General features: G+C 35.2%; 1 non-coding gene across 1 annotated transcript; it reads right to left on the minus strand.

Moving 5' to 3' along the window:
• Window positions 1-15,581: 15,581 nt before the first annotated feature.
• Window positions 15,582-34,451, minus strand: SGCZ (sarcoglycan zeta). Its single transcript, XR_013396872.1, has 2 exons — window positions 34,328-34,451; window positions 15,582-20,187 (listed from the first exon to the last, which is right to left on the minus strand). It is a non-coding gene; the product is annotated as a sarcoglycan zeta (transcript).
• Between the last annotated feature and the right edge of the window lie 37,638 nt (window positions 34,452-72,089).

A 72,089-nucleotide genomic window follows, 5' to 3' on the forward strand; every position in this document is an offset into this window, starting at 1 on the left:
TCAGAATCCTGAAGAGATATTAATATTCCCATTTTCATTGCAGTACTAATCACAGTACACAAAATATAGACATAACTTAAATGTCCATTGATATATAAAATGATAAATATATTCAAAAATATATTATTTTTTGTTATGTTTATGTTTACATATAGTTAAATTATGAATAATTATATCAATATTTTAGAAGTATATGCATTTTTTACGATGGCTGTCTCTCAGTAAGTGCTCCTTAACTACAAAAATTTAAGCCAGTGTGAAGGGGAACTTTCCTGATACAATTTTTATTCAGATTTATGGGCTCCTTAAATATTATTAAAATTGATTAGGTGCACCACTGAAAAACAATCCTACATGTGAGGCTTATGTTAGTGAAGGACCCCAAAGTCTTAAGGTAAAGGAGAACCAAACTGCTGGGTTGTTGTTGCTGGGCTGTATTTCAAAGAGTCAGTGTTTGGACTCTTGGGGCTAGACGTCAAAGTCAGTAAAACACGCTGAATGGAAAACTGTAAACATGGTATGGGGTTATCAGTGTAGCTGCTTGTAGTTATCTGGGCATTAGATAATACAAAAGAGGAATTCATCTATCCACTTTCAATAAATAGATTATCTGTATACCAATATTTATCGAATCTTTAAGAGTATATTAAGTAAAGGTTTTCAAAGCATTCAGCTACCATTGAACCCACAACAAAAAACTGCAAAGATATTTGGCAGAAATGATCAGAGGAGAGGAATGGAAGAGAGTTCTAAAGGAAAAGAACATTAGTATTTGTACAAAAAGAGGGGGAATTTTTCTGGGAATTTAGGCCAGGCATTCTCCAATGAGGCATCGCTGTATGTATCTGTGAACTGAACTTAGTTGCACAGAAGGATTCTATGTTACATAATTTGTTTTTCACAATGATAAATAGTTTTCCACATTTTTGACATCAGGTACACAGTCCCTGGCTTTTGTCTATTAAAATATGCCCTGTAGTAATAGTAAGAGAACCTTACCCTATCTGTGTTGAAGGGCTTTGATGTCTTTAATTTTAAATCAATCTGTAATGTATTTCTGATTTTTGGTATTTTTTATTATACATATCTTTAACTTTATCACATAAATTTCTCAATATTTGTGCTAGTGCATATACATATATTGACAATATGTCTTACTACCTCCTTGGATTATTAGGTTGAGTTTTCCTCCTTTAAATTGTGATTCAAAGGAATGGAACAAATTTACAATTACAAAAATGAGGAATGGAATCATTATATACATTTTATAGTTGTCTGGGCTTTTCTTAGACTTTGAACATGTGTTTTTTCCTTCTGCATGATTTCTTTGAGGTAGTACTTCTTGCCTGGAATAATAATAATGTAAATTTTTAATTAACATTTTGTGCTAAAGAAAACTAATATTGGTATCCCTCTTGCAAGGATATCATGCATTCCAACTTATTAGGTATAATTTAGAAGTAATAAGATTATGTTATTAATGTTTGCAAATAAAAAAAGCACCTTTGAATGTTTTGAATTTGAATCCACCAGTAGCAAATTATCTAACTGCCTTTTCTATATTTAACATTGGATTTATCTCATTTAGGTTTTTTCTTTTGCTCAATTATTTTTTAACTTTTATTTTGGTAGCAGATATCCATGAGCAGGTTTGTTATATAGATAAATTACATGTAACAGCCATGTGGTATACAGATTATTTCATCATTCACATAATAAGCATAGTACCAGATAGGGAGGTTTTAGATTCTGATTGTCCTTCCAACCTCCACCCTCAAGTAGGCGCCATTGTCTATTGTTCCATAGACATTGCCTTTGTGTGCATGTGTGCTCAAAGTTTAGCTCCCACATACATGCGAGAATATATATGTTTTGGTTTTCTACTCCTTTGTTTGCTAAGGATAATGGCCTCCAGATCCATCCACAATCCCCAAAGGACATAATCTCATTCCTTTTTATTGCTGCGTAGTATTCTGTGGCATTTATATACTGCATTTTCCCAACCAATCTGCCATTGATGGGCATTTAGGTTGATTTCATGTCTTTGCTATTGTGAATAGTGCTGTGATAAACATATGCACACATGTGTCTTTATGGTAGAATGAATTACATTCCTTTGGGTATATAGCCAGTAATGGGATTGCTCTGTTAAATGGTAGTTGTTTTTAGTTTTTTGAGAAATCTCCAGACTGCTTTCCACAGTGGCTGAACTAACTGACATTCCCATAAGCGCTGTATAAGCATTGCCTTTTCTCCACAACCTTTCAGAGAAGTTTGAAGTTGGGGAATGTAAAGTCTCCAGTTTTGTTCTTCTTGCTTAGGATTGCTTTGGCTATGTGGGCTCTTTTTTGGTTCCATATGGATTTTAGGATAGTTTTTCTCTAATTCTGTGAAGAATGTCTTTGGTAGTTTGATAGGAATAGCATGGAATCTCATTTACTTTTATCAGGAGAATATTTTAATAAAAGCATGTATTTTTATACCCATAAAGCTTTTACAGTTATTCAAGGTCTAGATTTCAAAAAGATAAATTAAATAAAAGGTGTTCTAAGAACAAAAACTTTTTAAAGGTCCTATGTAAGAAAAGCATTATGAAATTCTATGAGATTATGTCATTGCTAGTTCTATCCATTATTACTAAATACAAAAATATCACACTTTTCTAGAGTCTTTCTGTAACTTGAGCACAGATGTCATCTCAACTCTTGTAAAAGGGAAAATGATGATCTGGTTCTCACACAATTTGTATGTAGCGTATACTTTTCTATACCTGTCAGAGATAACATTTCTGTCAGATGTTGATGGGCATTTAGGTTGATTTCATGTCTTTGCTATTGTGAATAGTGCTGTGATAAACATATGCACACATGTGTCTTTATGGTAGAATGAATTACATTCCTTTGGGTATATAGCCAGTAATGGGATTGCTGTGTTAAATGGTATAATTATAATTTAATATGACAGGCTCCATCAACAAATGGAAAATTCTTAGGGTAAATTAGGAAGTTTTTATTTTTCATTAAGTGTCAAGTTATCTGAGTATGTTTTGGATAGGAGTCTGGAAAGCACATATTTGCAAAATAGTGTGGGGTGACTTACAATCAAATCTCAAGTAACAGTGTTATACATTGCTTAAAAATCTAGAGCAGCGTTCCACAACATGCAGTTCAGTATGATATTCTGTGTTAAAAATTATAACTGGGAGTCATTACAAAATGTTTCTCCACCTTGACATTATTCTGTACAAAGTAAAGGCTTTAACAAGTAAACTTGTTTGACTTTTATTTTATTTTATTTATTTATTTTTATTATACTTTAAGTTCTGGGATACATGTGCAGAACATGCAGGTTTGTTACGTAGGTATGCATGTGCCATGGTGGTTTGCTATGCCCATCAACCCGTCATCTACATTAGGTATTTCTCCTAATGCTGTCCATCCCCTAGTCCCACAACCCACAACGGGCCCCAGTGTGTGATGTTGCCCTCCCTGTGTCCATGTGTTCTCAATGTTCAGCTCCCACTTATGAGTGAGCACTTGTGGTGTTTGGTTTTCTGTTTCCAGCTTCATCTATGTCCCTGCAAAGGACATGAACACATCCTTTTTTACGGCTGCATAGTATTACATGGTGTATATGTGCCACATTTTCTTTATCCAGTCTATCATTGATGGGCATTTAGGTTGGTTCCAAGTCTTTGCTATTGTGAACAATGCAGCAATAAACATACATGTGAATGTGTCTTTACAGTCAAATGATTTATAATACCTTTGTTATATACCCAGTAATGGAATTGCTGGACTAAATGGTATTTCTGGTTCTAGATCCTTGAGGAATTGCCACACTGTCTTCCATAATGGTTTAACCAATTTACACTCCCACCAACAATGTAAAAGCATTCCTATTTCTCCACATTCTCTCCAGCATCTGTTTTTTCATGACTTTTTAATGATTGCCATTCTAACTGGCTTGAGTTGGTGTCTCATTGTGGTTTTGATTTGTGTTTCTCTAATGACCAGTGATGGAGAGCTTTGTTTCATATGTTTATTGTCCACATAAATGTCTTCTTTTGAAAAGTGTCTTTTCATATCCTTTGCCCACTTTTTAATGGGGTTGTTTTTTCTTGTAAATTTGTTTAAACTCCTTGTAGATTCTGAATATTAGCCCTTTGTCAGATGGATAGATTGCAAAAATTTTCTGCCATTCTGTAGGTTGCCTGTTCACTCTGATGATAGTATCTTTTGCTGTGCAGAAGCACTTCAGTTTAATTAGATGCCATTTGGAAATTTTGGCTTTTTTTGTCATTGCTTTTGGTGTTTTAGTCATGAAGTCTTTGCCAATGACTGTGTCCCGAATGATATTGCCTAAGTTTTCTTCTAGGGTTTTTATGGGTTTAGGTCTTACATTTAAGTCTTTAATCCATCTTGAGTTAATTTTTGTATAAGGTATAAGGAAGAGACCCAGGATCAGCTTTCTCCATATGGCTAGCCAGTTTTCCCAACACCATTTGTTAAATAGGGAATCCTTTCCCCATTGCTTGTTTTTGTCAGGTTTGTCAAAGATAAGCTGGTTGTAGATGTGTGATGTTATTTCTGAGGCCTTTGTTGTGTTCCATTGGTCTATATATCTGTTTTGGTACCAGTACCATGCTGTTTTGGTTACTGTAGCCTTGTAGTATGGTTTGAAGTCACGCAGCATGATGCCTCCAGCTTTGTTCTTTTTGCTTAGGATTGTCTTCATTATGTGGGCTCTTCTTTGGTTCCATATGAAATGTAAAGTATTTTTTTCCAGTTCTGCAAAAAAAGTCAATGGTAGCTTGACGGGGATAGTATTGAATCTATAAATTACTTTGGGGGGTATGGCCATTTTCACAATATTGATTTTTCCTATCCATAATCATGGAATGTTTTTCCATTTGCTTGTGTCGTCTCTTATTTCCTTGAGCAGTGGTTTGTAGTTCTCCTTGAAGAGGTCTTTCACATCCCCTGTGAGTTGTATTCCTCAGTATTTTATTCTCTTGGTAGCAATTGTGAATGGGAGTTCATTTATGATTTGGCTCTCTGTTTGTTACTGGTGTACAAGAATTCTTGTGAAATTTGCACATCAATTGTTTGACTTTTATATAGAGACTTTCCTGTGGGTTTTGTTGTTGCTGTTCAATGTTTTGTTTTTTGTCCATATGATTTGTTTTCCCAAAAACTCTTACTGATATTTTGTGGAACTAAGTGTTCAATGAAACATATATTTGGAAACACTGATACAATGTAACATGAGTCTGCACTAAGAGATTTACATCCCAGTCTGATTAGAGATGAATACTGCCTTCTGCCTGATGGTTCTCATATAAAAATTTAATGAAGAAAATATGTTTGCAGAACATTCTCAGTTATGAAAACAAAAAAAGGTTGTCATAATTTTTAAAACTAAATAATTGGTTTGCATTCTAAGTGATTATTTCAGTTTTGTATTCACCTGGTTAAATATTTTGATTCTGTATAATTTATTTGACATTATTTTCCCAAATAATATTTTTCCTAAGATAAAATAATGCCATTAGAATAGTAACAAATTTCTATTTAATATGAGAGACAGATATATCATATTTGACTACAGTTTGTACATTTTATATTTTTTACATTTACTTAAAAAGTCAATGTAATGATCATTTAAAAATTTTACAGTGTATTACATGTATATATTTTTTGAATATTTCCAATATAAATATGTTTCTAGGAGGGTATAATACAGTATGTAGAAACTCAATTCTAATGTAAATATGTTATTACAATAAAGTAATATTTAAAATTAAAAAGTGCAATATTATATTTTTGAAAGGTATGCTTATACATATTAAAATTATATACTGACATTAACTAAACTGACATAAATTATACTGTCCCACTAAGTGCAGTTGTGTTGTCCAAATTTATTTTTTCTGTTACATGAAATATATGGCAATTATTAAATTTTTTATTTAGATATAAAATCTTTAATGTTTTAAAAAGCACAAAATGTATGCTAATATATGGAAATATTAAAAATTTAACATTGTTTCAATAAATGCAAGGTTTTGAAACAGGAGGTTTAACAAAGGGGAAAAACAAGAAAAAAAACTGTAAGGTAAGATTTCAGCACACTCAGTCTAGGCAATGATTTTTTCCTGAAAATTAGGCTTATCCTCATGAAAAATCATGGACTTTGTTGTTCTGTGGGAAGAATTAACATTTACCCAAAGAAACTAAGGGTGAGTGTCAGATTATGTAAACTTAGGGCAAATATAATTATACAGAGTTCCCTATACATCTCAAGTAATTATAAAGTAATTCTGTGAATGGCCTACATTTGAGTTTATTTGAGTGATGTAATTTTCAGATAAAAATAGAGCATATTTTTATTAGTGCAGAATGAACGTTAGATGCAACTAATGAAATTTTCTATACAAAAGCAATTGCTAAAGAAGTTCTACTTAAAATTCCTCCTGTTGACTATTTTACACTAAGAAAATTTAACCTTTTATCTTACAAAGCAATCTTATTTTGTTACCATTGTTAGTCTTTGGAATTAGGAAATTTGGGTGTTTTAGCTTAAGACGATTTTCTTAAAATAGTCTATTTTGACTTCCTGAATAAAGTATTCTGATTATATCTTAACTTAGTTGATAAATATATTTAAAGAGATGTTAAAACGATTAAAGGTAAACTTTCAGGTACCAAATTATTATAGCTTAAACACACCTCCAGAACATAAGATTCAGAAAGATGCTAACTTATTCAATGAACAATTGATATTTTCAGCCAAGTAATTTACCTTCTGTTTGTTGATTTTTGAGATATTTTTTCTTTTCTAAGATGATGAAAAAAGACTAATCTACAAATCATGGACTGAGAAGGCAGACTGGCAGGAATTGTATCACTTGAAGGATATCATCTGCCTATTATTTGTGTATTACATATATATTTCAATTGTTAAAGCCATCATGGAGGGGACCATATTTGCAAATAATGGCTTTGAGTTTAACATAAATTCTGCATTTGTATGAGAATAATTGCCTTCAGTTTTTGACTACTTTTTGCTTATCCATTTCCTTTAATTTTCAAAATATATGTAATTATATAAACTATATATATCATATTTTTGAATACTCTGTTTTATGAACAAAGACTGACCATTGTTCTAAGGCAAATAAACATTTGGAATTTCCTTGGGTTATTATTTGCACATCTTTACAGAACCTAGTGTCACTGCTGGACAAAAAGAAAACCATTTTCTAGTAATTCAAATAAATTTTGCCTTTACACACATATGTTAAGTATATTTCTCAATTATAGCAGAAGAACTTAACACAGTGTTGCAGATAAAATGCCATTTTTTACATTTTCTTGTAGCATCTGAATTTCAGAATATATGAATAAACTATGTAAGAAAGAACTATACATTTAAAAAAGATCATCATCAAGTTCAAACATTGCTCTAACCTTTTTTTGCATGTAGTCTTTTAAAGTTAACAGCTTTTGCACTTAATCACATTGTCAAATTAACCCAACTAGATCAATATTACTTCAACTCACAGGAGACAAAAATAGAGCAGAATCGTATATAAACTTTTGCTGAATGTGGATTAAAATTTTGATTATAAATAACACAAAACAAAAACAATGAGAAAGATAAAGTTCAAGCAGATTAAGTTCAATTACTTTTTTCCTCACTGGTCTTCTATATAATAAGTATTTTTTAACCTTTGTGATTATGATCTGAATTTGGGCAGGCCACTCTCTTGGCCCAGAATTAACAAAGTCACTTTACCTTAGTTAAAGCAAATTATTAAATAACACTTAAATACTATTTCTTAGAAGAATGCGGTTTTTTTTAGAAGTCCAGATGAAATTTGTATTAATTTGCTTATACCTGTTTAGGGGATGGCAAAAATACGGTATGTCATTAAAAACAAACAAACAAACAAACAATGTGGGCAGTGTTGGTGAGTCTCATACTGCAGAGGCTTGGGATCTATTTTAGTGTCACCACTGATAATAGGTATAGCACCAAACTGAACTGATTCAGCTTTGGAAACCACAGAGTTAATGTAATGCAAAAAGCAGTTTCTTTTAATTTGCTAGTATTAGATACTGGATCTCTGTTTCCATTGTTTTTCTGTGCTTTAATTGTTCTAATTACTTCTTACCATTCATTTTGCATGGTGCCTATGATGAGATAAGCATGAACACATCACAAGCTGGATTCAGGAAAATGATCTGGCCTGTATTACTCTGAAATATAAAATTTGAAATTTCCTAGTTGAAAAGTCACCTGATCCAAACTTCTCTGTATAACGTATTGAATAGTGTCAAAGTTGAATATTTGGGCTTCTAAATGCAAAATGTTTTTAGGCTAATCAATATGGTTGGCCATGAAGATTTATCAAACTATACCCTGAGGCACCCTAATTGGTATAAAACATTAGGATACCCAATGTTAAAAGAATAATTTACCCTACTTCTGTCTCATTTATATGATTCTACCTCCTCTTAGGGATTTTTGACCATAATTTAGGTTTATAATTTAATGTGTTTATTGATAAATAGTTTTAAATGCCTTCACAGTAATTCAAAATACAAGTAATTTATCATTTAATCATTATAACATTTCAGGGATAGAAAGAATCATGCCAAACCGTAAGGAAGACTACAAATAAAATATTCCACAATGATATGGGAACATCTGACTCAACAGATTTGTCTGAGGGAAGGAGAGAGGGAAGGATGGGGAGAGAGAGAGAGTGCACAAGAGAGAGGGAGATGGAGAGAGAGAGAGAGCGCAAAACTGTGTTAGCTTGGGGTATATTTTGTGGTAATACTCAGATTAATTTTATAGCTAACTCATTCTACCACACCTCACATGAAGAGAAAAAGAACCTCCAAAATAAATCTTTAGACGTGATATGAGCCACACTGAGAGCTTCAAGCATTTTATAAAAACAGAATCCAGATGAAATATGGCCCCCAGTAGAATGTGATTACACAGTGAGCACACATTCTTATTACATAGGACATGAAGGTTCACATTTCCCATCATTAGAGTCCCCTTTTGAGATTTTTGGAATGTGTGGGCATTCCAAAGTGGGAAAAAAAAAAAAAAAAGAAGGAGATACTTACAAATGGATCATGGATCATCCTCACACTCAAACTAGCCTAGTTTTCTCATGCCACCAGTAGGTAAAGTCAACAGGAATGATGGTCTGTGTTAAAATAGAATTTGTCCAATACCATGAGATAGTATCTTACATGTGAAGCACTGAAAATGTAATACCAGTTCGTGATTTAGAATTCAGCTGTAGATTTAAAAATTACAGTAAAAGTTTATTCTTGCTTTTTATTTCTCTAGTTACAGAATTCTTTTATCCATTTGAAAACTAGTATAATATCTTAGTCACTCAACTCTATTTTCCTAATTGACACCCTGGTATTCAAATGTTTGGAGAGGCACATATCCTACTACAGAAGGCCTTTATAATTAGAAATGATAAAGTTCTTATTTTTAACACACTTACAATAAATGAGACTCAGCCTGTCACCGTGCCATTGCTTATTTTCTTTATAGAATTTTCCACATCATGACATTATCTTGTTTATTTTTGTGATATTTGTGGTTTCCATTTCTCCCACTGCCCAAAAGTTCCAGGAGCGTTTGACCTTGCCTATCCTTCTTTGATTGACCAGTTTGTTCAGCAGCACCTAGCACAATGCCTGATATATGGAGGTGCTTGTTACTAGTTATTAAATTCATGAGCAGATGAATTAACTAAAATGTAAAAAAAGTAATAGAGAGATTACTTAATTTCTCTGAAACACAGCTTTCTTATCTATAAAACTTGGATTAGTTGAACTTAATCCAAAAATTATTGAGATTATAATTTTAAAAGTAACAAATTATCTTAATTCATTATACAATAAACAATATATGCTTAATCTGTGTTAGTTCATTTACTTTTATCTTTGAGCAGCATACTACCAAGGAAAGTTGTTATCCAGAACTCAGACAACTTGCATAACCCAGGTAATTCCATTGTGTACTTTGAATTACATAATGGACCATAATTTGTCAAATGCTTGACAACTTGCCACCTCAGGTGCTACCTTCCTTATTCCTTTCATTTCAGTACATAGCTCCATATGTTATACTTCTATATAAGAGTAAAAAAAAATACGATAGCACAGGATTAAATACATTAAAATTGTAAAGTTTACTAAAGTAACATTGATGCATCTAAAAAGTGTTTGGCATTCAATCCCTTTATTTTACCATCAGGAAACAGGCCCAGTGTTGAGTTGAAAGACCTTGAGATCATCTGACTGCAAAAATAGAATAGATGTGCTACCGTTAGTCGATCACTCCAGAACTTTGACACTACGAATGATCACGCCACTTTCCTGGAGAGCTTAAACTTACTCCTAAACCATTCTCAATATCCAGGGTTCCATTTTGATAGCCCGTTTCAATTGATCAGAGTTAGCATGCCAAGTGAAATCCATGTACAATCACATCTTGTCTAAACCTCTCACTTAGATTAGGTGTATATAGGTTATTGAATAATATCTAAAATGAAACACAGGACTTGAAATCTGATTTTTTTTTACTTCAAATCTACTGATCCTCCTTTTGAAAAAAATCAAATTCATTTTACTTACGGGATTTTTATTTCTTCAAGATAAATAACGAGTCATTACAAAATAAATACAGATTTCAAACGATGAAATGTAAAAGGAAATGTATATTCTTTTAATTTTTTAATTAGAAGTTTCAGTTCTTATTTATGAATTTTTGTCTATTAGACTTTTGGTTTGAGGTAATAACTTATTTATTTTTCCAGACTTTCAGCCTACTTTTAATTATTGACTTCATTTTCTGTGCTGTGCATTCAAAACTTAATGGAATGTCATTGAATCAGCTATAAATTCAAGATGATCTATAAAATCTAATTTAGTAATTCAGTTGACCCAATGAAACAAAGTATTATGTATTTCTAGAATTTTAGCTATGTCTTTCTTTGACTTTATATTTCCTTAAATAATTTTGAAAGGTAATAGGTGACTTTCTTTATGATGTCTCAAAGGCCTTAGTTGTGGTGTCCAGTGAATTCAGAATCTTGTAGCAAATTGTAAACAGTAGGAAAGTACTGGGTTTATCATTTTCTTAAAATTTAAATAGTATAGAGTTTTACCAAGACTTTTTATCGGCAATACTTTTCAAATTGTTATTCTCTTACATTGCACGATCAACTCATCTATTGACACTATTATATAATGCACAAAAAATTGTATAACAAGAGGAAGTAGATGCATTTTTGGAAAAATATCCGGCTAGTTCACAAATGCTTTGGATCCACTCTATTTTGATGTTTTACGCATCTTGGTATTTTATGCATATTTTAAGGATTCATAATTATCAATCATTTGAGGTTTTCATGCTTTACAATGCTCTAAACAATCCCGTAATATCTTCTGTAACTGTTAAGTAAATAGATAAAAACAATAAAATTGTTAATGAATCTAATAATTTTAATAAAATTAATTTTAATAATGTTAAAATTTTAATAAAATTAACACATTGTGTTTTCTTCATCCTTGAATAAATAATTTGACAAGAATGACTTTTAGATTTAACATAAGGAAACATTTTATATGTTATGAATATATGGTGTATATGTTCTCAAATGTTGAGAACGATATATCTATACCATTTCCCCTTAAATCTTTGACTTATAGGAAACTTAAACATACATGTAATATTCAACACACTAGTCATATTGTTTAACCTTTTTGTTACTTCTTTCTCCTCTATTGTTTTTCTTTAATATTTCTGTCTTACTCCATATTGTAAGAAAACATATCCTTCTGGAAACAGCTGTATAGAGAAAATAAATAACTTAGAAAATATGGCTAGATCTACTAAAAATATCTGCAAAACTAATTTGATGTAATATGTAGTTGTAGCTTATAAAATATACTAAGCATTATTTTTGGACCAACCCAGTTTACTCATTTTATCTTCATGGTTTGTATGCACCACTTAAAACAATTAGTGATTTGGGCATGTTTATGAGAAAATGTTTAGTATATATTTATAAGCTGCACTTAAATATTTTTTTTTCTGACATAGCCTTTCTCTTTTTTGTATCAGTGGTGTTTCTTGGAGTGATGAAAAAACTAGGGGTTCAATTTGTATTTTAAATAAATCAAGTGATACCTTTTTTAGTTAGAATAATTTTATTAGCTCAATATGTTAACTAAAAAAATTAGTGAGTACTATAAAATGAATATTGCTCCATTACCATAAAACGTGCTTTCATGGCAAGTAATAATTCTTACTAAGAGGGAAAGAGAAATGTGAAAAAATACCTTCGCTTCAAATTTTGTCATGTGACCTGCCCGAAGAAGATAAGCTTCTACCTAGTAATTAGAAGAAGTTACAGGAACATTTAAAATTCACACAGGCGCTATTTTCTGGATCAGTTATTTTAGTGATACACCAATCATGGTGATACTATTTTAGTGATACACCAGTTGATGAAAACATCAATATAATATTGCATTGGATTACCTGGCTGAATACCCATTCCCAACCTTCGTTCTCCATAGTCCCATGTGAAATAATAAGAATGTATATATCAGTCCCTGTCCCTATAAGTAGGGGTCGTAGGAGAAATTTTCATTTTCATATTTGGTCTTTAAGCCAGTTCCTGACACAGAACTCCTAAGACCTTGGTAATTTCCTGAGTGATAGTAGTGTCTTTTGTTCAAATGAGGTGCCTCTTTGTGGGATCCTGGAAGGAAGCTGGTCACCAGGAAGACCAAGCCATGACTAGAAGCTTGGGACTGACAGCCTCACTTTCCAATTTCTAGCAGGAGGTGGGGTTGGGGGGTTGGAGTATATAATTAATCATTCCTACGTGATGCAGACTCCATAAAAATTCCAGAACTGTGAGGTTCAGAGCTCCTGGGTTGATGAACACATCCCTGTGCTGTGAGAGTGACAAGCCCCAACTCCCTGCCCTCTGGACCCTTGTAAACTCCAGCCTACCTGCCTTTTCATCTGGCTGTTCATTTGTACCCTTCAAAATACTCGTTGTAATAAATCAGCAGTAGGAAATAAGCCGTTTTCCCCAGTTCTGTGAGTCCATCTAGCAAATTATCAAACCTAAGAAGGGTCATGGGATTTGTAGCCCATTCGGACAGAAATTGTGGGTAACCTGGGGTCCTGTTACTTGTGACTGGGGTCTGCAAAAGGGGGAAATCTGTGGGACTGAGCCCTTAACCTATGGCATCAGTGCTAATTTCAGTGGGCATTGAAATTAAATAGTAGGACATGCAGCTGGCACAGGAGTATTGGTTATTGTGGGGGAAAACTATACATCTGATCATGGTGTTGAGTGTGGGTAGAGAAAAGAAAACTGCTTTTTCCTTATTTGCCCCACTATTAAGAGAAAAGAGATTATCAAATTCAGGCATTACTACGGTTGGTAAATGGCCTAAGAATCTGCTGGAGATAAATATTCAAGTATTTGGTTACACACTTATCCAAACCATCCAAAACTTTCTTGGAAATTAAATAAAGTCATAGAATAGATATGCTTCCCTGAGCTGAAAGCAATCATTTGTGTTCTGTTTAGATTTAACATTTCGAAGTCTTCATGAGGAAGGTAAATGGTTCTGTTGTTGTTTGTAACTAATATCTGGAACAGTGTGTAGAGATACTTCAACAGCAAAGAATGAAAGCTCATAGTGACTCTTTGGGGGGAAAAAGCTACCTGTGAATATTGTTTTTGTTTTTGTTTTGGAAGCAATGTGGCACAATGTCGCTTTCAATGTATGTACAATGTTGGACTGGATGTATTGCTAAAAGCTAACAAAGTCCATACCATTGCCTCAAGTCCTCCTGGATTGAGAGATAGTGACTATAACAAGGGAACGAAGAAATACACCAGATAAGTAATGATTAGCATGTGTTTATATTATTAGATATATATTGTATTATATTCGCCATTGCGTATATGTCTCTTTTTGTGGGTAATTTGATTATGTATATGTAGGGGTGTAAGTTTGTGCACATAGTAGTTTTTTTGATCCTATCCCAAAAAATCAAATCAGAGTGACTCTAGAATGAATAAACTATTAGCTAATCGTTTGATAAACTGGTGATTTTATCGTGAACAATTCTTCAGTTTTATTGGTCATGTATTTAAAAGGGACAATACGCCCAGGTTTTCATAAGAGAGGCATTATATCCAGTATAAATATATGGATTAAGCTTAATATTTTTAAAACATACATCTTAATATAATAGATCTTTAAAACACAGAATTGAAAATGTCTCTACTCACTAATACTCATACCCCTCTTTGAACTATTTTTCAAAACTCAATAAAATAAATGAAATGATAGCATGTAAGTTTTTATCCTCTTTGTTTTGACTATCACGTTTAATCATGTTTACATAGTAGCACCAAAATTAGGACAAATTACAAGAATCACAGGAGAGATCTTAAATTATATGAGCTCATTGCATGCTTCAAAAGGTCTCATGTCAGAGAAAAAAAGGTTTCCAACTGCCAAAACTTTGCTGCATTTTTCTCTCCCCCAAAATATACCCCAATTAAGTTCAATCTAAACAAAAGATACAATAGACTGATTTTTGAATAGATATGTTATCTACAGTTTATAGGACAGACAGTCCGTTTAAATAGAAAAAGTGATTTTTACATAAAGCAAGATAGAGTACAAAAGCACAGCTTTTGTAATTTTGGTAATATTGCAATTTTACAAACATGTTGCATAGTATGTGTAAGAAAATAGTTCCATTTTTCATATATCTATATATACAAGAAAACATTTACATGAAAGTACAAAACAAAATAAATGAATAGTGGACCTGATTTAAAGAATTGTATAAATAACGAGACACTCAAACTCCAAATTACACATCTCCATTGTTAACGAATGTCCTTGTCTATCTTTAACCCTGTTTGGCTTTTATTTATAAATATTCAAACAAGTGAGATATTAAGACTGAAAAAGACAAAAAAGAACTACAGTTCATTATACCTCATTTCCTTTAATGGTTTTCATTGGCTTTCTCAAAATGCAGAGCCACCTCAGTTAACAATTAAAAAATAGCCCTCTGGATCTACAAGTATTTCAAATTAATTTTATTCTCCAAATAATGTTCAGCAAGTAGTGAAAGTTTAAATTCAGCTGAGTAGATCCATGCTGGGCCCATTTTGGGATACGGTCTTTGTGTATAGGTTTTATGAATACTAAGGAGTTTGTTATGCATGTATAAAAGAAAAGTGGACCACACTAATGATGTTTCCCTTCTGAAACAAAAGCATTCCTTAATTTCTACAGCTTAGAATCCTCCAAGAAGGATGTTAACTACCTTATAATTACAAGCCCCCCTATTCATTTGAATATATTAGTAGGAGCAGCAGTGTTTTCGAGCTAAATACAGTAGAAATCCCATTCTTTGGTCTTTGACATTTAAACAACTAATAAATTGCAGTATAAAACAACACTAACAATAGTGTTCAATTAAGTTATCGATTAGTTTATGATTTAAAATGAATACAAATGCAATTTTCCTTTACTTCGTGATAATGATATTTTGCAGTATTCATTACTGTAATATACACCAGTACATACAGCAAATAATTTCTCCATATGTCATTAAATATGATCACATGAACAATTCTTATTAGACCACAGCTACTTGAAGAATTAGGTGACAAGACCTCCATCATATAAAACTCAAATATGAATTTGGCTTTGATGGTTTTTATAGAAAATTTGGCCATTAAATACTTTCAATGATTTTAATAATTTGACATTATTATATTGACATTATCTGCTATGAAATATAACACTCCTATGCCTTCGACACTCTCCAGGCTATTGCTGCCTCATACAGAGATACCATGTTTGCAGTGAAACAATTTATTAGAAGTTTTATTGTATCAAATGCTATTTTTGTAAAATGAAGCATTCTCCGATTGAGTCATTCAGATAGAATATGCAGAAATTTTGAATGGAATAAAACGTTATAAACAGTTCAGCAGTTAACCTCTGTGATCACATTATCATTTCTTCAAAAGATCACTGCTTTTTAGCTTTATAGAGGTAATAACAAATCAACAGAATGTTTGTATTTGGTTAATATTTCTATTTCCTAAACAGTCACTTTGAGTAAGACCCAAATGCTTTATTTTCCTTTAGAACGTCAACCATATTACTGAATCCTGTTAACCAAGCATGACTTTTCCAAAGGAACCTTAATGTTCAAATGGTCAGAGTATAAAAGGGAGTATAAAAAAGAGCAGAGGAAGTAGCATGCCAAAAAGATTTGCATTTCAACATTTATAAGTAACTTTTTAAGGTGCCTAAGGAGATCACAAATGCTAGTTCAGATATGGCTACTTAACCTAAGATTTATGAGTACTTCCTTAAATGAATCAGAAAAATTTAAAAATGAATGTGACTAAAGGAAATGTCTAGTTTGATATATCCCTCTCACAGATAATTGAACTTTGACCAACGTAATTAAATATGTGTCTTAAGTAGGTAAGTTCACATGACTAGCCAGGGGCAGAACTAGAACTGGATTTGCTGGGTCCATTTTCCTAGATTTGAAGTACTGTAATCTAAGATTCCCAAGTTGCAGTAAAATTTGAAGTGTATAATTGTCTTAAACTCTTAGATAATTATGACAAATTATAAAGCATATCATTCACAATACATATATTTTAGACATATATATGTGTGTATGTGTGTGTATGACTAATAAGTACCAGATAGAAATTTTGGAAATGTTGAACGAGAGAAGTAGGGAATTTGGAAGTTTTTGTTGCTCTTGCTGTTTTTTTGAAGTTTTTAATTGAAATCTTCTGAAAAAGAAAAGAATAATGTGTCTTCTTTGCATCTTTCCTTTTGATCCCCCAAACCTGAATTCAAATACATCTCGGTTTATCCATTCCCGGCAAATAACTTAAATGCTAGCAGTACTACCAGCCTCTTTTTCTTCCTCCCTTTGTTCCTTCCTAGACTACACTGAGTATGAAGTTATTAAGATATGGGTAATAAGCTTAGTCACATCCATGTAGTACACTATAAAGGATTCATTTTTCTCAGTGTCATTTGGGGAAGATGAAATTTATATCATATAAGTAAGTAAAGTGCATTATATTTTTTCATATTGTAACATAAAGATGGTACTGGGAAAACAATCTGTTTGGGTAGTGTGCAATTAAGGGGCCACTGTATTTTTTTTTAATGCTTTTTTGTGTTTGAATGAGGAAAACGAGGACATTTGGGGCCATTCTTCTAAGCCTTCACCATAGGCTTGATCTCTCTGAGGCAGAGATCTTCTCTTAGGTTCAGAAATCTGAAACAGCTAGTCAAACAACTTAAAGCAATTACTTGGTGTTGAATAGGAAAACCATCGCTATCACTATTTTGTCTACTGTACTGAATAGATTTGTTATATCATCTGGATACAGTCTAAAGCTCTCAAGCTTGTAAGTTACTTTTGAATTGTGTCTATACTTCTGAGAATACATTTGAATTAAAAATGTGACAGCCCCTCACTGGAATTGATTTTTACATTTTTTTCATCTTTTCTCCTCTTATGACATAGAATTTAAATTTTCAATTTTCTCTTTTGCCCTCTGTAATATTTGTACTTGAAATTAGAACATGTCGGAATAGAAAGGAACCCCAAGAGACTATTTTATTCAATACTTTTGCTGTAAAGTTGAGTAAACTGAAGCCTGGAGAGATTCTCAAACTGCCTAAAACAGCTCAATTGATTAGAAGACAGCTGAGATTAGAAACAGGGCCAGTTCCTACTCAAAAGAATTATTCCCATTTGACTTAGAAAGTTTCTAATGATTTTAATAGAAGGATGATTAGAACTTGAATATGTCTGAAATTACTACATAATGTTTTCCTTAAAAGTCCATAATATAGTGATTAGCACACATAATTTCTCAACATTTCTTGTATTATACTTTATTTTGCAAAGACCAATGTGAGATTTCTTAAATTCTCTTATTTTAATATAAACTCTTGTGTTATCAGATAACTTTGTAAGCAATTGTATATCATAATTCTTACTTCAATATTGATTTTAAAAGTTATATATTAACACCCAAATATAAGCCACATTTTATTTTAAAAATAATAAAAGTAAATTAGCCTTTGAACCCTTCTGCTGAGTACAGTGGACATGAGCTTTTTCAGTTATTTGATATGCTAGGTTATGGAAACAAGATAATTCTGGTCAAATGTTTCACTTTTCTTCTTGCATTGCCAATATTTCTACTTTCACTAACCACATCTTTTGCAACAAGTTCTAATCTCCCAGTTCACTCTGAGCTGTAGAGACCTGAACTCCAAAGATTCTACAGCCGTTAATCCCCAAAAGGAAGCACAACTGTTGATAGTGTGCATGCGGCAGAAAAAAAGTTGATTGACATGTGAAAATTCAGGACTTACCTTATAGTAATTAAGTCATCTTCCCATAATAAATAGGAAATATTTAATACAGTTTTACATTCTTTGACTCTGTAAGTTTCAAGAATTTGAGTTAAGGGGTGTTGTGATAAATGAATCTTCGATATTCTGGAGTTGTTTACTAAGACGTCACATACAAAAATAAGCATTGGAAAATGAAAAGAACTAGAATTGTTGAGGTCAGTGTAGTTTAAGAATCTAATAAAAGTAAATACATGTTAACAGTTGAATAGAAATGGGAGTAAATTCCCTAAAATATGAATCTAGTGAAGTAAACACATTTTCAGTGTTTATTAGCATTTGTCATTTTTACTGTTTAGTCAAGAAATTTTAAGTTAACTTCTAACTTCTTTAAATCCTAACCTCCAGTAAAAAAAAAAATGGAGAATAATTCTGAAGATGATACCCCAATGGAAAGTGAATTTATTCTCAGCATTATGCATCACATTAGTATTATTAATTTAGAGGGTGTCTGAATTTTAGCAGTCAGAATCAAGTGTAAAGTGAGTGGAGCAAACAAAAATTACACTATTAAAACCTAGGTGTAAAGGATAGCAAGGATAGCATGTGAGTTTTTAAAAAATGATCTATGGATTTAATACCATCAATATGTCCTTCTTAAACCTATCTTATATTGCAGTAAATTAGATATTTTGTTAAAAGCAAATACGTCACATGCAGTAGCCATGTAAATACTATATAAGGCCATCCAGATCTGACAAATGACATTATAATGGCATTTTGTTAATACTGTAAAGAATATATTGCTGAGTGCTTTCAAAATTACCTAATGTACAAAATTCTAGACTTAGTAGACAAAGAGTAACAACACACTGAAATTAAAGAAACAAAAAACTCAGGGAGAGATTCTGTATTGTTTTGTTTTGTTCTGTTTTGTTAAAAACCATATATTGAATTTAATTTTTAGTAAAGCAAACATTACATAATGCTTTAAAATTTTAAAAGTTGGGGATAAAAGTTTACATCCAAAAAGATGAATGGAAAATTGTGCTTTCAGACTGTAGAATAAGTTTTCTTACAGGGTTAACCATTTCATCTTGCCATTGGATACTGGGAATTTCATTTATGTAACGTGTATATGTGCAGTTCATATCCAGTTCCTGCAAAAATCTAAAACTGTGTGCTTCACTTCGCATAGCAAAGGCACCTATGTTATTCTCCCTTTTGAGCAAAAGTCTTGATCCAGTTTTCCTGCTGACGACGCTTTTTCCACTGCTGTGTCAATCACACCTTCTGCGTTGAGCAGTACAGTAAATCACAAGAGAAGGTGGTGGCGAATCCCTGCTCACACTGGAAGCAGCTCTGTGGACAATTCAAAGAAGCTCTGGACTGATCACAAGGGAAACCGAGCAGAACTGTGAAGCAGACGGACAGGAACAAAAGGCTATTCTGGTGTGAGGAGAAATCAGTCACTTCAGCTCCACAAGCAGATGCTGCTACTGGACTGACAAGTGGAACCTACTCCTGCTGGAGAAAGGTACAGTTTACCACTGGGGCAGACGCAGAGTTCATACACTGTCTGCCGAGAACTTGAGGAGCTGGGTGAAGAAGATGAGAAGGAGCCAGTTGGTAGATTTCCCAGCCTGATTGTCTCTGCATTTAAAAATATCTATGGGAAAAAAGAAACTGCATTTTAATTCATTTTAGAAATCTAAATTCCTCAGAGCATCGAGTAATCTACATTCCTCCTCAACATGGTCTAACAAGGAAGTCGACACAACAAACAGTTCTATGGTTTAGCTGCTATGCTTTGTGGAACAATCAAATTACATTCCTACAGTGTAGCCCGAAAGATCTGCAGCTATCTTCTCCTTTGGGAGACAGTGCATTCTGACAGAAAGCCTTCAATCTGAAAAAGCAATATCATACAATAAGCTTAAGGGGTCAACCCAGTTACTTAAACACCACAGAAAATTAATGATTTTAACAGAGTCTCTCAATTTAATTTCTTAACCATGCCTGGTGTACAGAATATGCAAAGAAATAAGGATGTCAGTGGAGATGACAGTACTGAACAGGGGGCAATTAATTTTTAAAAACCTCAGTTTATTTTATTGGACTATATTCCCATTTATATCATTTTTTTTTGAAAACTTTAAGTTCTGGGGTACCTATGCAGAACGTGCAGGTTCTTACATAGGTACACACGTGCCATGGTGGTTTGCTGCACCCATCAACCTGTCATCTACATTAGGTATTTCTCCTAATGCTATCCCTTCCCTAGCCCCCCACCCCCTGACAGGCCCTGGTGTGTGATGTTCCCCTCCCTGTGTCCATGTGTTCTCATTGTTCAACTCCCACTTACGAGTGAGAACATGCGGTGTTTGGTTTTCCGTTCTTGTGTCAGTTTGCTGAGAATGATGGTTTCCAGCTTCATCTATGTTCCTGCAAAGGACATGAACTCTTCCTTTTTTATGACTGCATAGTATTCCATGGTATATATATGCTACATTTTCTTTATCTAGTCTATCACTGATGGACATTTGGGTTGGTTCCAAGTCCCTGCTATTGTGAATAGTGCCACAATAAACTTACATGTGCATGTGTCTTAATAGTAGAATGATTTATAATCCTTTGGGTATATACCCAGTAATGGGATTGCTGGGGCAAATGGTACTTCTAGTTCTAGATCCTTGAGGAATCCCTACACTGACTTCTGGAGTGGTTTAACCAATTTACACTCCCACCAACAGTGTAAAAGCATTCCTATTTCTCCACATCCTCCCTGGCATCTGTTGTTTCCTGACTTTTGAATGACTGCCATTCTAACTTGCCTCAGATGGTATCTCATTGTGGTTTTGATTTGCGTTTCTCTAATGACCAGTGATGGAGAGCATTTTTGCATGTGTCTGTTGGCTGCATAAATACCTTCTTTTGAGACGTGTCTGTTCATATTCTTCGCTCACTTTTTGATGCAGTTGTTTGCTTTTTCCTGTAAATTTGTTTAAGTTCTTCGTAGGTTCTGGATATTAGCACTTTGTCAGATGGGTAGAATGAAAAAATTTTCTCCCATTCTGTAGGTTGCCTGTTCACTCTGATGACAGTTTCTTTTGCTGTGCAGAAGGTTTTTAGTTTAATTAGATCCCATTTGTCTATTTTGGCTTTTGTTGCCATTGCTTTTGGTGTGTTAGTTATAAAGTCTCTGCCCATGCTTATGTACCGAATGATATTGACTAAGTTTTCTTCTAGGGTTTTTACGGTTTTAGGTCTTACATTTAAGTCTTTAATCCATCTTGAGTTAATTTTTGTATAAGGTATAAGGGAGGGATCCAGGATCAGCTTTCTCCATATGGCTAGGCAGTTTTCCCAACACCATTGATTAAATAGGGAATCCTTTTCCCACTGCTTGTTTTTGTCAGGTTTATCAAAGATAAGGTGGTTGTATGGTTGTAGATGTGTGGTGTTATTTATGAGACCTCTGTTCTGTTCAATTGGTCTATAGATCAGTTTTGGTACCAGTACCATGCTGTTTTGGTTCCTGTAGCCTTGTATTATAGTTTGAAGTCAGGTAGCATGATGCCTCCAGCTTTGTTCTTTTTGCTTAGGATTGTCTTCATTATGTGGGCTCTTTTTTGGTTCCACATGAAATTTAAAGTAGCTTTTTACAATTCGGTGAAGAATGTCAATGGTAGCTTGATAGGAATAGCCCTGAATCTATAAATTACTTTGGGGAGTATGGCCATTTTCACGATATTTTTTAATACTCATAAAAGTGTGTGGACTCTTAATCCAAAAGATATACTAAGTAGCTGATATGGTTTGGCTGTGTCCCCGCCCAAACCTCATCTTGAATTGTAACTCCCATAACTCCCATGTATTGTGGGAGGGATCCAGTGGGAAATAATCAAATCATGGGGGCAGTTTCCCCCATACTGTTCTCAGGGTAGTGAACAAGTCTGACAAGATCTGATGGTTTTATAAGGGGAAACCCCTTTCACTTGGTTCTCTCATTCTCTCTTGCCTGCCACCATGTAAGATGTGCCTTTTGCCTTCTGCCCTGATTGTGAGGCCTCCCCAGCCTCGTGGAAGTGTTAATACATTAAACATCTTTTTCTTTATAAATTACCCACTCTCGGGTATGTCTTTGTCAGCAATGTAAAAACGAACTAATACGGTAGCTAATCAGCATGATGAACAATATATAAGTATTTTCTGTAATTAGATTTGAAGTCTCCATGAAACATATTACCTACGTTCAATATCTCTTTGCTAAAAATGCTTTATTCTAAATCATGGACTCACCACTTTGAGGGACAGTGATCGTATGGCTCTGACATGCATGGAGAAAGTTCTAGAAAAAACAACCACCAAAAAAACCAGATCTTGAATTTGACAAAGAGACAACTCTGTCCAGCTGTTTCTTGTTTCCATTGTTATATAGCTAATGATTGCCTGAAGGGTATCCCTAAATTGACAGGAGTAGGAGAGAATATTCTGCTTTCTCTATCTTTGCCCTCCCTCATCTAAGTTCCATTTGTTTTGTACTAGGATTCCTGTAATAGTCTCCTACCTGACCTCACGGTGGCCCATTTTTGTCCTCCTATCATTGATTTTACACATTCCTAGAGTGAACTTTTAAGAAATGCAAATCAAATCTTGCTGCACTTCTCAAAACACTCTGATGTCATCCCCCACACTTCAATTGGATCCTGATGTCTTTCCATGGCCCAAAGGCCCTATGTACATGATCTGATCTGTCTCTCTAACATCATTTCCTGTAATTCTTCCTCTTGCTCCAGCTCTTTCATTTTCTCAAAAATGGCAAAAAACACTATGGTCTCACAGCATTTTTTACTATTTCCTCAAACTGAAATACTTTTCTCCAGAGACTTAGTGAGTGGGGGGAGATATTAACTGAGTGGTTGTGAAATATGGATGGGAGGGAGATTTCCACTTTTTTCATGCATTATAAATTTCTGAACTATAAGACTGTATCGCACACTACAATTAAGCCAGAAAAAGAATTCATTATCATACATATATATATTTTAGGTTAATTTGGGTGCAAACAAATTTGATCCAATTCTCCCAAAGTTCACCGCCTTGGAAATAACTTTTCTAAACACCCTACTTTCTTCTCTTATTAACAGGTATACTTTTCTCTATAGTAAAAATCCATTTGTAATGTTATGTTACATTTGTATTCATTCATTGTTTGTTTCTTCTACTTACAATAAGATCCATGAGGCTATGGCCTGTATTTGGTTCATCCATTTAGTATAGGGCATGGAATTGTAAAGTGCATGAATTACATGATGCTTTTTCTTCACCTTGAACACATCTCTCCCCTCTAGGTTACAAATACACCCTCCAACAAAGCCCAGTTCATCTCTTTTCTCCTCCATATACCTTTCCCTGATGCCCCAAAATAGAAAAGCCCTTTTTTCAAAAAGATTTTTTAAGTTATACTTTAAGTTCTGGGGTACATGTGCAGAACATGCAGGTTTGTTACATAGGTAATCATCTGCCATGGTGGTTTGCTGCACCCATCAACCCACCATCTACATTAGGTATTTGTCCTAATGCTATCCCTTCCCTACCCGCCCTACGCCAGAGAGGACCCAAATGTGATGTTCCCCTCCGTGTGTCCATGTGTTCTCACTGTTCGACTCCCACTTATAAGAATATGCAGTGTTTGGTTTTCTGTTCTTGTGTTAGTTTGCTGAGAATGATGGTTTCCAGCATCATCCATATCCCTGCAAAGGAGATGAATTCATCCGTTTTATGGCTGTGCAGTATTCCATAGTGTATATGTGCCACATTTTCTTTATCGAGTCTGTTATTGATGGATATTTGGGTTGATGCCAAGTCTCTGCTATTGTGAATAGTGCCACAATAAACATACGTGTGCATGTGTCTTTATAGCAGCATGATTTATAATCCCTTGGGTATATACCCAGTAGTGGGATGGCTGGGTCATATGATATTTCTAGTTTACAGTCCCACCAACAGTGTAAAAGTGTTCACATATGGTAAACTAGTTTACAGTCCAAACAGTGTAAAAGTGTTCCTATTTCTCCACATCCTCTCCAACATCTGTTGTTTCCTGACTTTTTAATGATCACCATTCTAACTGGCCTGAGATGATGTCTCATTGTGGTTTTGATTTGCATTTCTCTAATGACCAATGATGAAGAGTTTTCTCATGTGTTTGTTGGCTGCATAAATATCTTCTTTTTATTATTATTATTATACTTTAAGATGTAGGGTACATGTGCATAACGTGCAGGTTTGTTACATATGTATACTTGTGCCATGTTGGTGTGCTGCACCCATCAACTCGTCATTTACATCAGGTATAACTCCCAATGCAATCCCTCCCCCCTCCTCATAATAGGTCCCGGTGTGTGATGTTCCCCTTCCCGAGTCCAAATGATCTCATTGTTCAATTCCCACCTATGAGTGAGAACATGCGGTGTTTGGTTTTCTGTTCTTGCAATAGTTTGCTGAGAGTGATGGTTTCCAGCTGCATCCATGTCCCTACAAAGGACACAAACTCATCCTTTTTTATGGCTGCATAGTATTCCATGGTGTATATGTGCCACATTTTCTTAATCCGGTCTATCACTGATGGATATTTGGGTTGATTCCAAGTCTCTGCTATTGTGAACAGTGCCACAGTAAACATACGTTTGCATGTGTCTTTATAGCAGCATGATTTATAGTCCTTTGGGTATATACCCAGTAATGGGATGGCTGGTCATATGGTATTTCTAGTTCTAGATCCTTGAGGAATCACCATACTGTTTTCCACAATGGTTGAACTAGTTTACAGTCCCACCAACAGTGTAAAAGTGTTCCTATTTCTCCACATCCTCTCCAGCACCTGTTGTTTCCTGACTTTTTAATGATTGCCATTCTAACTGGTGTGAGATGGTATCTCATTGTGGTTTTGATTTGCATTTCTCTGATGGCCAGTGATGATGAGCATTTTTTCATGTGTCTGTTGGCTGTATACATGTCTTCTTTTGAGAAATGTCTGTTCATATCCTTTGCCCACTTTTTGATGGGGTTGTTTTTTTCTTGTAAATTTGTTTGAGTTCTTTGTAGGTTCTGGATATTAGCCCTTTGTCAGATGAGTAGATTGCAAAAATTTTCTCCCATTCTGTAGGTTGCCTGTTCACTCTGATGGTAGTTTCTTTTGCTGTGCAGAAACTCTTTAATTTAATTAGATCCCATATGTCAATTTGGGCTTCTGCTGCCATTGCTTTTGGTGTTTTAGACATGAAGTCCTTGCCCATGCCTATGTCCTGAATGGTATTACTTAGGTTTTCTTCTAGGGTTTTTATGGTGTTATGTCTAACATTTAAGTCTCTAATCCATCTTGAATTAATTTTCATATAAGGAGTAAGGAAAGGATCCAGTTTCAGGTTTCTACTTATGGCTAGTGAATTTTCCCAGCACCATTTATTAAATAGGGAATCCTTTCCCCATTTCTTGTTTATCTCAGGTTTGTCAAAGATCAGATGGCTGTAGATGTGTGGGATTATTTCTGAGGACTCTGTTCTGTTCCATTGGTCTATATCTCTGTTTTGGTACCAGTACCATGCTGTTTTGGTTACTGTGGCCTTGTAGTGTAGTTTGAAGTCAGGTAGCTTGATGCCTCCAGCTTTGTTCTTTTGCTTAGGATTGTCTTGGCAATGTGGGCTCTTTTTTGATTCCATATGACCTTTAAAGCAGTTTTTTCCAATTCTGTGAAGAAAGTCATTGGTAGCTTGATGGGGATGGCATTGCATCTGTAAATTACCTGGGGCACTATGGCCATTTTCACAATATGATTCTTCCTATCCATGAGCATGGTATGTTCTTCCATTTGTTTGTGTCCTCTTATTTCACTGAGCAGTGGTTTGTAGTTCTCCTTGAAGAGGTCCTTTACATCCCTTGTAAGTTGGATTCCTAGGTATTTTATTCTCTTTGAAGCAATTGTGAATGGAAGTTCATTCCTGATTTGGCTCTCTGTTTGTCTGTTACTGGTGTGTAAGAATGCTTCTGATTTTTGCACATTAATTTTGCATTCTGAGACTTTGCTGAAGTTGCTTATCAGCTTAAGGAGATTTTGGGCTGAGGATGGGGTTTTCAAAATATACAATCATGTCATCTGCAAACAGGGACAATTTGACTTCTTTTCCTAACTGAATACCCTTTATTTCTTTCTCTTGCCTAATTTCCCTAGCCAGAACTTCCAGCACTATGTTGAATAGGAGTGGTGAGAGAGGGCATCCCTGTCCTGTGCCAGTTTTCAAAGGGAATTTTTCCAGTTTTTGCCCATTCAGTATGATACTGGCTGTGGGTTTGTCATAAATAGCTCTAATTATTTTGAGATACATTCCATCAATACCGAATTTATTCAGAGTTTTTAGCATGAAGGGCTGTTGAATTTTGTCAAAGGCCTTTTCTGCATCTATTGAGATAATCAAATATCTTCTTCTGCGAAGTGTCTGTTCATATCCTTTGCCCACTTTTTAATGGGTTTTTTTCTTGTAAATTTGTTTAAGTTCTTTCTAGATTCTGAATATTAGCCCTTTGTCAGATCGATACATTGCACAAATCTTCTCCCATTCTGCAGGTTGCCTGTTCACTCTGATGATAGTTTCTTTTGCTCTGCAGAAGCTCTTTAGTTTAATTAGATCCCATTTGTCAATATTGGATACCATTTGTCAATATTGGCTTTTGTTGCCATTGCTTTTGGTGTTTTAGTCATGAAGTCTTTGCCCATGCCTATGTCAAGAATGACATTGCCTAAGTTTTCTTTTAGGGTTTTATGGTTTTAGGTCTTATGTTTAAGTCTTTAATCCATCTTGAGTTAATTTTTGTATAAGGTGTAAGGAAGGGATCCAGGTTCAGTTTTCTGCATATGGCTAGCCATTTTTCCCAACACCATTTATTAAATAGGGAATCCTTTCCCCATTGCTTGTTTTTGTCAGGTTTGTGGAAGTTCAGATGGTTGTAGATGTGTGGCATTATTTCTGAGGCCACTGTTCTGTTCCATTGGTCTATATATCTGTTTTGGTACCAGTACCATGCTGTGTTGGTTCCTGTAGCCTTGTGTTATAGTTTGAAGTCAGGCAGCATGATGCCTCCAGCTTTGTTCTTTTTGCTTAGGATTGTCTTGGCTATGCAGGCTTTTTTGGTTCCATAAAAAGTTTAAAGTCGCTTTTTCCAATTCTGTGAAGAATATCAATGGCAGCTTGATGGGGATAGCATTGAATCTATAAATTACTTTGGGCAGTATGGCCATTTTCACAATAATGATTCTTCTTATCCATGAGCATGGAATGTTTTTCCATTTGTTTGTGTCCTCTCTTATTTCCTTGAGCAGGGGCTTGTAGTTCTCCTCGAAGAGGTGCTTCACATCCCTTTTACGTTTTAAACCTAGGTATTTCATTCTCTTTGTAGCACTTGTGAATGGGAGTTGACTCATGATTTGGCTTTCTGCTTGTCTGTTATTGGTGTATAAGAATGCTTGTGATGTTTGCACATTGATTTTGTATCCTGAGACTTGGCTGGAGTTGCTTATCAGCTTAAGGAGATTTTGGGTTGAGATGATGGGGTTTTCTAAATATACAATCATGACATCTGCAAACAGGGACAATTTGACTTCCTCTTTTCCTAATTGAATACCCTTTATTTCTTTCTCCTGCCTGATTGCCCTGGCCAGAACTTCCAACTCTATATTGAATAGGAGTGGTGAGAGAGAACAGCCCTGTCTTGTGCCAGTTATCAAAGGGAATGCTTCTAGTTTTTGCCCATTCAGTATGATATTGGCTGTGGGTTTGTCATAAATAGCTCATATTTTGAGATACATTCCATCAATACCTAGTTTACTGACAGTTTTTAGCATGAAGGGGTGTTGAATTTTCCTAAAGGTCTTTTCTGCATCTATTGAGATATTCGTGGTTTTTATGATTGGTTCTGTTTATGTGATGGATTACTTTTATTGATTTGTGTATGTTGAACCAGCCTTGCATCCCAGGGATGAAGCTGTCTTGATTGTGGTGGATAAGCTTTTTGTTGTGTTGCTGGATTCAGTTTGCCAGTATTTTATGTGGATTTTCAAATCTATGTTCATCAGGGATGTTGGCCTAAAATTTTGTTGTTGTTGTTGTGTTTCTGCCAGGTTTTGCTATCAGGATGATGCTGGCCTCATGAAATGAGTTAGGGAGGATTCCCTTTTTCTATGGTTTGGAAGAGTTTGAGGAGGGATGGTACAGCTCCTCTTTGTACCTCTGGTAGAATTTGGCTGTATATCCGTCTGGTCCAGGACTTTTTTAGGTTGGTAGGCTATTAATTATTGCCTCAATTTCAGAATTGTTATTGGTCTATTTAGGTATTCGACTTCTTCCTGGTGTAGTCTTGGGAAGGTGTATGTGTTCAGCAATTTATCCATTTCTTCTAGATTTTCTAATTTATTTGTTTTGAGGTGTTTATAGCATTCTGTGGTAGTAGTCTGTATTACTGTGGGATCGGTGGTGATATCCCCTTTCTCATTTTTTATTGCATCTATTTGATTCTTCTCTCTTTATTAGTCTGGCTAGAGGTCTATTCTGTTGATCTTTTCAAAAAACCACCTCCTGGATTCATTGATTTTTTTGAAGGGTTTTTTGTGTGTGTGTGTCTCTATCTCCTTCAGTTCTGCTCTGATCTTAGTTATTTCTTGTCTTCTGCTAGCTTTTGAATTTGTTTATTCTTGCATCTCTAGTTCTTTTAGTTGTGATGTTAGGGTGTCAATTTTAGATCTTTCCTGCTTTCTCTTGTGGGTATTTAGTGCTATAAATGTCCCTCTAAACAGTGCTTTATGTGTGTCCCAGAGATTCGTTGTATCTTTGTGCTTATTGGTTTCAAAGAACATCTTTATTTCTGCTTTCATTTTGTGATTTACTTAGTAGTCATTCAGGAGCAGGTTGTTCAGTTTCTATATAGTTGTGTGGTTTTGAGTGAGTTTCTTAATCCTGAGTTCAAATTTGATTGCACTGTGGTCTGAGAGACTGTTATGATTTCCATTCTTTTGCATTTGCTGAGGAGTGTTTTACTTCCACTTATGTGGTCAATTTTAGAATAAGTGAAATGTGGTGCTGAGAAGAATGTATATTCTGTTGATTTGGGGTGGAGAGTTCTGTAGATGTTTATTAGGTCTCTTTGGTCCAGAGCTGAATTCATGTCCTGGATATCCTTGTCAATTTTTTGTCTTGTTGATCTGTCTAATATTGACAGTGGGGTGTTAAAGTTTCTCACTATTATTGTGTGGTAGTCTAAGTCTCTTTGTTGGTCTCTAAGGACATGCTTTATGAATCTCGGTGCTCCTGTATTGGGTGCATATATATTGAGGATCGTTAGATCTTCTTGTTTCTTTGATCCCTTTACAATTATGTAATGACCTTCTTTGTCTCTTTTGATCTTTGTTGGTTTAAAGTCTGTTTTATCAGAGACTAGGATTGCAACCCCTGCTTTTTTATTTGACTCTCCCATTGCAGTTTATTTTAAATACCTTATTCTGCGATCACTTAATGTGGTATTTTATAGCCATATTCACATCTTACTTTCCCTGCTAAATACATCCTACTCAAATATAAAATATTGAATTTTTAGTAATTCCTACCATGTTTAACCCTGCACATGCACCTACTTCAATAAACGAATACATTCTAAAACAAATGAATGGCTGCATTTATCAACAGTGTTCAAAGTTAAAAAGCATGATTACAGCTTGTGTTTATTGGTATCAATTGTTGAAATATATTACCCCATAGTTACTTCTGTGTTAAGTGATAGGAAAGCAAAGAGAAAGATGTGAAAGCAAGAAGTGCATAAAACTAAGCAAACAACAACAAAAACCCAAGACAATACATTTTTGGGGTATGGATGATTTCTTCCTGTGTTATACTTGGGGTTCTCTTCTCCCCAGGGAATGCAAGATGATTCCTTTTATTGACTGAGTGGAAGAGGAAGTGGGCTTGTGTAGTTCAGTCTCTTTACCTTACAACTTTTCAGGAGCTAGCATGTGTGCAGAGGAAAGGCATCCTCAAGCTTTGAAAATGCCGAAAGTATTATAGGGGCAAGCTTTGAGACTGTGGGGTTTAAGTCTACAGGTTTGGAGTTAAGTTCACCTTGAAGAAATATTAAAAGCTGGTGTTTCGGATAAGAAACCTTGAGACATACACAGTTAAGGAGGGAGATATGAAAATCTAATGGAGATGTGGAGAAGAGGGCTCACGTGGGATTGATCAGATGACTGTAAGAGTAAGTAAGGCTTGCAGGTGACACCTTAGAATCAAGCATGAACTATGGAGGCCTCATCAATGGAGTAAACCTTGAAGTACTCAAGCCTTACGACGAGTAGCTTGCTTCAGCATAGCCATAATGGTGTTCTCCGGCTCTCCTATCCATTTAGGGGCTGCTTTAGATTGTATTTGGCTATATTACAATGCTTACAATTCCATACGTTTCTGAGATCCAAACCATAGCTCCAACCATATAAAAGAGTCATTTTTTATAATGGATAAATTCATTCATATGAAGTCCTCAGAAAGAGAAAATGATACTGTCTTGGCTTGACATAGAGGTGTAAGTCATAAGATTAAACGGGCTGTTATATATTGATTCTTTTCAACATAGCATTCCTGCACCTACCTAGATTTGTGCAGCATGGATGAACTTCATCATATCTTTTTCTGTTCTGCTAGGGCAGTGAGGCTGTTCACTTTCCAACTTCTAAAATTGATATTGCTCTTCAATATTGTCTTATAAACCACATAATCCATTGGTTCTGGAACTCTTCCCTGAACTCAAAATCACACCCCTGAGCTCTTAAGTCACAGTCCAGTGTCTTTCCTCTACCAAGAATTCATTTATCCTTCTGTCACCTGTTGAAATCTGGCCCAGGACTCACAAAGGGTATCTTAATTTTCAAAACAAAAAATTGTTTTCGGCCAGGTGTGGTGACTCACGCCTGTAATTCCAGCACTTTGGGAGGCCAAGGCGGGAAGATCACGAGGTCAGGAGTTCGAGACCACCCCAACCAACATGGCGACACCCTGTCTCTACTAAAAGTACAAAAATTAGCCAGGCGTGGTGGCAGGTGCCTGTAATCCCAGCTACTATGGAGGCTGAGGCAGGAGAATCGCTTGAACCCAGGAGGTGGAGGTTGCAGTGAGCCGAGATCATGCCACTACACTCCAGCCTGGGTGACAGCAGTGAGACTCCGTCTCAAAAAAAAATGCTTTATTATTTTTCTGTGATCTTGTGGTATATATGCTGTTATTATATTACATATGCCATTATACCACTTACAATATTCTCCATACAATTACAATTTATGTTGGTTTCCAGACTGAGTCTGAAATACTTTACAATACAATGTCTGAAATGACTCTGAATTTTCAACAGTGCAGAATTTTACATACCATTTCATTCTTCTACATTTCATCCATCATTTTAGATACCTCAATACCATGACTGATACTAAGTAGTTTAAAAACTATCTAAGGATAAGGACATTATATCCCTCTATATTGTTTATTATATCCCTCTATATTGTTTAGTAAATGATATTTCTTCATAGGAAAAAGACATGCTGTTTTAAGCGCTGTGCCTTTCTGTACTTTTATTTTGTTACTATAAAAAAAATCCACAGATGAAAACCTATGGCTATGATATATTTACAATATAATACTCATTTGACAATGAAGTTATAATATATAATTGAATCAAAGGACTCTGCTGATACAGTGAATAAAAGAACATATGTAAATGATTCTTATATGGTACAAAATAGATATTAATAATAATATTATGAGCGATTTGAATGAAACAGTTACCATTATCAAAGCAACTTTTTTTTTTTTTTTTTTTTTTTGAGGCAGAGTCTCGCTCTGTCACCCAGGTTGGAGTGCAGTGGTGCGATCTCGGCTCACTGCAAGCTTCGCCTCCCAGGTTCATGCCATTCTCCTGCCTCAGCCTCCCGAGTAGCTGGGACTACAGGCGCCTGCCACCTCGCCCGGCTAGTTTTTTGTGTATTTTTTTAGTAGAGACGGGGTTTCACCGTGTTAGCCAGGATGGTCTGGATCTCCTGACCTCGTGATCCGCCCGCCTCGGCCTCCCAAAGTGCTGGATTACAGGCTTGAGCCACCGCACCCAGCCCAAAGCAACTCTTTAAAAAGAATGCAAGCTGTTGAAGAAAGACTTCCATCCTGCTGTGTTAGAAAAGGATTGTGGTCTACGACTGTAGTGGAAAGAAACCCTGACAGAATATATTAATATATTTTCAAAATATTATACATTAGATTGCTAGATCATTTATGTTGTAATATCTGCTAAGACTCTAATATGGTCCTACCAGTAAATCTACTTTTAAAAAGGAAGCAAAATGTATAGTTAAAATTCATCTTGAATTAATAACTGAGATAATGGTATAAAGATAAAAAAAAGGAATATTCCTTCTGCCTGTAGAAAATGATGACCTCATCGTTATAGCTGAAGAGGACTGAAATACTCCAGAACATGCCTTTCAACTTCTCCTTTCATTCTTTTTCTTCTCATAATTTAACCTTTGTGGGCTCATAATTATATAAATAACACAAGAGGAAAATAAAATGTATTTTCTACTAAGGGAATGTATCGGTAGGAAAAGCAATACAACAGATTTAGACCATCAAGAACATTCAAAATTGTAGTAAAAATATACAGACTAGCATATGAATCATGTATGAGCATTTAAAATAACTAAGGTAGAATTGAAAATGAACAGGCATGAAAGCATTTGCCAAGATGTCCAGATTTAAAAAAAAAAAAAAATAAGATGAGAATGCTAAAAATTAAAAACATAATCACTAAAGCTCAATGTATGGATAAAATAAGAGATTAGATACTGGGGAGAACCCTGAAAATACAGACCTGAAAAAGAAATAGAAACTGGGAAGGAGAGGGTAAGAGATGTGGGAGGTGTGAAAATGCAAAGTTATGTCTTCAGAGTTTCAGAAAGAGATCATAGAAAATTGAGGAGTGGTTATCTGAAGAAATAATGCAAATTTCCAGAATTGATTAAAATGTGATTCTGCAGATACAGCAATTACGGTAAATAAAATGCATGTATACTTATGACTTTATAGTGGAAGTATAGTGGAAGAGTAGAACACCAAAGACAAAGTATTATTTAAAGCAGACAGTAAGAGAAAAAAATAACGTCTACAGGAGTAGCAACAAGATTTAAAGGAAATGCTTGGGGAATAAAGATAATATAAAATAAAAATATTAATGTGTACATCCTTATCCAGGAAATTTATTCAACCTAAATTGATGAAATGATAATTTATAAACAGTAAAACTTTTGTTTTCCTTTTAGATAAATAAGGTACTCTATGTAAACAAACAACCAAAGTGCTTTCTGGAAGAACTTTCTGAGTAACAAGATATAACAAGAATTTAAAAAGGACTGTCATTGTTCTTGACATTATCTTGTATTTTCAAAATGGGCAGATAAGTATAATTAATATCAAGTTTTTAGATGTCCCATTTATAATTGACTTGTGACGGAATATCTTTCAGTAGAAAATAAATGGAGTTGTAACTTAGTAACATTGTTACCAAATTTCATATTCAAGAAATATTAAATTCATATCCAAGAAGTATATATTGTATAATTTAAACTTTTGCACAAAGCACTTCTTTATGCTTCCCCTGGAACCATATACGTATAATTTAATGCCATGTACCCTCAGCAGTAAAGGGCAAGGGTCGACCTTTCTGGGACTCACCTCCCCTTCTGTAGATTGCAAATGGAGCTCCTTCCTGCAGGTGGCCTTGAAGTCTCCTGCAGCAGCACTCACCTGGACCCCACGAGGAGCTTCCATGATCAAGGATCTGGTGGGTGATTCAAGCCTAAGGGGAAAAAAAAAAAAATCATTCATAGAAAAAAGAAAATTTTTGATAAACTAGAAGACAACATTAGTCAACTTAAAACAACAACCAGAAAAACATACAGACCAGACAGGAATAAAGGAAGTTAGGCAAAGCCAAAATGAGTTTTATAACAATTTTTGATTGACTTATCTATTTTTGGCTCTTTATAAAAATCTACATTTATTCACATCAAGTATTGACTCTCACCAATTTGCTTATGGTTTCTTTTGCTGTTTGAAAGGTAGGGTGTGATAAGTATACTTGCTAAAATTTTGGATAACTCACTAATATTAATGACGGAGGTTCAATTAAAAGAGTACTACAGTTTAGGATGTTGATATATGTATTCCTCAATAAAGAGTCCCTGTCTTGTAAACATGAATGTGTTAATGAAAATCGTTAATATTGCAAACTTTCAGGCATGCACAAAATATTATGTACTTGACACCTCTAGAAACTGATTAAAAGAATGAAATAAGACATTTTCTACATCAACTAACTCTGATGGCCCCGTGAAATGTCCACAGAATGAGTGACATTAGTCTGGGAAAGAAAAATCAATAGGAGGGTAATATACAAGTATAAATGTGATGGAAGGTTGGCTACATAAATTATGAGGGCAAAAAAACAAGTGTTTTATACAGTCATGCCTACAGAAAGAGAGTTGGGAAGCAATTTTCAAATTATCTTCAAATATGACACTAGAGAAAAAGCAAAAATGACACAATACAGGAACTAGAATACAGTGGTAAAAAGTGCTACTATAAGAAGAGGTAGGATCCATGCATTGGTCTTTTTAGATCAGCTTTCTGCCTTGGGGATGCAACTGCCTGTGATCCCCTTGACCACGGGAGTTTAAGAGGAGGGTCCCCTCAGGCTCATATTCACAGTTATCCAGCACAACTGGTTTTGTTTTCGGTTTCTGAGGCAATGAATTCAGAGTGGTTTTGCAGAAAGAACCACATCAAATGGTTAGGTCTCTGGAGTTCAGTTCCCTCTCGGCAGGAAAATCAAACTTAAAAGCTTAAAAGTGATATGGAAGGAGCAGCACCAGCATTTAGAAGTGGTTTCAACACTTTCGTTTTCTCTTGCAACTTTAAAATTTTAATCCCTATGGGCCATTTGGAGATCTATCCTCATATAATCCCTGGAGGGGAGAGGTTTTGAATATATCTATTTTTAATAAACGTTTGTATTTTTTTTTATTAAACAGAACTCCCCGTATTTTCCATAGAAGATTTGATTTCCACAGAATATTTGAAAACTTGAAGACAATCACTCATAATCCCACTACTTATACAATTTACTATTAGCATTTTACACACAGTATCTAAATGTCAACATTTGAATGTTAAAATGTACTTTTTATCACTGATTTTTCCCTGATACATAACCCTTCTAGAACTACACAGACTCTTAGCAACACAGTATCAACAATTAAATGTTGTCCCATGGCTGGGCGCGGTGGCTCACGCCTGTAATCCCAGCACTTTGGGAGGCCAAGCGTAGTGGCGGGCGCCTGTAGTCCCAGCTACTCCGGAGGCTGAGGCAGGAGAATGGCGTGAACCAGGAAGGTGGAGCTTGCAGCGAGCAGAGATCACGCCACTGCACTCCAGTCTGGGCAACAGTGCGAGACTCTCAAAAAAAAAAAAAAAAAAAAAAAAAAAGGTGTCCCACTTCTCTCTTGTATGGAAATTCTCCCGTTCACTGAGGAGGGTTTCACGGACTTATTTATATTATAGTAGAAGTTTTCAATTAAACTGTTCATGTTATTATGAAATATTCTCTGGAAAAGCCTGTTGAAAAGGGAAACCTAAGTTTATTGGCACTACTTGTGGATTTCTATGTAAATAGTCAGTGGAATTAGTGAATTATAATTGTATTCATGTGGAAAGCATTACAGCAAATATAGTAGTGAGTTTCAGACTGGCTTTCACAGTGGGTAGGTAGTAGTATGGCAGAGAGAAGGATTAATGTTTAACTCAAGTCCCTCTGCCACCTGGTTTTTCAAAGCATTCTGTTTTTCCTGGTGTTTATATACCAAAGATGCAACAAGATACTGTTTCTAAGGTGTTATGCAACTATCAAATTTAAAAAGTCTGTGGCCTAAATCTCTAGAAGAATTATCAACATTCAGAAAAAAGAATTCAGACTTTAAAAGAATTCAGACTTTAAAACCACCTAAGTTGCAAGAATGCAATTGTTAAGTATTAAGCAGAACTTAAACATCAGAAGAAACAAAAAGAAAGGGAGGGAAAAGGAAAGGAAAAAAAACAAATACACTACTTTATCATAATGTTCTTCTCATAGGTAGAAGAAAACCAGCAAAGCGATCTACCCCTTTATTGAGGAAATGTGTCAGACAACATCCTGACTGCTTAATAGAGTTTTTTTCCTTGATAGAGTTTTTTTCCTTGAATATATTAATGATGTATATTAGAGCTATGTGTTTCTAGAGATTAACTTGGAGCCTGCAAACCTTAATATTTCTGTGATAAGGTGTATTTTTGCAAGAATGAGAATTATGAAAAGATGCCAAATATATGATTAACTATTAATTCATTTTACAGAATCCAAGTGCAGATTATTTTCTTATTCTGTACTTAATGGATTTCAGATCCAAAAATAAATCTTTAGGAAATTGGCACTGTATAATTAATTTCATCACTTTTTACCATAGGTACAGAAACTCTTCAAACTGTAGCAACTTAACTATATATTAATGTTAGAAATAAAAAAGAGTGAACATTGGGCTGTTGTGGGCAAATTTACTATTATGTCTTTGTTAACTATTTAACATATATTGTTTAGCCTTTTAAAATATAGACTCCATAGTACAAAACAGTATCATCTTATCTAAAAAAAAAAAAAAAAATCAAAGAAAATCCACACAGTTTTAAAATGCACATGAAAACCAGCACAGAACTTGAGAAATACTAGACACTCATCAAACATCTGCTGAATAAATAAGTCATAGAAATCCACCACATTTCTTCACCAAAATATTATTATTCTATTGATATAATAAACTTTTGAAATTTTTTCTTTTCTGAAGTCTAAATCAAAGAAAACATGGCTACCTACTCCCTAAATTAACAGTTTATTGACTTGGCCAACCAATGAAACCATGTTGATTAGAGCTAGGCATCAAGTAACAGTACTTACTTCTCTGAAAGGAAAACTGTCAGCAAGGCTTGTAAAGTTTTTCTCAAACACCCTGCTTTTAATGTTCATTACACAAATAAATAATTGAATACCTACATAATTACTCGACTTTGCTTCTGTTTCAGCTTGGAAATTTAGTAACACTTATCTTCGGGATTGCCAGTCTGCTTTTACAACCAGCTGATCAATCCAGCTTAGTGCAATGTTTAAATAATGATGAATAATTAGAAAATGAAAACCAGAAACACTATACACTAGATATAATATCATTCACATTTTCACTTATGAATTGTGAAATATGTCAGCAAGATCATTAAAATACCAGTTGGTTCTTATTCCTCTTTTAATAGACTCTCCATTGTTACTAAAACGTTAGAAATAAAAAATATTTCTTCTTTAAGAATAAATGTAAATAATTAAAAAATACTTCTATAAATGTAGTAATTAAGTTTATTGAATAAATTAGTAAACAGCTGTGTCTGTATTAAAACACAGATGAAAAAAATTGGAATCAATGCTCTTCACATGTGCCTTTGTAATACAGTAATGACTGCAGCCACTTTCCTTATATCCCACTTATTTAGTTAATGTCCCCATTTTTCATCTTTGCTAAGTTTCAGTAACTCACATTAACGAATCCTTATTGCAACTAGGATGTGTAAGATAACAGTGCTGGCTGCTCCAGCATTAAGGATGAACAAGGGACATGTGTATCCTGTTCTAATGGAATTTATAGTTTGTTAGGAGAAGAAAGATACAATAAATATTTTCACAAAAGTTGTTGAATTCCTCCCTGAAAAAAAAGCCATAAATGAAGACTGTAGCATCCTATGAGACACTCCTCAGCACTCCTAAATCCCTAGGGTTTTTATCTAGAGTAGGTAATTATTACGTTGCTCTTCTAAAATAAGTCTTAGTCCTTGAAGGCGGCCACTTTTTTTCTAATATTGTTCCCTAGCTTGTTTGAATCTGTGTTACTCAAGTAGTGAGAAACTGAGTTCTTTAGGAAATTTTATCATAGGACTCTAAAGGACTAAAAAAGTTACTGTTGTAAAGTATGGTTTTGTTGCCTTAAAGATTTTCAACTTTATTTTTTGTTTCCATCTGAGTACATATACACTCATCCAGTGTGAAGGGCTAAACACCAATCCTTATGAATAAAAAGGTTTTTTAACTTAATATTTTTATTTTGCTTCCCAAGACAGCAACTATGTCTCTCAGGCTGATACTTTGATCCAACTTTAAAAGTGACTTTTAATATGTGATTAGTTTTTATCAGCAGTATTTGCATATTTCCTTTTCCTATACAATAATAAGTTCATTTCAGAATGTAATTTATCTATCATAAATTATTAAACCATAATCACCAAATCTTATGTAATGAATTAAGAACATCCACTGAGCAGTTTTGTATGAGGGATCTAGATTTTAATATTTTGAATTTAATCAACGGTGGTAATAATTATCCTGGGAAGAATTCCCTATAATGTTGGAATTTTCTGGATGGTGAGAGCTTTTACAAATAACTGCCTCCTAGAACCATTACACTGTCAGGAAGTAGTTTATTCCATTGGAAATATTAGACTGAGGAACCCCATCAAAGTCCAATTAAGTTCTGCCTTTTTCTGATTAGCTTCCATTTGCTTCCATAGTCCCCTGTATGTAATACTCTGTGGTCATTTATAGCTTTCTCAGCTCCCTATTTGCCCTGTCTTTATTCCTATATATGCCATATATTTCATTATATATGTCAGATTTTCCAGCATTCCTGTTTTTGTTGTTGTTTTTATTGTGTTTTGTTTCATTTTTACAGACGGGGTCTTACTGTGTTTTCCAGGCTGGAGTACAGCAGCATAATCATAGCTCACTGCAGCCTCGACCTTCTGGGCTCAAGCAATCCTCTGGTCTCAGCCTCCTGACTAACTTGGACTACACATGTACACCACCATGCTCGACTAATTTTTATGTTGCCAGGTCTTGAACTTCTGATATCAACTGATCCTCCTACCTTGGCCTCCCAAAGTGCTGGGATTACTGGTGTGAGCCACCACACCCGACCTCAGCATCCCTATTTTTATTAGTTCCTCTCACTTACTCTATAACTGCCTTTGCCTTTTCTTTTCTACATTCTTGCTATCTAATATATTCATTTTTGTATTTATTTTAAGTATATTGGGGGAAACATTGTCTGTCTATTTTAGTTCTTCATATATTAAAGCTGATCAACAGTGATGGAATTTATGCCACATGTATAAGAGGAAGCACTTACCTGAGATCTTGGGATGGCTCTGCTCTGATGTGCGGCGTCTCCACAGAGTGCCCAAATACAGCTCCTTCAGTGCCTGGGGGTAGCATGAATATAGCAGTCAGTATAAGCAAGTCCACACAGTGACTTTCATCTCTATTTTTATGCATCAAATATTCTTCCCAAAGAGAGAAAACTTAAAATAGGTATATAACATGTATTAGTCCATTTTCACACTGCTGATAAAGACCTACCCGAGACTGAGGAGAAAAAGAGGTTTCATTGGACTTGCAGTTCCACATGGCTGGGGAGGCCTCAGAATCATTGCAGGAGGCAACAGGCACTTCATATATGGCAGTGGCAAGAGAAAAATGAGGAAGATGCAAAAGCAGAAACCCCTGATAAAACCATCAGATCTTATGAGACTTATTCACTACCATGGGAATGAGAACATTATGGGGGAAACCACCCCCAGGATTCAATTATCTCCCACTGGGACCCTCCCACAACACGTGGGCATTATAGGAGTACAATTCTCGATGAGATTTGAGAGGGGACACAGAGCCAAACCATATCACAGGATATGAATGAGAAGAATGAGAAGAATATCACCAGGCAGGGAAGAGTCAATCAAGGTAAATGTAAATGTCATTATATATTAAATGATTTTAAAATTAAATTATTAAAGTCAAGATTCCCACTCTCTCATTAAAGAACAAAAGCTCGGCCGGGCGCGGTGGCTCAAGCCTGTAATCCCAGCACTTTGGGAGGCCGAGACGGGTGGATCACGAGGTCAGGAGATCGAGACTATCCTGGCTAACACGGTGAAACCCCGTCTCTACTAAAAAATACAAAAAACTAGCCGGGCGAGATGGCGGGCGCCTGTAGTCCCAGCTACTCGGGAGGCTGAGGCAGGAGAATGGCGTAAACCCCGGAGGCGGAGCTTGCAGTGAGCTGAGATCCGGCCACTGCACTCCAGCCCGGGCGACACAGCGAGACTCTGTCTCAAAAAAAAAAAATAAAATAAAATAAAGAACAAAAGCTCATCTCTGTCCCCTGCCTTATTTTCCAGTTAAGGGAAATTGAGGGAGGGATACGTCACAATACTTAATTCTGTGTTTCTATAAATAATAGCAGGTCATGAATAAAAATGTGGAGGTGGGCTCCAGTGTAGCCTACTATTGGTTTTTACAGACATACCCTGATAGATGTTTAGCAGTTCTCACACACAGAGCTCCCACTTTTGATTACAGTAACCACCAAATGAGAGAGAACATGTCATGTGACTTTGACCTCTCTGGGGTTAGGGCTTTATCTAAAACCATGAACTGCTTTAAATCATGTTGTTATAGGTGGTTTCATATGGCATCATAGTTTTCCAAAGAGGTCATATACTCTAACACTTTTCTCAGGAGGTTGAATGATACTCTATCTCAACTTTCATTTACTGAATCCACTTTTTTTTCCAGATTCCCATAGCTTTTACATAATTTAACTAAAATGGAAGGATTCTTCAATTACCAAAACCAAGTGGAAAAAAAAATGCTCCAAATAAGATGACACTGAGAAAATCTTTTCTGTAATTTTGCATAAATGTCTTTGATTATCACCCTCAAAATAAACTTTATCATTTTGTTTTTTGATCTAATCTTCTTCAAACTTCTTAGTTTAAGAACCTCATATCTGTTCCATCAGTGGCTTCAACACTAGCTAAATTATACAATGTAACATAAAAATATATATTTGAAGCATACAAATCTGCTTTTGTCTAATGAGAAAAAATAATGTAAAACATATTAATTCAAGAAGCAATGATGAAATGGCCACTAGGAAATTAAAGCTAAAATTCCAATTCCTTAAAAATAAATTGCTATATATGGAAATGTATTAGAACCATCAGATTACTCCTTTGCATAATATAGCAATACAGACCTTGATCATGAATAGAAGAGGAAGAGATTTTTTTTCAAAGACTGTATGATTTCATCTATATTCTGGTTCTGAGGGCAAACTTACCAGGTTCAGCTGCAGTAAATCCCTAAGATTGCAGATTTCTGTTTATAAACTAAAAGCTATTGGCATTTGTTGAACACTCAATGGGTTTAATAGTGTTCTCTCTTGTCTCTCTCTGTCTCTCCTGAGACTCTGTAGGACATATGCTCCTTGTTTTTAACACTTTTCCTCATGAATTTTGAGAAATAACTTCTTTAAGGGGTTTATTCTGTTGATATTTTGGAAGATATTTATTTTATTTCTCCAAGTGGAATGTTCCTTAAGATGAGTCTTTCAAAGTAAAACAGTAGTTGGAGGTAACAGTAGTTTTGTGATCATGGTGGAGATAGCATGTGAAAGAATATTACAAGATATACATTTGTATATCTCAAAGAGAGACTCTGGCATTTTGTAATAAGATATGCATCCCAGAAAAGATAGTTATCCATGTGCAAAGTTTAAAAATTAATTTCCACTATTGCATGATTATGAAAATTTCCCAGATAAGGTGCCAGAAATATAATTAGACATCAGTAATATTTACTTTCAAATACATAATGACATACTTAGTAACTAAGCACAAACTTTATCAGTGAAAATAAAAATAGAATGTCATCAAAAGTTTAAATTTTCAATGAGAAATAAAAACTGACAGATGTCTCGATTCTGAGTTCCAGTATAAAAATAATCATTGTTAAAGGATTCTTGAGGAAATAAATATGTAATCATGCCACTTAAAGGGTGAAATTGTAAACTAAATAATATGAGTAGTTAACAAAATGCAGGCCTCTAGAAAATGAGAAATTCACTCTCCCTGTTTCTGTCCTGAATGAGCCAAAGGTACGAAATTAATAAGCAACACAGATAATCTTAAAGGAAATCAGTAAGGGATGATAAAAGCCACCTGAACCAGGTATGAACTCTAACAGCATAAAAATTAAAAATCAGAACATGCACAGTGGCTCATGCCTGTAATCCCAACACTTTAGGAGGATGAAGCAGGCAAATCACCTGAGGCCAGGAGTTCCAGATCAGTCTGGCCAACATAGCGAAATCCCCCCTCTACTAAAAATACAAAAATTAGCTGGGTGTGGTGGTGCACAGTATTCCCAGCCACTTGGGAGGCTGAGACAGAGAATAGATTGAACCTGGGAGGCATAGGTTGCAGTGAGCTGAGACTGCACCACTGCATTCTGGCCTGGGCAATAGAGGGGAAACTGTCTTTAAAAAAAAAACTTTAAAAAATTAAAAACTCTATCTCCCATGAATTGAAAATTTTTACCATGTGGATTATTAATAGGGTTGCAAGATTTGGCAATATAACAATATATGACACTGAGTTAATTGGAATTTCAGATACATATCAAATCATTTTTTAGTGTAAGTAAAGGATATTTACAGGGGATATACTTATACTGAAAGCATGTCATGAGTAATTAAGTAAATTCAAAATTAGTAAGGCATCCTATACTTGACCTGGAAACCCTAACAATTTATCAACATTCATTTGATACACAAGGACAGATCTGATTTACAGTCACTTCAAGAAAAGAAAGACTGTCATGAATTCTCATCACAGGCTCTAGAAACCATAGAAACCAAAAAAGAATGACAGACATAAAAAGGACAAAAGGAACATAACAGAGATACATATTAATATGCATATGTAAACTTATTGAATAAATGTTTTTTTTTTCATTGCTATCATAAGGGGCTGTTCAAAAGGGCATAATGTTCAATAGTGCTTGATTATATAATCCTATAAAGGATGTTTCAGATAATTTAAACTGACTACAATGTTACAAGACATAGGGGAAACCTATACTGTTGGCTATTGCAATTGTCAGAAAAAAAGGAGGTAAGAAAATTCAGGGTCCAAAAGTAGTAGAAGCCATTCATATGATAATTTCTGGCTTCTGCAGGAAAGAATAAGGATGGCATATTCTTTTTGCTGGGAAGGAGAAAAGGCAGATATGGATTATGGTCCTACTTTGTATTTAAAGAGTTTAAGTCATAAGGTAGGATACTACCCTTTACAAATGCCTAACATAAAATGCCACACCCTCAAAAACAAATTATTAAAATTAAATGCAAGCACTTCGTTTGATGTGGCTATCTATATTCTAAACGTTATCTATACTATAAATGTTATATCCTACGCTACTCATTATTCATCCGTTGGCATAGATATAATTTTTACAGCAGTCATTGGTCCCAGAAGAAGAGGTAGCACAAGAAAAGGAAACCCAAGGAAAAGCACCAGAGAGAACGCAAACAACCAACCAAGAAAGGCAAGAATTCCTCACACTGAGAAAAAGAAAGTCAGGCAGGAAATTATATTTTTAAGTTATTTGACCTGATATTTGCCAAATGAGAACTTTTGCTGGCCTTTATTTTTCCAATGAAATCAACTATGATCATGAATTTTCTGAGGTTTTTTTTTTTGGGGGGGGGAGGGGATGCAAAGAAGGGAATGGATTTTATGTAGATATCAACATGATGTGAAAGAGAAACTACAAGAGGAATCCAGAGTCCACGGGGCAAAGATTAACAGGACATAAACAGCTAGGCTCCCAGCCCTATGGCACTTCACAGTAATCTCAGACAGCATTTCAAATTCTTCCACTAGAATAGGGATAAGGTCCAGGGATATTTTTCTTTATCTCAAGGGACAGAAAGATTCCTATTTATTTACGATCTTCAATTTTGAATCTGTATTAGTAAATATATTCAAACTTTTGGAAGTCGTCCTGCCTTACTTTTTCTTTATCTGCATCTGTTTCCCCCAAATCTAAATTAGTATTAACATCTAGATTAAACTGGGAATAGACTTGTTTTATTCCCAGGTTTACTTTAATTTGTTTCTAAATCTTGGCCAAGTATTTAAAGCCCTCTGGTTTTTATTTGTAAAATTAAAAACCAGACCATGAATAACATGATCTCTAAAGTACTTTCAATTTCTAACAGAATTATACGATTTTTTTTTCAAACATATCAAAACTTGTATACTAATAACTCTTCTCATTCCTCCTTAAATACAAGTGGAAAGGAGTTTGCTCCTCCAAATCAAAAGAAAATAAATTATTTTGGGGAAGGGATGGAGTAATAATACTGGAAAAAATATTAATTGGCATTTCTTTTATTCCATTAAAAAGGGTTCCTTTGAATCCCGAAAAATTTATTAGAAGAAATGTCAACCTATTTCAACATATACTATGTCTCTTATTTGTGTTATTTTAATAATCTAAGTGTTGTCTTTGTCTCCACTTAACACGACAAAACACAACCTATACATTGCTGGAGTAATTTTATCAAAACCATTGATAGCTCACCTGTGCAAAAAGCTGCAATTATTTTCTTGGACACTGCTTTTGCCCAGTATTCAGCATTCCTGTAATCTGACCCCATTTGTCTGCTCAAACATCTTTTCTTCTACTTATTTATAAAATATCTTTACTAATTTCTCACCTCCTAAGGCATATGCAGATATCTTCATTCTCTGAACATATTTACAGTTTACTGCCTGTAACACTTATGTTTAATCTACCATATCTATTCTTACATATTTTTAATTATGTGAGTTGCTTATGTTTCAGGCCAAAAAAATTGAAGATATATTCCTTATGTACCACTGTATTCTTGCACACATGATGTATGTGAGGTAATTAATAAATATCGATAAGGATCCATATTTCAAAGCCTTTTTTGAAAGTCTTCTTTTTTTTTTTTTTTTTTTTTTTTTTTTTTTTTTTTTTTTTTTTTGAGACGGAGGCTCGCTCAGTCGCCCAGGCTGGAGTGCAGTGGCACGATCTCGGTTCACTGCAAGCTCCGCCTCCCGGGTTCACCTCATTCTCCCTCCTCAGCCTCCCAAGCAGCTGAGACTACAGGCGCCCGCCACCACGCCCGGCTAATCTTTTGTACTTTTTAGTAGAGACGGGGATTCACTGTGTTAGCCAGGATGGTCTGGATCTCCGGGCCTCGTGATCCACCCGTCTCGGCCTCCCAAAGTGCTGTCCTTTTGTTTTTTAATCCTAGTTTGATTAATGGTAAAACCATATTCCAAACACCCAGGCGAACTGGGGAAGTATACCGAGGTGTCCTTTCTTGTTCAACATCCTTGTTAGGGTACTTGTTTCCACGTCTTCAATATCACATACATTTTCTGCTCATAATTCTTCCATACTGGTGCCAAATGATGTTCTAAAACACAAAATGGACTTTGTAACTCTCACTTAAAATACTTTAAGAATCCAATATCTGTAGAAGTCAAGGCCACATTCCTTAGGATTTATTGCTTAGCAGTTCTGTGCATTTTACATTTCAGTGACAAGACAGCTCTCGCATATTTTGCCATGTTTATGGACTGTCATGAGAACGAACCCCTTCTTGTTCTCAGCATATGCAACCTCTTTCTCATCATTTGATGGTAATCTCTTCTCATTTTTCAAGATCTGAATCTAAATTATAATATCTGTGAAACATTTTCTTGGTTCTTGCAGCTTTTCCTCCTTCTGGCCAGTTTCCCCAGGATCTTGCAAAAATTACTGGTGTATATTTCTAACATTGCATTGCAATTTGCTTTAAGCCCTTCTCCAGTAACTTAGGACTTTCTTGAAGTCAAAGACTGTCTTGATAAAAGTTGTATACTTAGTACTGATTATGGATTGTGCTACATAGTTGAGGATCAGTAAATTAAAGAATGAATAAAACAATAGTTAACAAAAGCATGCATAAAATGCTTTCTGTTTTATAACTGATATGTAAAACATGCTAAGTTTCTGTTTCCTAGTGTATCTCCTTGTTTAACACTTTAACACAAATTAACATCCTGAGATGATTATCTGAATGTACTGAAACTTATTATGAGCATAGCCAAAGTGATTTTTTTCTAATGAAACAGGGAAATAACATTATTAATTGTCTTGGAAAGAAAGCAAAAGAAAAAAAACAAAAAACACCATACTGTTCATTTAGGACTGAAAGATAAGCTGCCAGGATTTCCGAAAAGAAATTATTTCAAAATCTGTTTGGACTTTCCTTTTGGTATTTTTTTCATCATTTAAAAAAATGTCTCAAAGCCTTCACTCTTGGATGCCAAGTAATATCTTCTCATCCACTTAAACAGTTTCAGAAGACAGAGATAAAGATAAAGACATTTGGTGATCAAAAGGAAAATGCATTAAAATAAAGCTATTTTCTTCAAAATGAAGTATATTTCAAAAATAAGTTGTTACTAATGAAATTAGACTAAAATATATCAGCACTGGAAATGATCCAGACTTCCACATGGCTCTCATTTTGTAAGCTTCAAGAAGTTACGTTTTACTAGCAGTTGCTTCTCTGAGTTTTAGGAGGAAAAACTCATTTATTAATTCTTTCCATGCCTTTTAGTCAACAATAAGAGTAATACTTGAAATTTAAAATCACGTGTAAATAAAACAGAATTAAAAAGAAAATAAATTATTTCCAAATTGAATGAATATGTGGTTTGATGGAAATGACATTTTAAAAAAATGTATATAAATAATACATTTTCTAATTCCTACCTCCAAAAAATGAAAACATTACAGTGGATGAGCAGAGCTTTCTTCGTTTACTCTTAAGATATATATTTTCAGGAAATAGATAATTCCAAAGTATGTGATTACTAAGGTTGTCATTTGCCCTTTACTTAAATAAAACCACTAAGCAAAGGAGAAGTAACACACACAACTGAGGCTTCTAGAGAATCCTGAGTGAGAAAGCATCATCAAGAACGCCCCTTTAGCAAACATAATCAGAAGATTCTGTGGTTATGAACTTTTTAAAAGGCAGCAATATTTGATTCAATTTACAGCTTCATTGTAAACATTATAACTCTAATGAATTGAAATGCAAAAAATATGCATTAACCTATTTGATAGCACATGAGCTACCCATACTGTCATTTATATTTTTAATTTTTTTGTAAAGATTAATGATGAAGTTGAGAAGATTAAGAAGATTCTTAAGGTAGGTTATCTTTTTACCACCTTTATATAAAGTCTAGATAAGCTTTGAACATACTTAATCTAGGAGTATATTTTATCTTAAGATTTGGACAGTTTACCTTAAATACAGATATGATAGCTGATACTAGTCTTGGCTCTTTGAACTCACATTTATTCTTATAAATGTAAATGTTTTTTAAAGTTTTTGATATAACCCTTGCCTTAATAACCCTCTATCATTAATCCAGTGAAATTCAAGCTTTGTGGAAATTCATTTATTTGAAAATTTCCCATCAGTTGCACCATCAAACTGAAGTTTCTTCAGGGCGGGGGGAGGGGGGCGGGAAACTAGGAAATTCCTTAATCCTATATTTTTGCCTTATTTTATTCTTCAAGCTCTTCACCTCTATTTAGATTACTTTCTGAAGAGAAACAAGATGGCTTCCTACTGCTATTAGTCATAAAGGGAGAAATTGTGTTTTCCACTGGCAGGTCATACTGACCATTACCAAATGGAATGCCTAATGCTAGAGACTCATCTCAGCAGCACTTTCATTTCTTAATTCTTTATTCCTTAGGACTTCTGGTGCATTGATATCAAAGTGCTTTCTATGGACAATAAAAATCAGTAAATAAATTGTCTAAAACAGATGGTACATAATTGTCTTCGGGGGCTTCAAATATTGCATTGGTTTATGGATTTATCTGAAACTTCTACAAACATTTTTTACTCTGAAAAAAAGCAAAATCTTGTATGTTCAAAAGATGCTAGTTATATCAATAGCTTTATGAGCCTGAGCTGCATGGTTAATCTACATAAACATATCAATTTTTTTTAACATAGTATCTCATGAACCACAATTTATTTAGAATTTCCTTCTTACCTCAAGATATCTAAGAGATTTTAAAACATCAAAGTTTTACGTGTAATTTTTTAGGTCTCTCGGCCAATAAGAAAAGATTCAGAACCTGGGATCTTTGTATATACAACTTGCCTTAATATGTAATTGTCATTCATTTACTAATAACCAAATTGTACAAAAATTCACATAAAAGCTGAAAGCCTCATAAGCCTATCATCCAGTAACAAGATAGTAAGACATGCATAGAGTCCAAATGAGAATCAGAACATGCTTGTTAATGCCCAAATAAATTCTCTTCATCTTTTTGTTTCTATGAGATTATTTACCTTTTGTTGCTCAAGGTTGCTCCTTTGATTTTTATTTTATCACTTGCCACGTAATTCATATATACCAATAGGTAAATTTTAAAAAGCTCCCTTTATTTTCATTTGTTTCTTAACAATAAGAGAACTGGTAGCATTCTTTTACTTTTTACTTTTAATTAAAGAAATGGCATGTTTCTCCAGAACTAACGTCTGGTTTCCCCAATAATGAAGTTTCTACAGTAAGAACACTCATCACATATTCAGCGTTGATTACTGTGAATACTGTATGTTTTTCTTAGAGGAATTTCAAGCAGAGTAAGCCATTAATGCTTTATGCAAATTATAACCATTATAATTATCCACAGTTTTCAGGGAAGTCCAAGCATCTTCAAAATTATTGTGCCGTTATGGAAACCTGTGTTTTGTGTGCTTTGGTTATGGATCACAACATGTATCTTTAAAGACGATCATTCTCTGACCTACAAAAATAATTCATTACAGGTTAGCATTAGACCTGCTGATATAAATGGGCCTCTTCTGATAAGTCAGAGGTAAAATACACAACTTTTATAATCCAGATATGTGCTTTGACATTTTGGGAGTCCCTTGATACACATAGTAAATATCTCACCATGAACAGGGTAAGCAGATATTCAATATTTTCAATAGGTAGTGTTTTGTTTTTTTTTTGAGAAAGCTTAAATTGTGACACTGAGATGTACACATCAGTGTGTGTTTGAATGCAGAGTATAGCACCTCACTGGGGAGTACTTTATCCGTGTGTGTGTGTGCGCGCGTGCACGCGCGCGTGTACTGACATTTACAAAATAAAATTCCAATCTTGTAAAAACCTTTCCAGAGAATTGAAAAAAAAAAAAACAGATTCCCTAATATATTAAGTTTTTATTATTATTATTATACTTTAAGTTCTGGAGTACATGTACAGAACATGCAAGTTTGTTACATAGGTATACATGTGCCATGGTGGTTTGCTGCACCCATCAACCCATCATCTACATTAGGTATTTGTCCTAATGTTATCCTTAGCCCCACACCCTCTAATAGGCCTCAGTGTGTGATGTTCCCCTCCCTGTGTCCACGTGCTCTCATTGTTCAGCTCCCACTTATGAGTGAGAACATGCGGTGTTTGGTTTTCTCTTCTTGTGTTTGCTTGCTGAGAATGATGGTTTCTAGCTTCATCCATGACCTTGCAAAGGAACTCATCCTTTTTATGGTTGCACAGTATTCCATAGTTTATATGTGCCACATTTTCTTTATCCAGTCTATCATTGATGGACATGTGGGTTGGTTCCAAGTCTTTGCTATCGTGAACAATGCTGCAATAAACATAGGTGTGAATGTGTCTTTATAGTAGAATGATTTATAATCCTTTGGGTGTATAACCAGTGATGGGATTTCTAGGTCAAATGGTATTTCTAATTCTAGATCCTTCAGCAATTGCCACACTGTCTTCCACAATGGTTGAACTAATTTGCACTCCTACCAGCAGTGTAAAAGTGTTCCTGTTGTTCCACATTCTCTCCAGCATCTGTTGTTTCCTGACTTTTTAATCATCACCATTCTAACTGGCTTGAGGTGGTATCTCATTCTGGTTTTGATTTGCATTTATCTAATGATCAGTGATGGTGAGGTTTTTTTTTCATGTTTATTGGCCACATAAATGGCTTCTTTTGAGAAGTGTCTGTTCATATCCTTCGCCCACTTTTTGATGGGGTTGTTTATTTCTTGTAAATTTAAGTTCTTTGTAGATTCTGGATATTAGCCCTTTGTCACATAGATAGATTGCAAAAACTTTTTCCCATTTTGTAGGTTGCCTGTTCACTCTAATGATAGTGTCTTTTGCTGTGCAGAAGCTCTTTAGTTTAATTAGATCCCATTTGTCTATTTTGGAGTTTGTTGCCATAGCTTTTGGTATTTTAGTCATGAAGTCTTTGCCCACGCCTATGTCCTGAGTGGTATTGTCAGGTTTCCTTCTAGGGTTTTTATGGTTTTAGGTGTTACATTTAGGTATTTAATCTATCTTGAGTTAGTTTTTGTGTAAGGCATAAGGAAGGTGCCCAATGTCAATTTTCTGCATATGGCTAGCCCTTTTTCCCAACACCATTTATTAAATAGGGAATCCTTTTCCCATTGCTTGTTTTTGTCATATTTGTCAAAGATCAGATGGTTGTGGATGTGTGTTGTTATTTCTGAGGCTTCTGTTCTGTTGCATTGGTCTTTATATCTGTTTTGGCACCAGCACCGTGCTGTTTTGATTACTGTAGCCTTGTATTATAGTTTGAAGTCAGGTAACGTGATCCCTCCAACTTTGTTCTTTTTGCTTATGATTGTCTTGGCTATATGGGCTCTTTTTTGGTTCCATATGAAATTTACAGTTTTTTCTAATTCTTTGAAGAAAGTCATTGGTAGCTTGATGGGGATAGCATTGAATCTATAAATTACTTTGGGCAATATGGCCATTTTTATGACATTGATTCTTCTCATCCATGAGCATGGAATGTTTTTCCATTTGTTTGTGTCCTCTCTTATTTCCTTGAGCAGCAGTGTGTAGTTCTCCTTGAAGAAGTTCTTAACATCCTCTGTAAGTTGTATTCCTAGGTATTTTATTATCTTTGTAGCAGTTGTGAATGGGAGTTGATTCATGATTTGGCCCTCTGTTTGTCTGTTATTGGTGTACAGGAATGCTTGTGATTTTTTGCACATTGATATTGTATCCTGAGACTTTGCTGAATTTGCTTATGAGCTTAAGGAGATTTTGGGCTGAGACGATGGGGTTTTCTAAATATACAGTCATGACATCTGCAAACATAGACAATTTGACTTCCTATCTTTCTATTTGAATACACTTTCTTTCTTTCTCTTGTCTGATTGTCCTGGCCAGAACTTCCAATATTATGTTGAATAGTAGTGGTGAGAGAGGTTAACTTTGCCTTACGCCGGTTTTCAAAGGGAATTCTGCTTTCAGCTTTGCTTTTGGCCATTCAGTATGATATTGGCTGTGGGTTTGTCATAAATAGCTGTTACTATTTTGAGATACATTCCATCAATATCTAGTTTATTCAGAGTTTTCAGCACGAAGGGATGTTGAATTTTATCAAAGGCCTTTTCTGCATCTATTCAGATAATCATGTGGTTTTTGTGATTGGTTCTGTTTATGTGATGGATTACGATTATTGATTTGCATATGTGGAACCAGCGTTGCATCCCAGGGATGAAGCCGACTTGATTGTGGTGGATAAGCTTTTTGATGTGCTGCTGGATTCAATTTGCCAGTATTTTTTTTGAGGATGTTTGTGTCAGTGTTCTTCAGGGATATTGGCCTGAAATTTTCTTTGTGTGTGTGTGTCTCTGCCAGGTTTTGGTATCAGAATTACACAAGAAAGAAAATTTAAAGGCTCACATTTATTCCTGGGGATAGATACCAAATTTCTAAAAAATAAAAGTATTATCATATGGAAACCAGCAATAAATTGAGGATTATCAGAACCACTCCTTTAAGATCTATCACAGGAATAGAAACCCAGGAGGCGGAGCTTGCAGTGAGCCGAGATCGCGCCACTGCACTCCAGCCTGGGTGACAGAGCCAGACTCCGTCTCAAAAAAAAAAAAAAAAAAAAAAAAGAATCTAAATGCATTATATATACATGCATGGGATGACACAAAGTAGAAATGAAGCTGACCAAAAGTTCCTTAAACTGATAAGCAACTTCAACAGTCTCAGGATACAAAATTGATAGGCAAAAATCACAAAAATTCCTATACATGAACAATAGACTAGCAGAGAGCCAAATCATGAATGAACTCCTATTCACAGTCACTACAAAGATAATAAAATACCAAGGAATACCACTAACAGGGGATGTGAAGGACCTCTTCAAGGAGAACTACAAACCACTGATAAATGAAATAAGAGGTGACACAAACAAATGGGAAAATATTCCATCCTCATACATAGTAAGAATCATTATTGTGAACATGACCACACTGCCCAAAGTAATTTACAGATTTAATGCTGTTTCCATCAAACTACAATGGACATTCTTCACGGAATTAGAAAAACTACTTTAAAATTCATACGCAACCAAAAGAGAGCCCTTACAGCCAAGACAATCGTAAGCAAAAAGAACAAACATGGAGGTATCACACTACCTGACTCCAAACTACAAGGCTACAGTGACCAAAACTCATATGGTACTGGTATGATAACAGACATATAGACCAATGGAACATGAGAGATATGAGAAATAAGAACACACCTCTACAACCATCTGATCTTTGACAAACCTGACAAAAACAAGCAGTGGGAATAGGATTCCCTATTCAATAAATGGTGCTGGGAAAACTGGCTGGCCATATGCAGAAAACTGAAACTGGATTTGTTTCTCACACCTTATACAAAAATTAACTCAAGGCGGATGAAAGACTTAAATGTAAAACCCAAAACCATAAAAACTCTAGAAGAAAGTCTAGGTAATACCATTCAGGACATAGACATGGGCAAAGATTTTATGGTGAAATAGCCAAAAGCAATTAGAACAAAAGCTAAAATTGATAAATGGGATCTAATTAAACTAAAGAGCTTCTGCACAGCCAAAAGAAACTACCATCAGCGCGAACAGGCAACCTACAGAATGGGAGAAAATATTTGCAGTCTACCCATCTGAACTAATATCCAGAATCTACAAGGAACTGAAACCAATTTTTAAGAAAAAAAAAACAAAAAGTGGGCAAAGGACATGAACAGACACTTCTCAAAAGAAGACATTTATGCAGCCAACAAATATATAACAACAACAACAAAAAAAAAACCTTAGCATCACTGATTAGAGAAATGCAAATCAAAACGACAATGAGATGCCATATCATGCCATTCAGAATAGCTATTATTAAAAAGTAACAAACAAAACAAACAAACAAAAAAGACACTAGAGAGGCTGTGGAGAAATAGGAATAGTTTTCCACTGTGGGGAATGAAAATTAGTGTTACCATTGTGGTAGACAGTGTAGCATTTCCTCAAGGATGTAGAACCAGAAACACCATTTGACCCAGCAATCCCATTACTGGGTATATATCCAAAGAAATACAAATTATTCTATCATAAAGATACATACACTTGTATGTTTATTGCAGCACTATTCACAACAGCAAAGACATGAAACCAGCCCAAATGCCCATCAATCATCAACTGGGTAAAGAAAATATACTATGCAGCCATAAAAGGGAATGAGATCATGTCCTTTGCAGGGACATGGATGAAGCTGGAAGTCATCATCCTCAGCAAACTAACACAGGAAGAGAAAACCAAACACTGCATGTTCTCATTTATATGTGGGAGCTGAACAATGAGAACACATGGACACAGGGAGTGGGGACAACACACGCTGGGGCCATCTGGGGGGTCAGGGGGAGGGAGAGCATCAGGACAAACACCTAATGCCTGTGTGGCTTAATACCGAGGTGACAAGTTGATAGATGCAGCAAACCACCATGGCTTACCTATGTAAGGTAAGGTTTACATGGTTTACCTGTATAACAAACCTGCATGTTCTGCACATGTATCCTGGGACTTAAAGTAAGATAAAATAAATAAATGAGGCTGAAGTATTATTAGTGAGAAAGCACAGGTCTGGTTCCTGGTGTGCCACTGATAGCCGTGTGTATTTTGTATAAATCATTTAACCTGACACCACAGGTTACAGAGTAAAGATAATACACGTCCCCTAAACACTGAGGAGCAAATGAATTACTGTAATTGACTGTATTTTTTCAATGGCAAAGCAAATGCCAATATGTTACCAATCTCATCACTTTGATTAATTTTAATATTGTGATTTATTTTTTATTTATTTATTTTGGATACTGAGTCTGGCTGTATCGCCCAGGCTGGAGTGCAGTGGTGCGAATCAGCTCACTGCAAGCTCCGCCTCCCGGGTTCACACCATTCTCCTGCCTCAGCCTCTGGAGTAGGATGGTCTCGATCTCCTGACCTCGTGATCCACCCCCCTTAGTCTCCCAAAGTGCTGGGATTACATGCGTGAGCCATCGCACCCAGCCTGTTTTAGAATTTTTTAACTTTTATTTTGTGTTTGGAGATACCTGTGAAGGGTTGTTACATAGGTAAACTCTTGTCACAGGATTTTTTAGTACAAATTCTTTCATCATCCAGGTTAGCCCAGTACTCAATAATTATCTTTTCTGCTCTGCTCCCTTCTCCCAACCTCCCCCCATATGAAGTAGACCCAACTGTCTGTTGTTTCCTTCTTTATATACATAAGTTCCTATCATTTAGCTCCCACTTATAAGTGAGAATATATGGTATTTGGTTTTCTCTTCCTGTGTTAGTTTGCTAAGGATAATAGCTATTATTAAACAGTCAAAAATAACAGATTCTGGCGAGGTTGTGGAGAAAAAAAAAATGCTTATACACTGCTGGTAGGAGTGTAAACTATTTCAACCACTGTGGAAGACAGTGCTTCGATTCTACTACCCATTAAAAAGTGGGCAAATGACATAAATAGGCATTTTTCAAAGGCAGAGACATAAGCCAACAAATCATTTGAAAACCATTTTTCAGCAAACCAACAAACCGTGTGGAAAAAATGCTAAATGTCACTAATTACCAGAGAAATGCAAATTAAAATCACAATGAGATATCATTTTACACCATTCAGAACAGCTACTATTAAAATTTCTTCGGGGTTGGTTTCTGTCCATTTATCTTGTTCCTTTTAGTAGCCTTTTTATTTCTGTTTTGTTGTATGAATTGTGACTTTTTGTTGCAAACTGGACATTTGAATATTATAAAGTGGCAACTCTAAAATCAGATTCTGTCACCTTTTGCCACCTTTTGAGAATTTTGCTGGTTTTTGTTGTTGAACACTTTTTTTTTAATTGTGGCAGTTTATTTCCTTAGTGACTTTTGTTAACTTTTTTTCTAAAGACTGAAGCTTGCTTTGTGTGCAGTCTCTGAATCTCTTTTCCTTGTGCTCAGCTAGTGTTTTGAGATTTCCTTGAATGCTAGGAGCTATAACAATAACAAAACAAGCACACGAACAAAACAAAAATGAATCAAAAACCCACTTTTCTCAATTATTGCAGATTGGCTCTGTATTGGGGCACCCTTTCAACACTTAGCCAGGGGACTGAGCTTGGGGATCAGCCCACAGTGAAAGCTTAAAGTGACTTCAGTTCTTTTGTGAACATGTATCTTGCCCTGAGCATATGTGCAGCGTTCTCAATCGCCCACCCCATACACATGTCATTTTGAATGTCCCAATTTTCCAAAGAGATTCTTCACAATGTTTGCTCCTGATCCATTAATCATCTATTTTATATTTTCAATTTAATCTTTTAACTTGACATCTGTCTGTTATTAATTCAGCTTGCATTGTTTTTTGAGCAATTCTGTCCCACTTTTCCAGGAAGCTTTTATGGCTAGAGTTCTGAGACAGGTGAAACAGAGATGAACATCTTTTCTTTCAGGTAATCTCCAGACAGATTACAAGAGACACATACAATAATTTGTGCTTCCTCTGGAACCAGGGACCAGAACTCTGTTCTAAGAACACAAATTGTTGGTGTCTGAAGACTGCCATACAGCCAGGATCAGGGTTGGGTGGGGCAAGTAAAAACTCCTCAAAGATTTTTACCATTTTGAAGTCACTTTTTTTTTTTTTTAAATCCGTGTTCACTTGGTTGCTGTAAACCTTTCACTCTTTTTTTGAGTTTTGACAAATTTACTTCTGACAGTTTCTGCTGCTTTTTTAATGCTTCTTTAGGAGGATGAAAGCTTGGAGCTGCTACTCCATCATTTCGCTCATATTAACCTCAACGTGTATTTTAAAATTACCACTACATTATACTGCACTACAATTTTATGTAACTGACTTCCCTTTTCCAGCATTGACTACTTGATAAATATATTTAGGTATTATGCCACCAGAACACTTATTTCCTTAGGCTGTGTGTATTAGTTGCAATTTTCCTTCCTATTTCAAATTGATCCAGCAGAATTCAGTACATGAATATGCATCAGAATATGATAGAATCCAATACATTATGATGTATAAAGATGTTATCTAACATGTGTGAAGTACAGCTACAGGTCATGTTATATGAGCATAACAATTGATAAATATCTATTTTACATTTACATTTGTATATACTGCATTTTCAAACATATTCTTGACACGAGAAAACTTCCATTTTCACTAGGCACAATTAGATATTAGATAAATAGATATTTGAAATTTTACAAATTTGATAATTATTTTCCATAGACTAGTGCCTCATCAAGTAATTTTTGTCCTCCAGAACATATACACTTTCAGAACCAGTACATGCATCATGATGCAGGGAAAGCCAGCATACTGACCTGTAGAAGTATTTCAGCAAGTAATTCTATACTATGAAGGCTAAAGATGACAGGCATGAATGACAGTGAACACATGAATATGTTTGACTATATCTCAATATATGTATCATTCAAATTACCTTTAACTGCACCTATAATTTCCTGTGACAGAGGAAACTGGTATAGAAAGTAGTAAGTATTTGAGTTACTGTATGTTATTTTGCACCATTTAAAAAATACATCAGAGCCACAACTAATTGTCAGGGCTCTCAAATTTAAGCACTGTTTGCTTCTTGGTAAATCCTCTTTACATCTGGGGGAAAAACACCATGAGCAAGTGTTAGCTCTCAGCTTAAATGTATAGGCTGCTGCAAAGACTTCATTTTCTCTATGTCCTGATTTCACATCCCTCTTTTTTTAAATCAGGATTTGGCAAATTGGCATTGGCCCATACCAAGTTCTCTACCTGTTGTTGCCTGGCTTGTGAGCTCAGAATGGTTTTTACTGTTTTCTATGTTTTAAAAAAGACAAAAATAATAGTTCATGATGAGAATGTTAAATTAAAACTTTAACATAAATTATTATATTATTGAAACACAATAGTGTATTCACTTACATACTGTCTATAGTTACCTTCACACTATCGTGGCAGAATGGAGTAGTTAAAACAGCGTATGGCCAAAATTGCCTAAAATATTTACTGTCTAACCTTTTAAAGAAAAAGCAACCCCTGCCCAGATCATAAATTCTACATTAACAGGATAAATTTCCATTATGCTTTCTACTGTGTTTCCTAGAATATAATAGAGTAGCAGGCATACAATGGATATTCAGTAAATTTTGTCTAAATGAATAGAAAATAAATTCAAAGCTTTTTGACTTGTGTAACAAAATGATATTTTTTGTAAGAAAATGATATTTCACTATTTCTCCTTCACTATCTTTTCCTTTCTTCTTTATAATTATCTTATTTCTTTAAAAGGGATGATGTGATAGGAAGAAAGCAGAAATAACATGGGCATGCCTAACTTGTTTCTAAGGTGGGGGAAAATATTGGAGAGCTATACGGCTTTGAAGAATACAAAAGAAGTAAAAGGAGAATAGGGCTTTCTCCCAGGTGAGTGAATCACCATCTTCGGTAGTCATAGGCATGGATGGGTATAGTAATCAGGGAGAAGAAAGACTGAAGACAACATAGAAAAACATGAGCAAAAATCTCAGAAAACACAAACTACTAAAATTCAGTCAACATGAAATAAACAGTCTGAATAGTCTTGTAACTGTTAAAGAACTTGAATTTGTAATTGAAGTGTTTCAAAAAAAAAAAAAAAAAAAGTCTGCAAACACAGATAGTTTTACTGGAGAATTCTACCAAATGTTAAAAAAGTGACTTAGCACCAATTTTACATATATTCCAAAAAATAGAAGAGGATAAAATACTAATTGGGTTTATACTAACTAGTTTTATGTGACTGGTAGTACCCTGATACCAAAATCAGACCAAAATAAAGTATTAAAGCCAAAAAACTATAGATGCTGGAGAATTATACTAAACATTTAAAAAAGGTGTTAGCACCAATTCTACCTATCTTACAAAAATAGAAGAGGATAAAATACTAACTAGTTTTATGAGATTGGTAGTACCCTGATACCAAAACCAGACTAAAAAAAAAAGTATTAAAAAGGTCAAAAAACTATACACCAATACTGTGCATATAATTACACACAGAAGTCGTCAACAAATTATTAGCAAATAAAATCTAGCAATACATAAAAAACACTATATACCACAGCCAAAATATGCAATGTCCTTTAAACACTCAAGAATCAACCAACATAAGCCACTGTGTCAATAGGCTAAAAAAGAAAAATCATATGATTATATCAATTGATGAAGAATAACATTTGGCATAATATGACACCAATTCATAATAACAAAAATATCTCAGGAAACTAGAAATAAAGGAGACCTTTCTCAGGTTGACAAAGAGTATATTTTTAAAAGCCTACAGCAAACATCGTACTTAATGGTGAAAGACTGGGTGAGTTCCCTTTAAGATTACCAACAGGGCAATGGTGTCCAATCACATCATTCCCTTATGAAAATAGCACTTGGGTTTCTAACCATTTTAGTCTAGCAGGAAAAATAATTAAATTCACACAGATCAAAAAGGAAGAAATAAAATTGCCTCTATTTGAAAATGGCATGATTGCCTACATAGAAAATCCCAAAGAATGTGAAAACAATGTTCTATAACTCATAAATGCAGTCCATAAAGTCACAAGATCAGAGGATATAAGAACACATTAAAAATCATTTAATTTTATATGTTAACAATAAGCCTATAGAAACAAAAATTTGAAACACCATACTGGAGGTAGAGAAAGATGGCAGAAATGTAGGCTCCACCAATCATCCCCTACTCCAGGGACACCAGTTTAAGAACTATCTACATAGAAAAATCACCTTCATAAGAACCAAAAATCATGTGAGCACTCATAGTCGCTGATTTCACTGTGTATGGCTGAAAGAGGCCAGGACGAGAGAAAGAGCCCTAAATGGTCGATGCCACCCTTCCCCTCTACGCCACATCCTCCTTACTCCTCAGCAGCAGTAGTGAGGAGAGGAGAATGACTCTCGGTGCTGGGTGAGGGAGAACATGGCAATTGTGGGGCACTGGACTCAGTAGCGTCCTGTTAGAGCGGAAAGTAAAACTGCACAAAACTCAGCTGATGCCCACACACAGGGGGAACATTTAAACTAGCCCTAACAAGGCAGAAATCACCAATCCCAGTGACCCAAAGTTCACCACCAAGGGATACAGTGCTCTGTGTCTCCAAATAAACTTAAAAGGCACTCTAGGCCATAAGAACTTGCCAACTCTTGGCAAGGCAGGGATAGCCACGGACCAGCTGGGACAGCCAAGGGAGTACTGGCATCATCCGTCCCATAACCCGAGGCTGCACAACTCATGGCTCCAAATGAGACCCCACCCTTTCACTTAAAGAGAAGAAATTGGATACCTTGGACATCTTGGATACCAGCTTAGTCACAGCAAGATAAGACCTGATCAGAGTCATGAGGACTCCGTTCCAGGCCCTAGCTCCCAGATGACATTTCTAGACAGACCCTGGGCCAGAAGGGAATCCACTGCTTTGAAGAAAAGGACCCAGTCCTTGCAGCATTCATAACCTGTTAACTGAAGAGCCCTTGGACCTTGAATAACCAGCAGCAATACCCAGGAACTATGTTGAGGGCATTGGGTGAGATGCTGAGCCATGGTAACTTCAGGTGAGACTCAGCACATTACCAGCTGTGTTGGCTATGTGGCAAAACTCTTTCTACTGGAGAAAAGCAGAGGGAAAAGTAAAAGGAAGACCATGTCTTGTACCTGAAGTACCAGCATTGCCACATGGGTGTGGAACACCAAGCAGGATCCTGGAGTCCCCAACTCCAGGACTTGACTCTTGGATGGCGCTATGGACCCGCCCTGGACTGCAGGGAAGCCTACTGCCCTGAAGCTGAATCCTAGGCCAGCCAGCATTCACCACAAGCTGATGTAAGAGTCCTTGGGCCTCCAGGGAATATCAGCAGTAGTCTGGCAGTACTCCTTGTGGACTGGAGTGGTGGTGGCTACTGGGTGAGGCTCCTTTGCCTTTGGAAAGGGAAGGGAAGAGCGGGAAGGACTGCATCTTGTAGTTTGATTGCCAGCTCAGCCACAGTAAAATAGAACACCAGGTAGACTTCTAAGGTTTTTAACTCTAGTCCTGATTCCCTGATGGCACCTCTGGATCTACCTGAGGCCCAGGGGACCTCACTGACCTGAAAAGAAAAAGACATAGGCCTGGCTGGCTTTGTCAATGGCTGAGAGGTACAGAGGCCTTGGACAAGCCCCAGTGTTGTGCTGGCTTCAGTTCTGACCAAGTGCAGTCAATAGTGGTAGGGGCCACAGGGGTGCTTGTGTCACTCCACCCCCACCTTCAGGACAGAGAGACTCTTTTTTTTTTTTTTTTGAGAAAGTAAAGAAAGAGAACAAGAGTCTCTGCCTGATAATCCAGAGAATTCTCTCAGATCTTGTCCAAGACCATCAAGGCTTAATATGTAGATACCAAAAACCTATATGATGGTACAGGAACCACTGCATTTACTGGGCTTGGGATACACCCTATAGCAGATACAGCTTACATCATAACACCCAAGTCCTTTCAAATATCTGAAAGTCTTCCAAAGAAGAATGACTACAATAATCCCAGAGAGTGAAGACTCCAATAAATACCTAACTCTTCAATGCCCAGAGACCAAAGAACATTGTTAATATCAATACTATCCAGGAAAACATGACCTCAACAAATGAAGTGAAAATAGCAAAAGGACCAATCATGGAGAAAGGTCACACATAACAGAGATATGTGACCTTTTAGATAATTTAAAATAGCTACAATGAGAAAATTCAAAGAAATTCAAGATAACACAAGCAGGAATTCTGGAGCTGAAAAATGTAACTGGCATACTGAAGAACACATTAGAGTTCTTTAATAGCAGAATTGATCAAGCTGGAGACATAATTACCTCGAAGACAGGCTATTTGAAAATACACAGTAAGAGGAAACAAAAGAATAAAAAACAATATATTGCCGATAGGATCTAGAAAATAGCCTCAAGTGGGTGAATCTAAAAGTTATTGGCCTTAAAAGAAGGTAGAGGAAAACATAGGGGTAGAACATTTTTTCAAAAGGACAATAACAAAGAAGTTCCCAAGCCTAGAGAAAGGTATCAATATCTAAGTACGAAAAGGTTATAGAACACCAAGCAGATTTAACCCAAAGAACACTACCTCAAGGCATTTAATTATCCAACTCTCAAAGGTCAATGATAAAGCATTATAAAAGCCGCAAAAGAAACAAATAACATACAATGGAGCTCCAATAGGTCTGGCAGCCAACTTTTTAGTGGAAACTTACAGGCCAGTAGGGAGTAGTATGACATATCTCAAGTGCTGAAGGGAAAAAAAGTTTACCTTAGAATAGTGTATTTAGCAAAAACATCTTTCATATATGAAGAATAAATAAAAATTTTCTTTCCCAGAAAAACCAAAGCTGAGTCATCAATGCCAGCTCTGTCCTACAATAAATGCTAAAGGTATTACTTTGACCACAAAGGAAAGGACATTAATTAGCAGTAAGAAATTATCTAAAGGTATAAATGTACTCATAATAAGTAAACAGAAAAACACAGACTATTTTAACACTGTAACAATGATGTGTTAACTACCCTTATCCTAAATAGACTAAATTATAAAGCATTCAAAAATAGTAACTACAGCAACTTTTCAAGACATACTCAGTACACTAAGGTATAAACAAACAAACAAACACACACAAAAATTTTATAAGTGAGCGAAAGAAGCCAAGGCATAGTTTTTAGTAGTTTTCTTCTTGTTTGTGCAAATAGTGTTAAGTTCTTATCAGATTAAAATAATGGGTTGTAAAATAGTATTTGCAAGTCTCATGGTAATCTCAAACCAAAAGTGTACAATAGATACAAAAAATACTAAAAAACAAGAAACTAAGTCCTATCACCAGGGAAAAATCACCTTCACTAAAGGAATACAGGAATGAAATTAAGAAGGAAGAGAAGACCATGAAAAAAAAACACTACAAAAAACAAAAAAATGGACTAAATTTTCCAATCAAAAGATGATGACAGGCTAAATAAATGAAAAAACCCGGACTCATTGATCTGTTGCCTATAAGAAACACACTTGACCTATAAAGATACAGATAGACTGAAAAGAAAGGTATGCAAAAAGATATTCCATGCCAATGAAAATCAAAAAAAAAGTGCAGGAGTTACTATAGTTATATCAGACAAAATAGATTTCAAGACAAAAGCTACAAGAAGCTACAAAGAAGGTCACTATATAATGACAAAGGTATCAATTCAGCAAGAGGATGAAACGATTTTAAATATATATGTACCCAACACTGGAGTACTCAAATCTATAAAGGAAATATTATTAGAATTAAAAAGAGAAATATGTCCACATACAATGATAACTGGAAACTTCAACATCACACTCTCAGCATTCAACCTATTAGAGAGAGAAAATCAATGAAGAAACGTATGACTTATTCTGCACTACAGACCAAATGGATATCATATTTACAAAACATTTTATTCAATGACTACAAAAAACACATTATTTTCCTCAGCACCTGGATCATTATCAGGGATAGATTATATATTAGGTCACAAAATAAGTCTGAAAACATTCAAAAAAATTGAAATATATCAAGCATCTTCTGAGACCACAATAAAATAAAACTAGAAATTAATAACTACAGGAATTTTGCATACTATACAAATACATGGAAATTAAACCATGTGTTCCTCAATGACTAGTGGGCCAATGAACAAATTAAGAAGGGAATGGAAAACTTTCTTGAAACAAATAACATAAACACAACATACCAAAACCTACGGGATACAGCAAAAATAGTACTCAGAGGGAAGTTTATAGATATAAGTGCCTAAATAAACAGTGAAACAATGCATCTTAAAGAACTAGGAATGCATGCACAAACCAAACCCAAAATTAGTAGAAGAAACAAAGATTAGAGCAGAAATAAATGAAACTGAAATTTTCTAAAAAGTAAAAATAACAATAAAACAAAAAGTTGGGTTTTAAAAAGTTAAAGAGATTGACAAACCTTTAGCCAAACTAAGAAAAAAAGATACAAATAAATAAAATCAGAAAGAAAAAGGGGGTCATTAGCAGCTATAGTTACTAATTAGTTACTAATTAGTTACTATGAGCAACTATAAGCCAACAAATTGGAAAATCTAGAACAAATGAACAAATTTCTAGACACATACTCTCTGCCAAGATTGAGCCAAGAAGAGATCCAAAACCTGAGCAGACCAGTAAGAAGTAACAAGATCAAAGCCGTAATAAAATATCTACCAGTAAAGGAAAGCCTAGGATCCAATGGCTTCAATGCTGAATCAAAAATACCCCTCCAAAAACTGGGTATACCTCAACATAATAAAAGTTATATATGACAGACTCACAGCTAATATCATACTGAATGGGGAAAAACTGAAAGCCTTTCCTCTGAAATCTGGAATACAACAACGATGCCCATTTTCACCACTGTTATTCACCATAGTACTGGAAGTCCTAGCTAGAGCCATCAGACCAGAGAAAGATTTGGGCATCCAAATTGAAAACGAACAAGTCAAATTATCCTTGTTTATAGATTATATGATCTTATACTTAGAAAATCCTAAAGATGCCACCCAAAATGATTAGAACTGATAAACAAATTTATTGAAGTTACAGGATACAAAATCAACATACAAAATTTAGTAGCATTTCTGTATGCCAACAGTGAACAACCTGAAAAAGAAATAAAAAAGTAATCCCACTTACAATAGCACACATAAAATTCATTACCTAGGAATTAACCAATGAAGTGAAAAATGTCCAAAATGGAAACTATAAAACACTGATGAAAGAAATTGAAAGGGACACCAAAAAATGAAAACATTAGTTGATGTTCATGGATCGGAAGAATCAATGTTGTTAAAAAGTTCATACTACCCAAAGCAATCTACAGACTCAATGCAATCCCTATCAAAATACCACTGACATTCTTCACAGAAATAAAAAAAAAAAATCCTAAACTTTATTTGAAACCACAAAAAAATCCCAGAATAGCTAAAGTTTTCCTAATCAAAAAGAAGGAAACTGAAGGAATACATCACCTGACTTCAGATTATACTACAGAGCTATAGCAACGAAAGCAGCATGGTACTGTCATAAAAACTGACATGTAGACAAATAAAACATAATAAACAATCCAGAAACAAATCCACACACCTACAGTGAACTCGTTTTCAACAAAGGTGCCAAGAACATACACTGGAGAAAAGACAGTCTGTCAATAAATGGCATTGGGATAACTGTATATCCATATGCCAAAGAATGACACTAGGCCCCTGTCTCTCGCCATATACAATAAACAAATTAAAAGGGATTAAAGACTTAAATCTAAGATATAGATCTATGAAACCACTACAAGAAAACATCGAGTAAACCATCCAAGACATTGGGCAAACATTTCTTGAGCAATACCCTACAAGCCCAGACAACTAAGGCAAGAACGGACAAATAGGATCAAATCAAGTTAAAAAGCTTTTGCTGTTACAATCCACAAAGTGAGTCAACAAAGTGAAAGTAAACCCACAGACTGGGAGAAAGTATTTGGAAACTACCCATCTGACAATGGATTAATAACCAGATTACATAAGGAGCTCAAACAACACTATAGGAAAATATCTAAAAATTCAATCAAAAAATGGGCAAAAGGATGGATATTTCTCAAAAGAAAACACACACGGCAAACAGCCATATAAAAAACACTCAACATCACTGATTATCAGAGAAATGCAAATCAAATCTACAAGGAGTTATCGTCTTACCTGTTAAAATGGCTTTTATATCCAAAGGGCAGGCAATAATAAGTGCTGGTGAGGACGCAAAGAAAAGGGAACCCTTGTATGCTATCAGAGGAAATGGAAACTAGTACAACCACCATAAAGAACAGTTTGTAACTTCCTCAGAAAAAAAGATTGAGCTACCATATGATCCAGCAATCCTACTGCTGGGTGTACACTCAAAAGAAGAGAAAATGTATATCAAAGAGACATCTACACGCCTATGTTTGTTGCAGCATTGTTTAGAATAGCCAAGATTTGGCAACAACCTAAGTGTCCATCAGCAGATGAATGGATAAAGAAAATGTGGTCCTTATACATAACGGAGTACTCTTTAGCCATTAAAAAAAAAAAAAAGAAATCCAGTTATTTGCATCAGCGTGGATGGAACTGGAGATAATCGTGTTAAGTGAACTAAGCCAGGCACAGAAACACAAACATCATATGTTCTCACTTATTTGTGGGATGTAAAAATCACAACAATTGTACTCGTGAACATAGTAAAACGATGGTTACCACAGGCTGGGAATGGTAGTCGGGGTGTGTCAGGTGAGGTGGGAATGACTATTGAGTACAAAAAACAGAAGATAAAATGAATAAGACCTACTGTTGATAGCAAAACAGGGTGACTATAGTCAATAACTTAATTGTACATTTTAAAATGTACCTTAAAGCGTATAATTGAATTATAACTCAAAGCATAAATCCTTGAGGGCATGAATATGCCATTCTTCATGATGTAATTATTTCACACTGCATTCTTGCATTGACATCTCATGTACCCCATAAATATATACACATACTATATGCCACAGAAATTAAAAATTAAAAAATCAAAACATACTATTTATAATCACTTCAAAGCAAATTTAAAGATTTATCAGAATATTTGCAGATAATTTATGCTGAAGTTTAAAAATTATTCCTGAAAGAGATACCAAAGAAAACTAAATAAATGAAAAGACAGAACATTTTTATGGATCAGAGGATTCAATATAGTAAAAATGACAATTCTCCTAAATTTTTGTACAGGTTTAAGGCAATTAAAGCAAGAATATTTTGAAGACTATAAATACATATTCTAAAGTCAATATATAAGAACAGAATAGAAACACATATTCAAAAATCAGTACATAGAGACCTAAGCCCAAGAATAACAATAATAATATTGAAATAAAGAATAAAGTTGGAGGAATCACTTTACCTAATGTAAAGGTCTATTATGTAGCTACAGTAAACAGATGTGATATTGTCAGAGAAATAGATATTCTGATTAACAGAATGCATTAGAGAAGCCAGAGATACACATCAATAACCTAACGGAGTTTTGACAAGGGTGTAAAAAGAAACAATGGAGGAAGAGAAAGCTTGGAACAAATGAATACACAACAGAAAAAAAGCAAAAAGATTGACTTAAGACTCACATCTTGTACAAAAATCAACCAAAAATATATCATAGACTTTAATGTAAGATACAAAACTATAAAAAGTTTAGGGGAAAATGCAGAAAATATTGTTACATAGAGTTAGGCACATAGTTCTTATATTTTACACCAAAAGCAGAATTCATAAAAATATAGTGCATTAGACCTCAAAAATATTAAAAATTTGTCTCATGAAAGACTTGACTAATAGAATAAGAAAACAAGCTATGAGAGTAGGATAAAATATTTGCAAATCTATATATATCCTATAGAGGACTGTTACTTAGAATATGGAAAGGACCTCAAAACCATAACCAAAAAAACCCACAAATAATTAAATAGAAAATGGTCAAAAGATTTACAGACATTTTACTAAACTGAATATATGGCTGGCAAATAAACATATAAAGAGGTATTCAATGTCATTAGCCCTTAGGGAAATGCAAATTAAAAGCACAATGAGTCAGGCAAGGTGACAAATACTTGTGGTCCCAACTATATAGGTGGATGATCTGGGAGGATCACTTGAGCCCAGAAGTTCAAGACCAGCCTGGGCAACATAGCAAGACCCTGTCTCTTAAAGCACAATGAAGTATCACTACACAGCTATTATCATATGACAACACCAGACTGGAAAGGATGTGAAGAAATTGAATTCTTGCAGGAAAGGATATGAAGTATTATATTCATTCTGCAAAAAAGTTTATAGAACAAAACTTGCATCCACCATATGACCTAGCAAACACACCTCTAGATATGTATCTTAAAGAAAAAAAAAATTGTTCACACAAAAACTTACACACAATGTTCATAGTAGCATTGGTCATAATAGCCAAAACCAGGAAACAACCCAGATGTTCCTCAATGGATGAATAATTAAAATAAACTGTGATACATTCATACTGTAGATTACCAATTAGAAATAAGAATGCAACTATTGACATATACAACGACTTGGATGAATCTCCAGGAAATTATGCTGAGTGAAAAAGAAAATCTGGAAAGGTAAGTAACTACCGTATGATTATAAATTAACATTCTTAAACCATCGAAACTGTAGAAATGAAGAATAAACAAATGATTGTCGGGGTTAACGTGAGGGTGGAGGAAAGTGAGTGAGGTTTCAAAAAGATAAGGGATGCCCACAGTGATGGAACTGTTCTGTGTCTTAACTAGATCAATGTCAACATCCTAGTTGTAACATGGTACTACAGTTTTATAAGATGTTACCATTGAGAAAAACTAGATGAATGTTGCAGATTATCTCTGTATTATTTGTTACAACTGTATGTACAGTCATAACTATCTCAAAATAAAAGTTTATAATCAGTGTTTAGTTGGTCATTTCCCCCATAAAGTCAGGATTTGGGGACTTCAATCTGAACATGAACCTTGGCCTGTAAGCCTATTCAAAACTTCTTCCGGGGAAAGTTTTCACTGTCAAAGTGTGAGCTCCAGCCTACCTCTGAACACCAGTGCAAGGCTTAGAGGAATCAGAGCTCCTAACCTGGCCAGAGTAATTGGGAGTGAGATTCTGTTGCAGCAATGACATGATACATCCCATAGAGTAAAGTGACCATAGGTTTGATACTGTCACTGAGAAGAACAAAGGGAGAAATCAAATGGACCCAAACTGCAGGATTCTCTTTCATTTAATACCACAAAAAGCCTGTGTTTCAGCCACAGACAGGTACTACAATCCTCCATTGTTTGGAATTCAGCTAGTATAAACCCCCTACCAAGGCAATTGATATTCAAGGGAAATAGGCTGAGGACTGCATAGCCATTGATGTGTCTGGAATCTCAAGAGATCTAGCACGATATCAAAGTCATACCATCAGAAAGCTACAAACCTGCACTATGGAATTTATTTCCTCTTAGGTCTTCAGAGAGTTGAAACTTAAGATTGTATAATCAATTTTGATTTTCTTCAATATTTAATACGATTTTACCATGTTCCTTTGGACTGAACTGTGTCGTTCCTAAATTCATATGCTGAAATCCTAACCCTCAATGTGATTGAGTTTGAAGATGGTATATTGAGAGACAATTAGGTTTAGATGAGGTCATGAGGATGGGGTCCTCTTGATGAGATTAGTGCCCTTATGAGAAGAAGAGACAACAGGTCTCTCTCTCTCTCTCCCCCATCCTCTCTCTCTCTCTCTCTCACACACACATACACACACACACACGAAGACACAGCAACAAGGGAGCTGTCTGTAAGCTAGTAAGGAGTCTTTATCAGAGCCTGACCATGTTGGCACCCTGACCTCGAACTTCTAGCCTCCAGAACTGTAAGAACATAAATTGCTGTCCGGGCCCACTGGGTCATGCCTGTAATCCCAGCACTTTGGGAGGCCAAGGCGGGCGGATCACGAGGTCAGGAAATCGAGACCGTCCTGGCTAACACAGTGAAACCCTATCTCCACTAAAAATACAAAAAAAAATTAGCCAGGCATGGTGGCGGGTGCCTGTAGTCCCAGCTACTCAAGAGGCTGAGGCAAGAGAATGGTATGAACCCGGGAGGCAGACGTTGCAGTGAGCTGAGATCATGCCACTGCACTCCAGCCTGGGCAACAGAGCAAGACTCTGTCTCAAAAAACAAACAAACAAACAAAACAGAAAATAAATTTCTGCTGTTTAAGCCACTCAGTTCATGGTATTTTGTTATGGGACCCTAAGCTGATCAAGACACATGTGAGGAATTCTTTTGTATTCTGAAACATGTTACCTATGGTTTATTAATAATTTTATTGCAATTTTTTGTTTGAAACAATTTTTTAACCTAAAGAAAAGTCATGTGCATAATTTTAAAAAAACTCTTGTATATTCTTTGGGACCTCATTCAAACTTTGCTAAATCTGATTGGCTTTAAAACATGTCTGCAAGTTCTTAGCACTCCTTTTATAAAATGGTAGAGGCTGTTTCAGAAAATTTGGTACAGCTTCCTCCTCTCTCCCTCTTTGAAGGTTTACTCTTCAAACCATGAATTAAGGAAACTGAGGTACATGGATAGACCACATGTAGATGTTCTGACAGGTAGTCCTATCTAAGGTCTCTGATGACAACTACTATAAACTTCCAGGCATGGGGCTGAGCCAGTCTTCAAATGATACCAGCCCCCAAATTCTCAGCTGTCTCAGCCATCGCCCACTGGAGCAGAGATCAGCTACGTCCACTGAAGCCTGTTCAAGTTGCAGGTTGCAAGCAAAATAAATGCTATCATTGTTTTATAGCCAGTATGTTTTGGAGTAGTTTGCTACAGAGAAATAGAAAACTAGAAAATCGTCTGTTCCAGTAATTCACTCTGTAGACAATGAATCCAATCTAGAATCATGTGGTATACACAGCTAGAGAAGGTCCTGTTTCCTTCAACAGTTTCTCAGCTTTTCCTTGATTCGCAAACTTAGTATCTTCCAAAATGTTTCTCAATTTCACATGGTGCTAAATATCTTCAGGTAAATGCTCAACTTACATGTTTTTGTCTGATATAATATAGAAGTTATTTTTTTCTTCCTTTAACATCTTATCAGATGTCGCCTGATGTCTCTTTGGCCCATGACTGGTGGTGGTTACTTTCACTAGTTGACTGAGACTGGGACAGCCAGAGAGAGGTTCCCACTGGAGTTACTTTTCCCCCTATTAAAATTAATGTTTTAAAAATGTGCTTGGAATATATGAAAAAAATTCATGTCTCATATCACTTTCTCCCATTAGTCTTATCATCCATTGATATTTTTGCCTGAGATAAATATGACTCAGATGATTGTCAGATGTTGCTTTGCTTTTCTAATCCCATGATTTCTTGTACATTTTTAGTTGGCATTCTATTGTAAAAAATGATATTTATTTATTTCTTTATAATATGGATTCAAAGATTTTGATTTTATTCAATAAGTCAAATGTATTGTCATTATATATTTAAATATATTTTATATATTTATAGATACACAGGCATATATGGAAATATACAGTGACGTGTTTCTTAACAGGGTGATGTTCTCAGAAATGCATCATTTGGTGATTTCACCATTGTGCAAACATAAAGTGTACTTACAAAAATCCTGACAAACCTAGGCTAAGCGGTATAGCCTATTGCTCCTAAGCTACACACTGGTACAGCATGTTACTCTACTGAATACTATAGTCAACTGTAACACAATGGCAAATATTTGCGCATCTAAACACAGAAAAGGTACAGTAAAAATAATGCTATAAAAGATTTAAAAAATGGTACAACTTTATAGGGCACTTCCAGTTCTGAAGCTTGCAGGACGAGAAGTTGCTCTGAATGAGTCGGTGAGTGTTAAGTGAATGTGAAGGCCTGGAACTTTAGTATCCACTACTGTACACTTTATAAACACTGTGCACATAGGCGACACTGAATTTATTTAAAAATATTTTTCTTGGCCGGGTGCAGTGGCTCACACTTGTAATCTCAGCACTTTGGGAGGCTGAGGTGGGCAGATCACGAGAGGAGATCGAGACCATCCTGTCTAACACAGTGAAACCCCGCCTCTACTAAAAATATAAAAAATATTAGCTGGACATGGTAGCAGGCACCTGTAGTCCCAGCTACTCAGGAGGCTGAGGCAGCAGAATGGGGTGAACCTGGGAGGTGGGGGTTGCAGTGAGCAGAGATCGTGCCACAGCACTTCAGCCTGGGCAACAGTGCAAGACTCCGTCTCAGGAAAAAAAAAAAAATTATTTCTTTCTCCAAAAATAACCTTAACTTACTGTAATATTTTTACATTATATGCTTTTGAAAAACTTTTTGAC

Source organism: Macaca mulatta, chromosome 8 (assembly GCF_049350105.2).
Source record: "Macaca mulatta isolate MMU2019108-1 chromosome 8, T2T-MMU8v2.0, whole genome shotgun sequence".
NCBI classification, from domain to species: domain Eukaryota; kingdom Metazoa; phylum Chordata; class Mammalia; order Primates; family Cercopithecidae; genus Macaca; species Macaca mulatta.